The 72,089-nt window shown below is 33.8% G+C and overlaps 3 protein-coding genes across 4 annotated transcripts; 1 reads left to right on the forward strand and 2 right to left on the reverse strand.

Moving 5' to 3' along the window:
• The first annotated feature begins 12,254 nt into the window (after positions 1 to 12,254).
• LOC120254065 lies at positions 12,255 to 20,098 on the forward strand. Its single transcript, XM_039262213.1, has 13 exons — positions 12,255 to 12,787; positions 12,885 to 13,048; positions 14,197 to 14,274; positions 15,620 to 15,699; positions 16,285 to 16,369; positions 17,500 to 17,894; positions 18,400 to 18,535; positions 18,657 to 18,724; positions 18,819 to 18,906; positions 19,000 to 19,071; positions 19,148 to 19,201; positions 19,280 to 19,414; positions 19,549 to 20,098. Exons 1-12 carry the CDS (start codon positions 12,358 to 12,360, stop codon positions 19,394 to 19,396), a joined length of 1,767 nt encoding a protein of 588 aa, XP_039118147.1. The 5' UTR covers positions 12,255 to 12,357; the 3' UTR covers positions 19,397 to 19,414; positions 19,549 to 20,098.
• A 1,706-nt stretch (positions 20,099 to 21,804) lies between these two features.
• LOC120254063 (subtilisin-like protease) lies at positions 21,805 to 24,141 on the reverse strand. The gene has a single exon (XM_039262210.1). The coding sequence runs from the start codon at positions 24,139 to 24,141 to the stop codon at positions 21,805 to 21,807; it is 2,337 nt and encodes a 778-aa protein (XP_039118144.1).
• Positions 24,142 to 40,693: 16,552 nt separating this feature from the next.
• On the reverse strand, positions 40,694 to 43,803 carry LOC120254064 (calcineurin B-like protein 7). 2 transcript variants are annotated; one of them, XM_039262211.1, is made up of 9 exons: positions 43,633 to 43,803; positions 43,146 to 43,265; positions 42,419 to 42,501; positions 42,267 to 42,326; positions 41,697 to 41,805; positions 41,553 to 41,605; positions 41,386 to 41,466; positions 41,152 to 41,264; positions 40,694 to 40,924 (listed from the first exon to the last, which is right to left on the reverse strand). In XM_039262211.1, exons 2-9 carry the CDS (start codon positions 43,225 to 43,227, stop codon positions 40,855 to 40,857), a joined length of 651 nt encoding a protein of 216 aa, XP_039118145.1. In that variant the 5' UTR covers positions 43,228 to 43,265; positions 43,633 to 43,803; the 3' UTR covers positions 40,694 to 40,854. The 2 variants fall into 2 exon arrangements, with proteins under 2 accessions (XP_039118145.1, XP_039118146.1); XM_039262212.1 differs by lacking the exon at positions 43,633 to 43,803 and adding an exon at positions 42,631 to 42,743 and having other exon boundaries at positions 43,146 to 43,220.
• Between the last annotated feature and the right edge of the window lie 28,286 nt (positions 43,804 to 72,089).

The raw sequence follows: 72,089 nt of genomic DNA on the forward strand, positions 1-72,089 counted from the left end.
GTAGGTTTTCTCAGTATCGATATCTTAGAAGCCTTTTTTCTCTAGTAGTTCTTCATTTAGGAATTTTGTGTATTTACCCATCCAGTCATTAGCATCATCAAAGTGGAAGGCGTTTGTGTGGCTATTGAAATAAGCATTTCATTTTTTTGGGGTATATTATATGACACAAGGGACCAGACACCCAAAAAGAATCGCCATTCATAATTAAGCAGAATGTTATTAAGAGCAAAAGATCCCTCGGGTGGGTCCTTACTAATTTCCTTGAGTTTAAGTTATAAGTTCTAAGCTTAGAAGAGGACAGTGAGCTTATGGTAGTGGTCTAGCATTATTTTTCATGTTGGGCCCAAATTACGTTTAGTTTTAATATAGGTTTATTAAAGGGTTTGTGAGGAACTTTATGCTTGGCTATGTTCAACTTGGGCCGAAATATTGGTGGCAACCCATCAGCTAAATGGATCCTTAATTCTATCTCGTCAAGAAAGGCCTCCTATGTGGCTTCCACCTTAGCTACATGTGTGTTTGTGTTTAGGTTTCAAGCATTGTAGTATTGAGTTTGGCATCAACAAATGGCACTTCAAATATGGTGACATCACATTGAGCAACAATAAGTGGCACCTCCGACAGATGGCATCCTCGGATGTGGAACTAGTGTACCACATAGCTTGGGGAATCAACGCCATCTAAGCCCACAATTGGATCAACAAGTAATATCCCACTTCGTGAAGTGCCATTCCTTGCTATGTCTTAGGGTGGCAACTCTACATGTGTCCCTACCATGTGTTCCCAGGTGAATAACATTAGGTAGTAGTGGAGGGATCCTGCATGTTTGTGATAGTAGGTTGCATGCATATTAAGGGTGCAGTTGCATCAGAGTTTGTTAATGATGATGGTCTAATGGTGTTTCTGGTAGCCTCATTCTTGCACCCATCTATTTCAATCAAATCCTTACTTGAGAGGGTTTTAATAGTCATTTGCTGCCTTAAGATGGAGAATGTTTGCGTAGTCATCTCTTTTCTTTTCTCCGAGCAAGGGATGGAGTGGGTGTAGCATGAAAATTCTTTTGCAAACTTGTGGGATGGGTAGACCTCAACCATGGCACTAAAAAAGAGTAGTGCTTGCTCCAGCAAATTACTAGAGAGGTAGTGCTAGATTATACTATTTGATGGTTTAGTTGAGGTTGAGGAAGAATATCCGATTGTGGAAGATGCATTAGAGAGGCGATGAGCTCCATTAAGACCTCTCCAGTATTTGGTAGGAGGCTAGCTCCCCAATTGGCCTCATCACCTCTTTAATGGTTATCTAACTCTAGCAATGCAGTGGTAAATTTAAGGTTATGAGCCCTCTGCAGGATCTAATGGCTATATCTATATAATCTATATTCAATGATCATGGTGCTAAGTTAATGATGCATGGTCCATGTTGGCTCTTTAAATCAAGAAGGCCTTTCTTCTTAGTGGAATGCAATTCTATATTGGAGAAGAAAATGATCACATATTGTCCATCATAGAATAATAAAACCTTGTCACCAATGAGGCGTAGGGCTTTTAGGTTGCACCAAAAAATTTGGGATGACGTATGTTGCCTTTGAAGTCCAATACCTTAATTGAAGTTGTTTCTGATGAGTTTTTAGATGGCCGTAGGTCATAAGCTTAGTGTGGTGTATTGCTGCATGTAAGGATATGCCAGAATTCTAATGCTTGGTGGTCCAACTAGTGGTAGTGTGCACAAGGTGGTCAGTTTCTTAGTGATTGTGGTATTTTGAGTCTTGAGTTAGAGGTTGAAGTGATTAGCATTGAAATTGCAACCTTGCTAGAGTTCTACTAGTTGAAGATGAGGGTTGTTTCTAGTTGTGGATTGTTCTTCACCTTTAGTGCTCAAATGCTATTGACGTTGGTGGGCTAATTGTATGTGTAGGTCGTTCTCAGATGAACTCTTCTGCATCAGGGTTGTGAATGATTAGTGTCTAATTCTTTAGTCATTGTTTCAACGCCAGCTTTACCACAGATGCCACCAAAGAAAAACCTTGACATCTTCCCCAACAAAAATGGTGTTTGCATTAAAGAAAATAAAAAAAAACACTATTTTTACATAAATGCATAAAAGAATAAGTAATTTTTTCAAGATATATAGGAGAAAAAGAGTAATGCTATATTCATCGAAGAGGTTACACGAATTGACTGCACAAACGACGTGGATGCCACGTGTTCGTGCAGTCAATTCCTAGTCAGTTTCATTTTAATAAAATAAAATAAATAAATAAACAATAAACAAAACCCTAAAGCTAAGGCTCGTCTCACATCTTCTCCCCTCCTATGCTCCTCTGTCATTGAGAACTTTGCCTCTCCTCCTATACTCCGTCGACATCGCTTGCAGCTGATCGTTATCGCATTCTCCCACCACCGACGTCAATTGAGCTAGGGCTTTTCTCCATTTGTGCGCTGTCTTAGCCCTAATTCTAGTCACCTCGTCTCCTACTCCCAATGTCTCCTTTGTCCCTTGTTTTCCCTCTTCGCGCATTGTCTCTTTTGCACTTCGTCTTTCCTCTTCAAAGGCCGCCTTTGCCCTAACTCTCCTCCTCTCCTCTTCTCCCTTTTCCTTCGGTGAATATAGCATTACTCTGTAATCTCTTTGGTTCATATAATGTTTCTCTTCTAATCTTCCCCTCTTCTTTGCTTCTCTTTTGTCTCTGCAGTGGTGGTGTAGTAGCTTGGATGACCTGCTTCTCAGTAGGCAGCCACCGTTCATATGCTGCTGCAGGGAATTGGTGTTGTGGGAGAGAAGGGTGTTAGTGGTGAGGGAGGGAGTAGTTGTGATGATGTGCAACCTAATATCGATTGGTGTGGCAACTACTGCTGCAACCATCGATTTAGTGTTTGTCCTTGATAGAGATTATGCAGATCTAAGCTATCAAACTTCTTGCATTCCTTTTTCTTCCTTGGCTTTGTATTTGAGGGGGTTCTTGTTATTGATCTTGTGTTATGCATTTTGTGGCTCGCTAGGTATCATTCTTGGTTATTTGTTTGGAATAAAAATTTAGAAAAACTAGCATTTTTCACATCTTAGTTGCATGCTTTTTTGTTATGACATTAGAACATAAAGTGTTCATTCCCTAATATTCAAGGAAAGGTGGGCTAAAGATGAACTCACGATGTTAGCGGGGTTTTGAAGGTTTTTAATATTCTATGAGCCCATCATGCAAAAATTCTCTCTAATCAATCGACTAATATATATCTATTAAACCCAAGCATATCCCAAACTCCAATGCCTTTAGTTGAATTTAAGAATTTTCATCAATATATGTCTCTGAATATATATATTCATGTATGTTTGAGATTTCATCTTGCATATAGCTTCCTCAGTTCTTGATTGCTAATGTTCATACACATGTTAAGATTTTTTCTTCATGAGTAATGGTGAGTTTGTCCAAATGCCTTGGATATCATCTTGTTTAATCTTCTTTTGGATCTAATCTCTTATTCTCATCTTTCAATGAATTTTTGTTGATTACAATATCACCTTTTTCCTTCCACCCATTTAAATTAGTTTATAGATATCTTTTTATTTTCTATATTTCCACCATGTTGAATTAAATTTTGTAAATTCAGTTTTTGATGGCATTCTTAATGTATATATCTATTTCCACCATGCCTATAACTTTTTTTGTTGTTGCGTCTTTGTTGGTAACTTGATTATGCTGAGAAACAAAAAAGGGAGTCTTTGCTACATGCTGCAGGAGTGTTGAGAAAGACCAAAGTTCTTATTGAATTTGTATTATTGGGTCTATAATATTTAATTGAATCTATATTATTGAATCTATAATTGGGTTATTGAGTCTATATTATTGAAATTGTACCGAAATATAGATTATATTTAAACTAATGAATCTGTATTTAAGCTGCACAATTCAAACTACACATTTTAAATCAGCAGCTACACACTTCAAAACATAAATAAGCACAATTCAAAACTATAGCTACACATTAAAACTAAGCCATGCAAAACCATACAACACAAAGATGTATCATAACATTAGCAACATACTTTAAGTTAACAAAACCACACAACACCCACATAAAAATCAGTCATTAAGCTTCACAAAACCTTACAACACCTACAAAAAACTCATCCATTAAGTTTGACAAAACCACACAACATCTACATAGAACTCATCCATTAAGGTTGACAAAACCATACAACACATTAAGTTGACAATTCACAACAATATTTGTTTCATAACACAAAGATGTTACACTAACACGGAACACATCCAATAATTTGTTTTTCTTTATTCTTTTTTGGCTCTCCACCTCATTCTTACACATTGTTGAGCTTTGGTCACCTTGGGTTTGTATTCCCCTGTTGATGAATTCATAAGAATTAGAAAATCAACATGATTAAGAAAAATTTATGTCATAGTTAAATAAATAAATAGAAATGAATAATTGGAATATCATAAAGAAGACATTGGATTCTTGTGTGAATGACTGAATGCCTGGATTTAGAGAAATGAAGCTATCAAAAGTTGAAAGAGAGTTTGAATTTACTTAACAGAAAAATTATACCCCAATATGTTTAAAAAAAAATATATAAAACGCAATACTAAATATAAATGTCAAATATCTAATCATTACCATGCTTTCTTGTGTGCAAATTTCAGCTTGTTTGTCATGTTGAGTTTGAGTGTTTTCCTTTGGCATCTATAATAAAATAAGGATAGTAATTATTATAAAACAACTAACATTAACCGCAACAGTCAGTGAATTTAAAAATAAATAACTAAAGAATAAATATCAACAACATATGAATTTACCACTTAACTGAGCATGTGAATGTAATGAACCCAATCATAAACAAATAATTAAATACATGATTTAGAAAAAGGATTATTCAGAAAATTAGCTACCAAAAATGGGAGGCGATATCAAAGTAGAAATCATAAATAGATGACCCACTCTTTTTTGTCATAAACATCAAGAAGAAATACATGCAACAACATAGAATCACTTACCAACATCATCTTTGACAACATTTAGCAAATGTTGTTTATCCACTTTTCTATAAAATGAATGAATAAATAAATGATTAAAAGGAAAATAATATTTGGGAAGAAAAGGACAACGAGGAGAAACATGCCAATTCTTAGAACCCTAACTTTTTGCAAATGAAAGAGAATACAAGAACCTTAAAACCAATCTCATTTATCAACAATTCTCTAAACTCATACATGATTTTTTATTGAGATGGTGCGAGGGCATGCTCAATACATGATTCATACAAGCCAGCTGACAACCAAATTGGAAAGAGTGAGGTAGATGAAAATAAAGGAGCTGTAGAAGATTTAAACAAAAGTAAGACAATTCAAAAGCAAATAATTACTCACCAAAAACATCATCCATATTGCAATCGGTTGTTGCATGGACTTGTGTAACCCAAAGAAGAACCCAGATTGTTGTACGATCACTGGGAGAAAAATAATAGATGATAATTTCTTTTGTGCAATACTATAACAAATATAAATATTGAATAACATAGCATTACCACACTTTCCTGTGTACAAGGTTCAACTTGGGAGTCGTTTTGAGTTTGTGCAATTCCCTTTGGTTGGGTTTTCTGCAAAAAATAACATTAGTTTTAGAACCAAAAATAATTGAGAAAGAATGATATAAATTGCAAGCACCTTTTTCTTATTTCTAATAATTATTTTCTCAACTTTTGACTTCTTCCTCTTTGATGGTGGTCGGCCCTTACTCCGCACCTTTAAAGGAGTCAGAAATCTTGTTATTAAAGTTGCTTTTTGGTGTTCTTCTTCCAATAGCATTGGTGGTAGAACTTCATTAGAATGATTCTTCTAATAATTTGCATCATCTGTTAGCTTCTCTATTGCCCCATCCACACATTTCATACAAAAATTATATTTCTCAATTGATTCTGCTCCAATGTCAGTGGCATTAGAAAAATGAGAACATAATTTGTTGTATTCTATTTTTGTCTCACTATTTTGTGCATCATCGTAATGATTTATCACATAACTATGGTCGCGTTTAATATCCTTCCTCCAACAAGGTAAAATATATCTAAATGGAATCTCTTTTACATTCTTTTCAATAAGAACCTTGCATGTATGTCTGCAAATAACTCCTCTAAACTCAAATAAACGTCATGTGCATTTAAAATCATATTCGGCTTCATTGTAAAATTCATTGAACACCACTTGCTTTCTAAAGATTTCCTTCTTTTTCCTCTAAGAATGTCTATCACCTAAAAATGCATACATTACCCCAATCTGAATTGATAAAATGTAAGATTGCAATAAAAGCATTCCCTTAACTCATCTTGAAACAACTTAAACAAGTCATTTGTGTAAACTTCTTGTAGTTGCTTTTCAAAATGACAATCAGTTATCATTAGAAAACTTGAGTTAAAAGAAGCAAAATCAGTTTTCTTTTCTTTTTCAATCTTGTTTTTAAATGCATTATCATATTGCTCAACAAATTGCTTCAATGATGTTGTTGGACCAACATAACCATCAAAGAAAGCATTTATACTTTCACTTTTTGTGTGGTAGACATTCGAGCCCAAAAAATTCCTTTGACATATATAAGAGCCCAGCGATGATGATTTTATATAAGGAATTCAACCATTCATTTTTTTTTTCAATATTATAGCTCTTTATCATCTTCAACCAAATGTCTTCAAATTCTTGAATATCAGCTGCTTCATAGATGATGTTTTTCAAAGTTTTTTTACTAATTTGTACTCAGTCAATCCTCCAAGCTTCTCAAGAACTTTTTTCATAATATGCCAAAGACAAAGACGGTGGTGACAATTTGGAAAGACTACTCTAATTGCAAATTGAATAGCCATGCATTGATTTGTAATGATTGCCTTTGGAGCCTTGCCTGACATGCATTCTAACCAAGTTTTAAACAACCATATGTAAGTTTCTTTATCTTCCTTTAACAATAAACCACATCCAACTAATACTGTTTGTCCATGATGGTTTACACCGACAAATGGAGTAAAAGGCATGTCTATGATATTACATCCCCAAAAGCTTCATAAGCCACTATTGACCTTGCATCTGCCCAAAATACATGTCTCAAACTGCATTCTTCATCCATACCAATCAAATAAAAACAATTTGAGTTTTCCCGTTGCATATGAGAGAAATAATTGCCAAGAGCCTCAACATCTCCAACTCCAAGTCTAAAATCCCTTGCTTTAGCAATATAATTCCGATAATATTTGTCAGTATATGTTAAATTTTCATAGCCGCCACTTTCAACAGCTAATGAATGGATTTTTTGCTTAAACTTATAGCCGCTTGATCATTTAGTTCAAGCCTTCTCTTAACATGTGCATCCATTTTTTTATTGCACTTTTGAAAAAGGGATTTGTGAGGACTAAGTGCATGATTATGCTTCAAATGAGCACTAGAAATAGTAAATCATCCATCATTGCCAACAATGACATTAATTTTGGCCTAACAATTTGTTTTACTGGATAGCCTTGGATTGAAAGAATTTTTTGCGGTAAATATTCTTTTGCCACTTCTTACACATGCAAGTGAGTAATATTTCAATTTTCCATCATCATCCAACCTTATACTCTTTTTGGTAATACTAAACCTTTCCCACTGAGCATACACAATATAGAAATTATAAATTTCTTCTTTAGAATTAAGCACCATACCTGGGCCTTTTAGGAAAACTTTTTTCGAGATAATAAATCCTCTAGTTGTATTGATTTATGATTTATCTTTTTCCTTATCCAGTATGTCTAAATTAGAATGTCACGCCCCGAACCTAGAGCATTGACAAACGGCCGCATACCTACAAGGTCGTGACCAAGTAGAGCACGCAAGGCCTCAAAACCTGTCTCACACTAGATAAAATAACCTTTTAACAAATACATTAACTTTCAAAAACAACATAGAGACACAATGCCCGATATATAATGGAAGCAAATAACAAGTGACTCACAAGGCATTAAACATAAGACATAAGTTCTAAATTCACAACAAAAAGAAAAAGTTTATTAACTTGAAATATAACTAGGCGACGACTTGCTCAACGACCCCACTAAACCGCTCCACCACCCAACCCTACTCCCGATCCGGGAAAGATAGAGAGAACAACTTAATGAGCTTGGGAGCCCAGTAAGCAACCACTAAAAATATTGGGATCACAAAAATGTTCAATAGTTTCTAAAAGTATATAAAATGTAACAAAGCGGAATAAATAACAAAGTGAAATTCAGAAATCAGAAATAAATCATAACATATTTACTTTACCAAAATAACAAGCATATATGTCCCCCAAATAACTAATGCCAAAACAAAATATCATAACTCATTTATTTAAACTCTCATGAACCCTGGTCGGATTTTCGAACTCATAGGGTTTACCCTCGATGACCCAAGCTAGAATATCGAAGTCGTTATTCTTCACCGACGGAGACAGTGCGCAAACTATAGTTTTCAATGTCGAGCATGCGTGTCGACACGTGGCGTCGTTTAACCCCAGGTGACGAGGTTATCGCACGCTTAATTGGGGATCTACGAGTTTCTATAACAAAATATGTTGAGTCGAAAATCAATCCACACAAAAAATCTGAAAATCGGTGATCCTGCTTTTTCTTACAAAAATTAAACCAATTATATCAACAATAACACACTTAACAAAACAACAAATAAATATCCAAAGTTAATATACATATTTATACACATATATACATACAAATAACTTGGAATTTAAAAGAAATAACCTACTGAAACATAATATATAGAAATTTACTCAATCATCGAATCATCAAACAATCCGTGAATTTTTCACCTTTTTAAACAAATTCCAAAAATAGAATAATAACGAGAATTAAACAAAAAAATAAGTCCTAAATCAATGTTAAAATAATAATTTACTAATAAGATAGCCAAGTGACCAAACAATAGAAGAAATAATTTAATAAAAAAACAATTTAACAAGTGATCACAAATACATCATATATTAATATTTATAGGTGGTTTACTTATCTGGAAAAATCCCCAAGCTATATAATCCACTTGAACACTAAAATCAGAATTCGAGAGAAGACCCTAAACATAAACATTACACTTTGGCTTAGATTCCAAAGTTAAATTAAAACAATAACCATTGACCAAACCAAGTTGGTCACTTAGATACTGAGTCAAACACACACCATGTACTTAGTCCTTAATCAGTCAAACATAAATAAACAAATTAATAACAACACAACAGAGTTATGGTCTTTAATTATAAGAGGAAAACAAACAATGATGCCTTGCCAAACTAAACCAAAATAAATTATGCACAATCAGTTACCCTATTTTCCAAGAGCACTTGCTAGCTTCAATCCATAACATTCCCATTAATTAATGCATACTCCTAGAATGTACAGAAATTGAATGAAACTATTTACCAGCATTACAACATAAGAGCAAAAATTTAGCAACCCATGATATCAACAAACTAACCTAAGCTTACAAGAAAACAAAATAACAACTATTACTGTTTCCTTATGAAGCTTCAGCAAATATTTAATTAATTATAATACTCATATATCTAAGTGGAATATAGAACCTGGGTTACATCCATCAAAATTGAGTAGCATCTGCAAATTCTAAATTACTAATAAACAAAAGCAAAGCTATGTTTTTCTTATAAAAAAAGCAATACAATTTATCAATATATTAAGAACCCCGACTTTGCATGAACACAATCATCCAATCCAATAAATTTAATATATATATATATATTAAATATGTGAGTGCTAAAAGTGACGCCAACACCACTTAATCCCATTTTAATTTTTATAATAATATATATTCAAATCAAGAATAATGTTTTTTAACACAAAGAACTTGACCATGAGCAAAAGGCAACAACAATTTTTGCAAATCTATATAGAAAATTTATTGTTCAATGGCCAATTTTATCATGGGAAAAAAATCAATCTACTAAGCACACAACATAACCCTAATCAAGATCAATTAAACAAAGCCACGACAAGATCTAGGAGATAAAAAAAAAAATTTACCATTTAACTCTAGATATAGGAAGAGAATGCTTACCTCCCAACGATAACAACACAACCCTTGACGAAAAGGCCTATCTCCGTCCTCGCCACCGGCACCACACACCAAAAAGAGAAGAGAAGAAGAAAGAGACAAGATCTCTCCATCTTTCTTGGTCCAAACAAAAATCTATATCGGGAGAAACAAAGAAGTGGCGGCTAGGGTTTGAAAACCTAATAAGATAAATAATAAAAAAAATAAAAAAAAAATAAAAAAAAGGAAGGTTTCTTTTCCTCTTCCGTAACAACCAAGCATGCAAAAATTCAATGAATTAAATTTAAAAAATGTGTGGGGCCACAACTCCTCCCTCCTAAAAAAAAAGTTTAGTCCTCTAAACTCTTACCTGATCAGATGAAAGATACGGGTATCTCTCTCTCATCTCTGACTCTAACTCCCATGTCGCTCACGCTCTGAATGATTGCTCCACCCGAACCTTTACATAAGGAATGATCCGTCTTCTTAAAGCTTGCTCTTTGAAGTCCACGATCTTCACAGGACGCTCCTCATATGTCTTATCATTGTTAAGTTCAAAGTCTGAAAACTGTATTACATGATCAGGATTTGCGATGAACTTTTTCAACGAGAAACGTGGAACACATTACGCATATGGGAAAGAGTCATGTAGTGCAAGCCGGTATGCCACTTCACCAATGCGCTCTAAAATTTCAAATGGGCAATAAATCGAGGACCGAGCTTCCCTCTAACGCCGAAACGACTACTCCTTTGGTTGGAGCAACCCTCAAGAATACATGATCTCCCACTTCAAATTCTAAACTTCTTCTCCCTCACTATCGCATAACTCTTCCGCTCTACTCGAGCCGCTCGCAAAAGCGATCTCCGATCAATCGGACTTTCTCCACCTGCCATTCGCACAATCTCGCCCCTAACAATCTTCTTTCTCCCACGTCATCCCAGAGCAAATAGGTGATCTGCGATCTCCCACGCCATATAGTGCCTCATAGGGAGCCATCCGATGCTTGCATCGATAGCTATTGTTATAAGCAAACTCAATCAAAAGGCAAGTGTCGATCCCACTGAACCCCCAAAATCCAAAGATACAAGCTCGAAGCATATCCTCCAAAAATCGAATCGTCCTCTCGAGCGCCCATCGGGCTTTATGGGTGAAATGCTCTGTCTCGAAGTCAACTTAGTTCCCAAAGCCTTGTGCAAACTTTTTCGGTGTGTCACGAACCCGGTGTCCCGATCTGACACGACTGACACGGGAACACCATGCAACCTCACAATTTGGTCAATGTACATCTCGCTAGCTTCTCCAAAGACATGCCATCTCATGACCAAGAAATGTGCGGACTTGGTTAATCATCAACCACTACCCACACACTATCAAGCACTCTTGTGGGTTCTAGGAAAACCGCAGTACACAAAATCCATCGCAATATTCTCCCACTTTCACTCTGGGATCGGAAGTGGTTGAAGAAGTCCCGCTGGTCTCTGATGCTCCACCTTAACCTGCTGACAGGTTAAACATTGTGCCACAAATTGGGCAATCTCCCATTTCATGTTATTCCACCATTGTATATATGTATGATCTAGAAACATTTGTATATATGTGCCACAAACTGTGCCACACCTTTCCTCTAAAACCTAACATTGTATATATGTATGATCTAGAAACATTTGTATAACAAGACACTTTTACAAGCAGGTATATTTTTATCTTTTGAACTTCTCCTCGGTTTCAATAATCAAAGCTTCAACAACCAAGCTTGTGTAGAAAACATTGATTCTAACTAATTAATATGGTATTAATTGCCATTATTACTATTGTGCTAATAATAATAATAATCAGTTACTAATAACTAATAGCTTGTTGATTAGTAAAAAAAATTAGTTAAAATGTCATCTTTTAACTAAAATATCATCACACACACAAGACTGATAAGGCTGATAGCTTGTTGATTAGTAAAAAAATTAGTTAAAATGTCATCTTTAACTAAAATATCACCACACACGCAAGACTGATAAGACTGATTGCTTGTTGATTAATAACAAAATTCGTTAAAATATCATCTACTCGGTAAGCTTTCTTAAGCCTTGAGTCTTCAAAAGTAATTTCGAGATTTTCAAGGGGTTAACATGAAAATTTCCAAAGTTTAAACACCCCGCAAACGATTAGATTTTCATGCAAAAATGCCTCAAGGTCGCTCTCGTTAGCGCTTCATTTGCAGCCTCTCATTTCTCATCCTTGCAAGCTTGCCCTCAATATGCTCGATCAAATGCCTCACAGAAACAGAGCATGAGAAATGGCTCTCGGCTTGCCCTTTCCTTGCCTCTCTCGTCTGCTCTATCAACCACCTCTCATCTTCAGACCAATCTCTACTTGCTCTAATCCCATCTCCTCCCTATCCTCGAAGAATCTCAGTTTCTTCCACTGTTCCAGCTGTTCCAGCACTAATAGCTTCCAAACATCAAGAGCTACATCCAGTGGGGGAGAAGGCTTGATGACAGATGATTCGGGGTCCAGCTTGTTGAATGAGGAGCTGTTGAGGAGGGTGTCAAGTGCAAAGGATGCTGACCAAGTGCTGGACATTGTTGCAGAGGCAAACAGCAATGTTAGATCGGGAGTTATTAGTGCTTCTGATTGCTTTTCAATCATAGCAGCCGCTCTTGAGCGAAAAAATGTAGAGCTTGCGCTATTGGTGTTCTCTGCTATGCGTTCTGTTTTTGCTGCTGGTTGACATTATCCTTGTGTTTCATGTTTCTGTTTAGAATTTTAGTTTGTTGCCTTTTTTCTAATTTGTAGTTATGTTTGTGGCTTGGTTTTGTTTAGGTATCAGAGAAGAGGATTCTGCTGTTGGACTGTGGACATGGGCTAGGCCGGATGTTCAGACTTATGCATTGCTAGTTCGAGGGCTAGCTGCTTGTTTGCGAGTACCGGATGCAATTAAGATAATTAAGTATGTTACTAATGTGGGAGTTCCTTCTGAGGAGGAGGTAGTTTTCTCCCTTCTATGTAGTTGCAACTCTACTTTTGTTCTATGATTCATAGTAACTTACCATTTTGCATATTGTAAGTATTGAGCAAATGAAACTTCTTTGGAGGAGTTATATTTGCATCTCATCTTATCCAATTTTCCTAAGAATTATATGTTTTACCAGCATAGTCCTCTCATTTGATCACTTTATTGTTGTTCTCATAGAGGAAAGAACACAGCACAGTAGCAGGTGCTCACTTCATGATTGATAGTGGTGGGGTTTTGTTTATCCAAAAAAATAACAAAAAAAAACTTTTTCATCTACAGATAATATTTATATTGCATGATAACTATTACTAATAATTACACAACAGTTATGATGCTTATATAGAAAAATCAAAATTTATTTAGAGCAACTGACTTGGTGGCTTAAAATATGAGATTGACGTTTAATGCAAGCATGTAGTGGAAAGAAGAGAAATAAATGATGCAAGAAAAGAAGGCAAGAATCAATTTGAGGATGAATTCTAATAAGAATTAGACGTAGAGTTTCCAAATATAACCTGTAATATAGTATATATACCCATTTCATTTTCTTTGATATCTGATTTTCTAGAATTCATTAATTTGGTGAGAGAAATGGGCAATGATGGGAGTTAGCTTTAATGTGGAGATCGACTTCCTTACTATTGAACGAATAGGGAGGAAGGAGGACTGAGACTGATCTGAGTTAAAGCAACGAACAAGGAGTTTTGTAAGATTAATTGGTTGTTGATGCAATTGCCTATTGTTTTCTTACAGAAAATTATTGGTAAAGAAGGAATTTATGAAGTGAACACCAGAACAGTGATAATGCTTGATGATTTCATCGATGTAGGACAATGTGCTTTCCATCTGTCACATGCTAGAAACATAAATTATCACACCATGAAAAATTCTTTCTGGTTTGTGGATTGAATCTGTGAAGTATGCAACATAACATATTATTCTAAAGGAAATGTAAGAGTTTATGTCTTTGCAAGAAATAATTCGATTCTTTAATTGTGATGCAAGTTAATTTATTTCACAATTACACTAATCATGTTATTCATCAATATTTCCTTAGGGTTTGAATTCATCAGACAGTGAAAGTGCTTGACTTGTTTGTCATCTTTGTCATACTTTTAGGTGCTGTTTGGGAAGATTGTGCGATGCCCAACTTGTATAGTAGCAATCGCCGTTGCACAACCTCAACATGGCATCCAAGTATGATATCATTCTATATTTATAAATAGCTTGTACTTTGAACTTCATGATCTTCATAGTGGCTAGAACATATGAAGACATTTGCAGTAGAAATAATTTCATGAAAACTTGAAATTTGAAATGATGTTTCTGATGGTGCTCTTACATTCATAAGAAATAATTCTATATATACATATATATATATATATATCCCTCATTATATGTCTGGACATAATGGGTTATCCACTGCTAAGTTACACACAAATTTTGATGTCTAAAAGCCTTTGTGCTCTTCCATGTTTCTCATTTGATATGCAGTGTTCTTGTTTCTTTTGTACTCCAGATTTTTGGTATGTAAACTGTTGGAGATATTCACCAATTCTCCATGTTTTCTCTTCTAGCAAACTACTTTCCTTTTTGAGATTTTTAAAATATATTGATGTTGCAGCATGAGAATGATGCTTGATCTTTTCATCCTCATAATATGAAAGAAAAATGCAATATGTAAAATCACCTGAAATATTGTTCACACCACCAAGATTCATCTCTTTATTTGTGCTACATGGGACAACCTTTTAACTTAGGCTATGCCCTATTTTTTTTAACAATTTTGTTCATTCGTAATAGGTAATTTGATTTGCACTGAGTGTAGGAGCTGCTAAGTGTGCATGACTGAACATGCATTGCAAATTTTTTTAGTGGAATCTAGAGATCATCTAACATTTAAACCAATGCGTGCTTACAACATGACACAAAAAACATCCGGACTTTTGCTTTGGATTTAAATTGAATACATAAATAACAGATATATGTAGCAAAGTTAAGAAAATAACCACATAGCACGTGAGAGTTGACATGTTTCATCTAGAATTATTATACATCATGAAGAGTATTTACACATTCTTCATGAACCAAAAGTTTTAGAATATTCTCTCATGTTTTCTTGGCTTTTCATTGAAAAGTATTTTAACAATTTCAACACACATCTTGCTTTGCAACTTCTCTACAGAATAATCACTCTGAAAGTTGATTGGTTTGTGTTTTTGCCTCTTTTTTCCTGTCACGTCATAAGTAGAGTTCAAACTTGGAACTGTTATATAGCTACTTAATCTTCCACCTGTGGTGGAAAATAGACTACTTATTTATTTATTTTTTATGAATTAAGAGAAGCAGCCCCTTGTAAGGATGATTTTCTGTCTACCTTTGTTCTTGGTTGTCTAACATTTGTGTTGTGTTGGCTGACAAATTTTCAAGATTCATGACTGTTTGGGTTGCGTTACTGGATTCCTTTCTTTACTTAGTAGGCTTCAATATTCTTTGGTTGATTTTACTGATTACCTATTATATATTTATGGATGTTCATCAGGTTGTATCTTGTTCTAAATGTCGCTATCAGTATGAGCTTGTGTCAGGAGATATTGTTAGCATTGTTTCAGAAGAAATCAGGTTAGTGTGGGCACTTCTCACATGTATGTATTTATGTTAGATACTTTAGTTGCCAGAAAATTTGCCTTGCGTTATTGCTCAACAAATTATATGCTCATTACTCTTGAAGTTTGACTTGACCTATACATACCTTCATCATTAATTTACCAAATTTACTATGCTAGAAAATACTCTCAAGAAGTGGTTAATTGCAAGAAAATTTGTTGGCATGAGTGATTCTTTTATTATGTATCACTGTGTTCATCATATTTCTAAACCCAATGACCACCACTTTCCTCTCCTCTTTTTTCTTCTGATTGTTTTTCATCACAGTTTAAACCAATTTCTGCACCCAGAAAGTGATTATCATTCTACTGTTTCAGTAAAAAATCGATCCATGTTTATAGTTACTTTGTCCTGTCGTTTCCTCTGCCTGAATATTGATTTTCTTCATATAAAACATGAAAATGCAACTTTTTTTTTTTGTGTTCGATGGGTATGACATGGACATGTGGGTGTAGTTTTGCATGCTGTAATATCTGATTATTATATGGTGTTGATGCTGCGTTATTTACTCTTCTAAGGATCTGCTCCTGCCGAACGCAGCACGGATTTTTCTGTATGGAGAAAAGCTTTGAGGTTCTTCCAAATAATTAAAGGGGATGCCCCGGCTGCTCTTCATTCAATTGTGGTACTCCTCCTCTTCAACCAATACATTCCAAATATTTACGAACATCTTACTTTCTTTTTTTCTATCTATGCTCATCACTTTCAATTCTGAAGAAAAGATTTTCCTTCTTTTCCTCAATATGAATGGTCTTAAATACTTAGCAACTTATAGCCTACGATGTCATAGATTTGCTAAGGAACTAAAATTCATCCAGAATTTCTTGGTTTCAGATGTAAATTGTCATGCATTAGAAATCTTATTGAGAATCTAATTGTCCTATAAAATCATACATTTTGAAGTACCCTTTAAATACATTTAGTAGTGTATTATCATGAGTATCAGATTTAATGAATTTCAGACACTGATTTGATGAAATTAACTTCTGTTAATTTTAATATCTTCATGCTCTTTAACAGATTTTAAGTGATAGACAAGCCTAGACGGCCAACTTTGTCTAGCTTAGATGAAGAATATGATACCCAACTTTGATTTGAAAATGAGATCCATTCTCAAACCTTCTTTTGCTAAGCTTTCATGTATTGATTTTCCTGACCATGTGAAGCAGTGTTATGCTAGAACTTTAGTCAATATGATGTCATAGTCAATATATGGAATAATGTATTCTATACTTTTGCCTTTATTGTAGTATTCAGATCGTTTGTTTCAGTGGCGACAAATTGCAATGGAAATGCTTCTGTTTCCTGTGATAGGAACTTATTCAAGTCTCTGCTTCATATTCCCTTGCCTAAACTTTCTTATGCTTTACATTAAAATGTATGGTCAACTAGGGAAACTGACATATTTACATTCATATGGATCCAAATTCCATTCTTGAATTGCTAAACGCTAAACAAGTTCAAGACAGAAAAATATTTATATATGTACAACTTATATTGTCTGCAAATTATTTCATGCATTTGCCACAAGAGTGTATAATAAAATAGGCTCTAGTTTATTAGACTGCTTATTCTGAGTTTTGATTTATAAAGAGTACGAAAAGGAAAATGAAAGGCAAGATGGAAAATTAAGAAAAGAGAAACTTAAATATTTTTGAGAACTGAACTGAAACTCAACTTTTGCCATAAATGGGACATTGTCTGGACTGCATATCATCTATCCAAGACTTTATGCAAAGAGTTGCTACAATGCAGGTTCGTACTCCTTCTGGAATAGCTCGAACACACAAATTTGCCACCAAAACTGTGGAGCTTCCTGCCCAAGAAGGGGAAAGAGTGACCATTTCATCAGCAGCTCCATCGTATGTTTATCAGGAGATTGGGCCACTCAGAGTGAGTGCAAAAGCTCCTGGTTTCAGCCCAGGGGAGCCTATGTGTCTAACAAACCATACAACAGGGCAGGTTTCACCATTGCTAAGAGCCCCTGACAAAGATGGAAATTCCTTTTTACTCAATCCCAGTCAATTCTTTTCCCTACTCTTGCTTTTGCTGGCTACTGGAGACGCTGCATCTGGAATCATTGACCCCAGCCTCCCGCGACTTATATCAATCGCTGCTGTTGCATCAGTTGCTGTAGGAACTACAATAGACCGTGTGGTTATTCACGCAGTTGAGTAAGGTATCACATAATATATAGCTTTGAACAATGAACAATGCTAATGCCATCTCTTGATAGGAAATGTAGAATGAAAATGTTAAATTTCTAATGAGAGTAATGTTCATTTCTAGTTTATGAAGAGCACTTGTGCTTTATTTGGGAATAGTATGTCAGCCTCTGGAAAGGTCATTTATGAACATGATAGGTGATTGCTTGCTAGAGAACAGTTAGGTGATTGAAGAGTGGTTGATTTGATTCTTACTGTAGAATGATTTATAGAAAAACCTATACCACTTAACGCTATTAATTTCAATTATTTCATTTTTTCTATGTTATACAAAATATTTAGTAAAGCAAATTCCTGCATGATCAAATCTCTAATTAAAAGAAATGATAAATGCATTGGAAATATTGTGCATCATACCTGCAAGATGTCAGACTACGAAATTTCATTGTTTTTGTCAAGAAGTTTACACAAGTTCCTGTTGATGACCTTGTAATTATTTACTTATTAATTTGGTTCAGCTACCCCAGAGATCAGTGGAGGTTGTTGCTCTTAAGCAACAGCTTTTATCTCAATATGATTCACTGCAGTCACGGATTAAGGACCTCCAAGAAGCTGCTGAAAAGGAGGTATGTATCAACACTAATTCCTAAATAAGAAAGCAAGTTTTATTTCAATGTAACCAGTGAATTCCAACTTGTTTGATGTGGGACAAAATGAACTAAAGTATTGAGATTTTTACTTTGTAAGGTATGGATGTTGGCTCGCATGTGCCAGCTAGAGAACAAAATCTTAGCTGTTGGGGAGGTGTCCTACAGGTAAAAATTTCATAAACATCCAATTCATTCTTATCTTATTATTATGTTTATTTTGAAGTACTTGGTGTTAAAAACGAATACTTAATTTTTGTAGTGCTCGAAGAGCAAGGGTCAAAAGGGTACGTGAAAGTTTAGAGAACTCCCTTTTGTCGAGGATTGAGTTGATTGAAAGTTATGCAAAAGTAAGCTTTCTGAGAACCGATGAACCAGAATGGTTGAAAAGGATTTTATCTCTATAAATATGCAAAATGGGTTGTGACTGAATTTTATCACAGATATCTTCGATGATTGAAATTGAATTGGAAATGGACTCTGATGTTCCTGTGGCCGAAGCAGTGAGAAATGCAGTAAGCCATTTGATCAGAGACTGATGTAAACTTACTCATTTTAAGCAACTAATTGACTTTGTTCTTTAATTTGCAGAAAAGCATTGTAGAACAGATTGAGCAAATTACGGAAATAGAAAACCTTAAAGAGGCAAGTTCTGTAATTGTACTTGTTATGCTTAAGATTCACAAATGTTTAAATTACAATTACCGACATGTATCAATACAGGGATGGCGTATTCAAGCTGAAGCAAATGATGAAGTAGAAAGGCTTCTCAGTTCTCAACCAGGGATGACTGAACAAGAGGAAACACATGGCCATGCCAGTGTGAGCAAGCACCTTTGACCGTAATCAATGCTCATCGTAAGCTCCGGTTCTATAAACAATCTGAATTCAAGTGAACATATAGTTTCTCTTCTGTTTGTTTGTTTGTACTGAATAGCATGCTTTCTATGCCAATTGTTTCCCCCCCTAATATATGATTTTATTTGTTTCAGAATAAATTGTACATTCTAACTATGAAGCATTTCGGATTTCTGCTAGAAACTGATGATCCAGTAACTTTGAACTTAAAAACAAACTAGTAATCAGAAATTTGTGAGTGCATACTTTATGTTCATTGTCTATATGCATGTTAAGAATCATTGGTCAGTGGAATTAACATTTCTATCTTGTCAGCAATCTAATTTTATTAATGCAGGACTGTGCCAAAATGTAAAAATAAGAACTAGACTTGAAAAGTCTCAGGATACCAGATTTTACATTGTTGAGGGATCTCATAAATGCAAGCAACAATGAGAAAGTTTAGTTCTATTGATTTGTTATACTGTAATCCAAGTTTATTGTAATAATGACTTGAAAAGTCTCAAGATACCTGATTTTACATTGTTGAGGGATCTCATAAATGCAAGCAACAATGAGAAAGTTTAGTTCTATTGATTTGTTATACTGTAATCCAAGTTTATTGTAATAATGACGGTGCCGACATCAAATTGGACATCAAATTGTAAGAAGCTCAGATATATGATGCCAATTTTTTTTGTTTAATTTGTGCACGACTGTTGAGATGTATGAACTATAATTGATCCTGGGGTGACTTCACTTTCAATGTCATCTTGAAAATCTATCTTCTTTTCTTTTCCAACCTTATGTATTTGTTTTCTGCTTCTCTCCATTGCTAGTGGATGTCATTGTCTGCCCTGTTGAACTTTGCTTGCTATGTTCTCTTTACCATTTTAATTAATTTGTGGTTTATTAAGAAAAAATGTAATTAACTGATACACAAATTAAACAATGATTTTTGATGTTTGCCTCTTCACTTTCTGATTTTTTTTTTCTACAAGGAGAGGAATATGACAATGTAATTTGATACTTGATTGTGTGGTACTCTAAATGATTGTAAATTTAACTTTTTGACAAGAATATAGAAGGATTTTTGAATAATAGACGCAAGTCGTCGCTTTTTATATGAATATAAAGCAAGATCTTAAGACGATCTTGGACCCGGATGTCTGATGATATGTACGAGTATGAAAATATTTATTTCTCAAGAAGAGTTTTACTAATTAAAAAATAAAAAATAAAAATCATATTCTTGTATGTCTCTTAATACCTATTAATTCATTAAAATACCATTTCCAAGTTATGTACCAAAGAAAAAACTAAGATACTAGTCAGATTATAAAAATAAATAAATTAGTGAAAAAAAGACAAGAAAATTTGAAAATAAAAATTAATTATTAAATATATCCTAAATATATACATTTAAACTATTGAAATCATAAGTTTTATTTAAATTTCTTCGCACTTTAAAAGTATTACGTTAATAATTTTATGTGACTCTAAACCATACAAGGAGAATCTGAACTTACGGAAAATGCTTACAAGAAAACTATTTATATATATATATATAGATAATTAAAAAAAAATTCAAGAGCATGGAGAATAAACACCTAAAGTCAACGACCTAGTTTATTGGTATGAGATTTCTTGAGTAGGGTGTTTGTTTATGAAGGAAGATCTTAGATCAAACCCCAAAACCTATCCAAGGTGAAAGTACAGATATATTGAGATATTAGCTTTTTACGTTTATACACGTATTTAATTTCTCTAAAATTAGGGGTACTTGTTGCCTATTTGTCAAAAAAAAAAATGCAATAATTTTACCATAAATTTTGCAAAATATACAATTTTCCACTGTAATTAATCTCATGAGAAAGCATTTGCATAACAAGAGCAGCATCAAATCTTCTTAAGACTAGGTTTTCAAGATGATAATGAAAGGGTTGTAATCATAGAGTAACATACCTACACGGTACCTTATTGTTTACAAGTCTTAACCAGCCGGTTCGGGAGTATTTAAGCTCAGTTCATTTATTTTACAAATTCAAGTTAGGCTTGAGAAACACTCGTTTTGCTTAATAAGTTAATTGACCTGAACTTCCAAGCTTTTAACAAAAGGCATTGGTTTATTAATTTGCAATCCTAGATAATGACAAAATAATGAAATAAAGGTTTTTAGCACTTATTGTTGTTGTTGATGATCCATATAGTACAATAATGAAAGAAAGGGATTCTTTAGCACTTTCATTGAGTGGACAAATTCAACTTAACACATGACTAATTAATTCAAAGAGGAACAACACATTTATTTTGCATGTCATATATATATATATATATATCAGAGAGACTACTGTTACATACTCTCCATTTGGAGTACATAAAATACATACAAATATATGATTAGAATCTGTTCAAAATTGGACAGATATGGGACTCCTCACAGCATACTCCTTAAGGCCAGTTGATTTCCACACTAATTGCCCTTCTGAATACTCTCCCTTAAATGGATGAGGAATCTTGGCATTGAAACTCACAATGAAGCTTTTCTCTTCATACATCTGTGAGAAAGTAAGGCTCTCAGGATCAACCTTCAAACTCACTCCTTCTGGGTCATCAACCTCCACTTTGTACACTGAGTTTGATTCCCCAACATTTATCACAGTCCTTGTTATCTTCTTCAGTAATGCATTATTCATGGATACTGAGATGGAGGGATAGTTCAGTTGCTCAGGCTCTATTTTCACATAGTCAGCACAGTGGAAATTTCGCCGTCGAATAATTATGCCGATAGAAAATTCGGATAGTTGCTTCAACGAACAAAGATAGCCAATGTAATCTTCTGGTGTAGTATTGTAAACAAGGCCTGGATCATTAGCTCTTGTCGGGTCGACATGCCCTGCTCCCATAGCGAAAAAGCTTGCTTTGTCATATGTGTTTGATTTCTCATCGGCGATGGGCTGCCCGGTGCGGTCTGTCGTATGAGCTGTTGTCATGATTGCTGACTTGATCATAGCCGGAGACCAGTCAGGATGAGTACTTTTGAGCAGTGCTATGATTCCGGCCAGCATTGGTGTCGCCATTGAACATCCATGAGCAAAGTTGAAAGCAGAATCATCAGAACCAGATGGATCAGGGCCGACTTGTTTGTTCCAAGCTGCGAGGATGTCTACACCAGGGCCAATGATATCTGGCTTTAATATGCCACCGTTTCGCAAACTCGGTCCTCTAGAAGAGAAGGAACCAACTGCAGGCGAGCGACGCACACCTTCTTTTGTGCCACCGAATATAATAGTTGCTGTTGGATTAGCTTCAGTTCGAAAATAGCTGACAACCTTCAAAGAATCGACATGGTTGAGATGTGCTGTGGGAATCACATGAGCTTCCGAGAATGTAGTGAATCCGTCCCATGATTGACTCAGAAGAATCATGGCCGCACCACCGTACTTCTTGACAGCTTCACTTTTAGCAACATCATTAGTTACCCAAGTTTCACACACAACTATCTTTCCTTTCAAATCGAAAAAATTTAGTGCTGCTGATTTGCATGCCTTATTAAAATCATTCTTAATGATCTCTCCTGGGTAAATCAACTCCAACATTGTTGAAGATGAAAAAGAGCTCGGTTGGTATGCCGATTGGCCCTCAAGTTCCATCCCATTACCAAGCTTCACGGTCGCCTTGACAACTCTATCCATGGAACTAGCACCTACAGTTAAAATCCACGGCACGTCATTAGCTAGCCTAGATGGAAACATCCCGCCATTTCCGGCACAAGCACTAGCTAGTATTCCTTTCTCAACCCCTGCAAATGTGCTTTTGACGACAGTATCTTGGATATAATCTTTCGGTGTGTCTATTGACAACGATAGCACATCAACTCCATCAGTGATTGCTTGGTCTATACCACCCAGTATGTCCCTATCTGTGCACTCATCTTCATGGTTTTTGTTGGCTGTACATATCCTGTACATTGCCAAGTGAGCTCTCGGTGCGATACCTACTGCTACGCCTTTCGCTTGTCCGAGCACACCGGCGTTGTATACACGGCTCCCTCCCGCTGTACTAGCCACATGTGTACCATGTCCAGTTTCATCATCAGGTGATCCAATTGAACCCATTGCTCTTGCTCCGATGAGCTTGTTGTTACATTTGGAAGGAGACCAAGGGTCACAATTAGGCGTCACATATTGACAACAACCCCGCCATTTCAACGGCGGGTCTGGCATTGTGCCATCATCTTTGAAAGACACATGAGTATGGCGAATACCACTATCAGCAATACCAATAATAACACCTTCACCTTCATTTGAACTCTGCCAAAGACTGTTCCATTGATTTAAGCCAAGAAAGTCAGGCGCATGAGTGGTGCCAAGAGTATTCTTTTTATCTTCAAGAGCTAGTAGAAACCCGGGCATTCTTTCCATCTCATGTAATTCTGCCAAAGTCAGTTTTGCTGCAAAGCCGCTAATAACGTGGCGGTACAAATAAAGGAGCCTTGGCTCACCGGAGTCGAGAGTAGTGTTCGGCAAAAATGACTCATACCACTTTTGTTGCTCCTCTTCACCAAGAAGCTCCACATTGTCATTCGGCGGATCAACATGAATAATGTAGATTTGGAAAAAAGTTCGATTGTCAGCTATTGAAAGGAGGAGGTCATCATGATCATGAATGACACAATTAATAATGGAAGAGGAAGAGAAGAAGAAGATGATGATGAATAATAGCAATACATGGAAAGGAGGAGACATGTTCAGTAGTGTTGGATAAGGTGTGAGGAAATGAATTGATATTTATGCTAAATTTTCTTGACTTTGGATGCTTCATTCCTGAAATGGACTTGTGACGAAAGTAATAAAGTAACATGGATATGGATGCAATATAATTGCAGTTTGTTTAATGACCACGTTCGTGCACATGATCGATATTGTTTCCATGTTGGAATCCAAGAGTTTAATTCATTGATGCTTTTGTTGTGTGTGTGTGTGTGTCTTAATTTGTTTGGATATATATAAAGGGGTGGGGGAGTCGAGAATTATTTATTTGCTTTCTCAAGAAATATACAAGTTTATTCAAGGACTTTCTAAAATTGAGATATAGAAAAAAAAATATATTAGTATGGGCTAGTTCATGTAATCATCTAAAAAAGAATTCTTTATCCCTTCTTTTTTTAACTTATACGACTTAGTTCGTTTTGGCACATTTATATATATACATATATATTTGTATTATTGTATACATTGTATATATACTCCAGTAAATTAATATTTGAATATATACATGTGCAAACTGTTATGTTTGGAATAAATTTGAAAGAAGGGATGAAAGTATATTTATGAAGATAATTATAGATTTTTTTTTAAGGAAATCTTTTTAATTTCTCACTTTCCTTCCCAAAATAGCAATTTAGAACCCATTTGAAGTATGAAAAGAGAATCATATATTTCTACGAAATAGATGAGAAGTGAGAGCTTTTCTATTTTTCTAATTTTTTTTCTTTTAGTTCAATGTAAGTTCCTATAAAGTTGTATTTGGACTTGTAGGTCTTTTTGACATTTACTGTCTCTACTATTTTTGGACATGTCATGCTGCTTCTTTGGCTTTTAGTAATATTTACAATTTCATTATTATCTTTTTTAATAGCAAATATTCCAACAAATTGGGAAGGAAATATACTTATTAATTTCATTCTCTTCTTCTTAACTTTGTTGTTCAGTATCTTGTAAATTTCTCAAAGGCACCAACTATTTTTCTTTTTTCCTTTTTTCATTCTGATAGGAATGGACTACTTTTTCAATGTTTTTTTGAAAAGGTGGATAAACCACTGCAATTAATTAAAAAGAGAGTAGGGAAACAAACTGAGCGCAAGCGCCAACAAAAACAAAAACAAAACACCACGAGGAGTGGCAGAACAAACAACGTCGAATGAGAATCAACAAGGTATTCTCAGCCCAACAACATAATACAGAAACAGACTAGCCCGAGAAATGAACATGATCAACCCCGGAGAGTGGATCACCACCAGACTCCACTCCACTGGTCCCTAGGGCCTCCGTACTCTGTCGTAGCATGGCAATAGGATCCTCCATCGTCTCTCGCGAACCTTCGACAACTGAAGAGAGCCAAGATATCAACATACGGTCAATCTTCAAAACAAGAGCATGTGTAGACAAGCAATTGGCATTAAAAATACAATCATTTCTAACAAGCCAAATATTCCACACAATAGCCTTAGCAACTAAGACCCCAATCTCCCTAAAGTTAGCCCGAATGGAAGTTCTCCAACCCCGCCAGATCTCCTGCATAGACTCGAGAGGATCTGGAAGATGCAGTAAATGCACGAAATACCCCCACGCCTTTCTAGCGACCAAACAATGTAAGAAGAGATGGTCAGCCGACTCTATGGCCGAATTACACAGGACGCAGGTCGTCGTAGGGAGGCAATTGCAGCTCCTTCTCGCAAGAACATCCAAGGTGAGAACCTTATTCTTCTCAGCTAACCAATTAAACAGACTAACTTTCTTCGGACATGGCTTCCTCCAGAAGAACCTAGCAATAGAGCAACGCACGCCACCATCAATGAGGAAATAGTAGAAAGATTTCACCGTGAAGATGCCATTGTCGTTCAACCTCCAACTCTTTCTATCTCCTACTACTTTTTTAATGTCATTGGGAAGTAAAAAAATAAAAAATAAATAAATAAATAAAAAATCCATACTTTTATTATTATTATTTTTTTTTTTTGGGAAGTAAAAAAAATTCATGTGGTGAATTTCACCATACTTCTATTAAAAATTTTTTTTTTTGTTTTGCCATACTTAAATTCATGATAATCCATTCTAAAGAGCATTTACAATAAATTGTGCCTACAAGAGACCTTTATTCGAGTGAAGTATATCATCCCTAGCGAGCAAAAATGAATTTAATGGCTTGATAATGATGGAAATTTTGAGATGATGTGCAATGCAAAATCTATTACTTGTTTAAGAATTATGTGGTAGACGTGAAGATGGAGGCCAAATCCATCAACAAGAAAGCCTCCATCTTCATCATAGGTACAGTACACTCATACCTTGTGTGATTAGCTTGTTGCGAGATTTCAATAAATTTTGTAATTGTTTGTTGTACATACCCAATACATTAGAGTTTTCGCAAATGTTTACTAACAGGTACTCTATTTCTTTTATTTTTAATTTTTTTTTTATAGTCCTTGATCAGTTGGTTTTTGGCAGATGTAAGTATTACAACTTCAAACCATTTATTCAATGAGCTTAAACCTTTATTACTTGAACCAACCCTCGTTGATGGGCACCTTGTTTTCTCAATTCATATAATTTTGCCAAATTGAAATGTTAATATGAAGCATGACATGTAACAAAATTGATTATGCTATTTTGATTGAGTGTGTAGTTTTCTCCATAAGCAACTAGGGTTTTCTTGACTCTTGGTTAGAATGTAACACGTGATATTTAAATTTTTGTGACACTTGTTTAGATCCATCAACATGTGATGAATAGTGTTCCACTTGAAGTGTTTATTAATTTTTGGTATAATTACCAAAATAGTCCTTGTACTTTTTGGTCCTCTACTCAAAAATGTTCCCGACTAGTTTTTTTACTTTTGAAAATGTACTCACTTAGTTAGAAGTGCTCCAAACTAGTCCTTCCACTTTTAAAAATGGCCAAACTAAACTCCACTTTTAAAAATGCGCCCACTTAGTCTCTTTAGTTGGGTCATTTTTAAAAGTAGAGGGACTAGTTAGAAGCATTTCTAACTAAATGGGCACATTTTCAAAAATAGATGAACTAGCCGGGAGCATTTCTGAGTAGAGAGATCAAAAAGAAAGAGAGAGAGAAAAATAGAAAGATCAATTAGGATATTATACCTTAATTTTTTGTTGAGATCTCCGAATCTGCATCCTAGTGCTTAGGACCACATAGTGTTTATGACATCTAGCCATTTGTTTGAAACTTCATAGTGGCCTTAATTTTAGCATAAAGATTACTTTAGATATTGTGAGCAGCTGCTTTTAGTTGAGAGAAGCCAATGTTTAGTTTGATAAAGCTAGTTGGTGGTTCCTACCGATCGAGGCTCTTATTTGCTTTTACTTTGTGTTTAGATGCACTCGTGACTAAACATATGTTTAGTTTTTGTAAGTACTTTCTTAGATTTTTTTTTTGTTTTACTCAGATATATAGTGACTTATATCATGATTTTTACATTTTCACCTCTTATTCTTTAGTTTATGTACCTTTTTTTTAATATATTTTTATTGCAACTATTTTAATCTATACATAATATTAAATTAACTGTATAATATAATTCAAAAACTTTAAAATGAAATTGTAAAATAATTTAAAAAAATATATTTTTTTATTGAATTTAAATGTTCATTTACATTAAATGTGACTTATAGTTTGGTAAGGAGGAGTTATTTTATTTGCCATTCAATGTGGTATGCCAATAGTTTGCATTGTAATAATTTATTTAATAATAAACAATAGAATTTTTTGAACATAAAAAGAGTTTGTGGATCACATACTTAAATTGATGATACCTTTCATTACCTTGGGTTTTATGGAAGTAAAGAGGTTATAAATGGAAAAATTCATATCTCTCATTGGGTCACTTCGATTAAACAAAACGAGAAAACCAGATTTTTTTTTTCTTTCTTCTCTTACATTCCTACAAGGCTATATATATATATTTTGAAGAGATCCAGAATTTGGAATATCTGGATTGAAAGAAACACTCGTATTTTCCAATTTAATGCTTTGCCATACTTTAATATTATTTTTAAAGCTGCTAATATGCTTCTCTCCTGGTTTTCAAAAGCTGCTGATAGGCATCAACATTCACTCAATGAAGCTTCGCAGAAAATTAAGCACTCTCTCAATTTTCTTAGCGCCAGAGAATCTGATCCTACTGCCGACCCTGCTTATGATTTAGCTCAGGAGTAATTGCTCCTCCCCTCGTTTAGTCAGGCCTGAGATGCATGTTGGTGTTTTCCGCCTTTCTAGACCTTCTTTCATTTCTAGCCTTTTCTTGTATTTTCCTTTTATGTATGTTGTTCCCCTCACTTCTGGTGAGAGGATTTTACCTTTGTACTGTTGCTCTTTTTCTTTTCAATAAATATGTGGTTTATCCACATTTACTTCAATCCAGAATGAGTTTCTAAAAAAATTACTGGTAAAATCCTAATGTAGGTGGTTTTTGCTTTTTAATTCTTTCATTAAGTTGTAGAAAAGATTGTGAAAGCTATTATTGTTTAATTCTTTTTAATAAGCTGTAGAAAAGATTGTGAAAGCTATTATTGTATTATTATTATTATTATTATTATTATTATTATTATTATTTTGTTCTTTTGTTTCTCTTCTATTTTTTTTTTTTGCTTTTATTGAATTTTCTAGTATTGTTTTATTTACATTTGCTTTGTTTATTTTTCGTAAGTAATCTATACATGATATTGCATTTCCATTAATGAAAATATTTTATTTGTATTTTAAATTATATGTCTATATGCAATATTGCCTAAAAATTACCAAAATTATAAAAAGGCCAAGAATAATTATATATCTAAAACTTGTTACTATTAACAAATTTTTATTGAGGATGAACAACATAATTTAGAGCTAGTTTGTTATTTGTGAGATTTAATGTGCAGAATACCATAAGCACTAGTTTTAATTTTTTCAATGAGTTGTTGATTAGGTTATAAAATCTATTATTATATAATTAAATTTAATTTCTAAATACTTTTTTTTTGCTATTTGAGTTATTCATCTATTAAATATTATTTTATTTGCAGTTGTTTTACTTATTTCACATAAGCATTCTATGTATGGTGCTACAATTTGGATGATTAAACTATTTTATTTTTTGAATTATTTATTTATGTGCAAAATTATCTTAAAATCACCAAAATTATAAAAAATCCAGTTGAAAGCATGGAAATTTAATTAGTATCAAGTAATTATATAGTTGTTGAACTCATCAGCACTTTCAATCATAACTGATTTAAATTCGAAAACCACACTCTCATTGCATTGTTACGCGTACCCTCTTATTAATGTGCAATTTTAGATGCTTAGTATAAGTCATAATTGATTATTTTTTAAAGTGCAATTGTTTCACTCTCTCTGGTTAAAAAAAATTAATTAATAAACATCTTAACATGAATTCTAAAATTTTGTATAATTTAAAAAATGGGCATCTAAAGGTTGCCTATAATTATGATAGGATCCACAGGTCTAACCCAAAGATACGAAGGATGTCTTAGAGAGGGGCACGGACCGGTTAACCAGGCCCAATCCACCAGGTCCGGTTCATCCAAAGCCAGACACGAAAGATGTCTTAGAGGGGGGCACGGACCGGTTAATCGGACCTAACCCACCGGGTCCGGTTCATCCAAAGCCAGACACGAAGGACCTGTCCATGCCACAGTAAAGAACCGAAAATTAAAATATTCTTTTAAACGTTTGTGTTATTGATGGGATTAGAACCTAGGCATTTTGCAAAAAAAACCATCACATTTACCAATTGGCCTGCAATATTTTTTGGTGACAATATAAAACGTAAATAAATAAAAATAAATCATAAATGATTTTTAATTTTATTCCAAAAAACAAAAAATTTAAAATAATTTATAAAAGAATTTAGGACAAGTCAAAATAAATAAAAAAATTGTATTTTAATTTGTTTAATTATTGAATTAAGTTCTCAACATATCTTTTTTGAGTATGAGAAAAATTAAATATCAACTAGCCAGTCTAGCCCTCTTATTTTGAATCAAAATTATCATCCATTTATTTTTTTATTACAATTAGGGATAGTTCTTTGTTTTGACTTTGGTCTCAAACTCTAGCAATTATTATTATCATGCTCATCATATTATCATTGAAAACAAAGTCACTAATTTCAAAGCTTCCTATATTTTTATAACTAATCAAAAGAATATAGTACCAACCATTATTCAAATATATTCAAATTTATATTTATATTTAGAAAAGAGCAGGTTGACCACTTGACCCCATCTTTTTATTTTTTTTAAAATATTTTTTTTTTACAATTGATACATATAATTTATGTATACATTTTAAATTGTTATTATTTTTTTTTACAAATTGATACAAATAATCATAAACACAAACACACACACACACACACACATATATATATATATATATATATATATATATATATATATATATATATATCACAAATAAGAGTGTTCCTTATTTAAGGGAATTTAGGGGCGTACATGCATAGAGGCATGGTGCTAATGGGCCAAAAAACATTGAAAAAAAATTATTCTTAAAAAAATATATATTTGTGAAACTTTATTATTGGGTACTTTGATATTTTACAAATTGATTTGTATAGTTTTTTAAAAAATTTATAATTTATTCTCTTCAATTTATATATATATATATATATATAAAATAATTTTAAATAAATATTTGTGAAAGTATTATTGTCTTAGTTTTAATTCAATAAATTTTTTTGATCCCCATCTTACAACTATCTATATATATAGTTTTTTCCAACAATAGGTTCAAAATAAATTGTAGTTCAAGTGGTAAGTTGTTTCTCTCCTCGTCGGATTGACTAACTCGGTTGACCCGGCGGGTCAACCCACCGGGTCACAGGTTTGAATACTCATGACTCGTAACCGGGTCCTCTACAGTGCGGGCCAGTTACGGGTTACCGGTTCGCCTGGTCAGTTGACCCGGAGGGTTTTCCCAGGCCAGGCCCGGCCAAAACTCGGCCCGTGCCCCCCTCTAGTCTTGACGCTCAATTGTCTTTCTTTCTCTCTCTGTTTTTTTTAGTTCCGCTGGTGTGGTTTGTGGTTCAAAGAACACTCAAACACTCATAGAAAACTCACACAAACCAAACAAAAAAGAGACACATGAAATTGATAACCCAGTTAAGTGTCCACTCGCCTACGTTTGGGGGTCAAGCCCGGAGATAAACAATCCACTAAAAAAGGTGAAAATACATGAGTTCAAACATTTTGTCACTCATACTCACAATTAAAGATCACTACTCTTTCTAGATTGTCTTATGCCCACACAATCTCTTCCTCGCGTGTTCACACCAATTTCAGAGCAAGGTAGCTTATATAGACGCCTCAACGTCTCAAAAATAGCCCATATCTCTTTTAGATTCTCTGTGGCTGCTAACTTTAGAACCTTCCAAAATTAGTTATTGCAACTCCTGTTGTAACCCAACTTGAAACATGACCCTGATTGCTGACTTGAATAAGTTCTGGTTCCGTTGCAAAGTGACCTCAAGACCCATCAATCTCTCGTCCATGCTTAGTCCGAGTCAATGCAGCCAGTTCTCTCTATCCCGACTACCGGTAACTAACCTATCTCATCAGTTCCTCACCACGCAGTCCCCTCGCAAGGGGCACATGATTTTATGTGTCTTCACAAAACTATCCAAACTTGATCTTCAATTCACCCAAGTTTGGTCTTCAAATCTTCCCAAAATAGGTCTTCAATCAATCATGCCAATCATACCAACAATAGACATGTCTTCAATCATACTTATTAAGGTTTTTCAAATCATACCTTCAATAGCCTTCGATCATACCATTAATAGGTATTTCTTCAATTAAACTCCATCCATATTTAGTCTCCAATCAAATCTCTCTAAATATGGTCTTGATATGATCTTGCCTTCAAGTTGTAACACATACTAAAAATAACTCCATAAAAATCTCCCAACATATTTGCCTACAATCTAAGACTCCTTGCCACGTTACCATGCTTCCCATGTCATCATCTATGCCACGTCACAATGGTTTCCATGTCATCTTGACTTGGTGTCAAATCATGCCAATTAAAGTGTTTTTGCACTAACATTTTTAATTAATAACTCCCCTGTTTTGTATATATATATTGATAGAATTGTTCCATTTTTTTCTAATAAATTTATAATTTTAATATTTTTGTAAGTTAAATTTAAAAAAAGGGGTGGGGGACATGAAATTGTTTTATTTGTATATCCCTAAAAATCATTGTTTGTCTATACACACACAATAATCTATATTTAAAGCAACCTTTAACATATACTTTTTTATCATTATTATACTCTAACCATGTATTGGGAGGGAATCGAATCCTCAATCGCCCACATAAGAGTCAAGTGTGTTAACCGCTCAATTATTACCGTAGTCACGTTTAAAAGCAAACTCATACTTCAAATTAAACAACATTATTGTCAATCTTCTATCTCTTTTCATTTCTACAACTTGTAGTCTCTCTCATTTTTCTTAATTAAAAAGAAGTTCTATATCATTCTCCCTTTGAGAATGTCTAGAAGACTTCTCTCTCTTATCTTTGTGAGCTCTTATCTTTGTGAGCATAAAAAATATTTTAAAATAAAACAAAATAAAGAATACAAGAGAAAATAAAATAATGATTATATGGATTAATAGAGGAATAATTAGTATTTTATTTTTCTTCCCCCTAGAGATCAAAAGTTTAATATGTGGTTTATTGATATATCTTTTGTTTGGGAAAAAAAAAAAAGACAAAGTAGTGAGAGAGATTATAAAAAAGAAGGGCGAAATAGGAGTTGAATGTGGAGATGAAGGAAAAAAGTGATGCTAAAGATGAAGACATGTAATTGACTTATTTTGAAAAGAATAAAATATCGCATTGACTTTTATATAGAGATACTAACACATTATCAGAAAAATTTATACATATAAGTAGCCTCATTTTTAAAAGTTTGGTTTAAGGGTTTAATTTAATATTTTATCATAGTAATGATATTCTGATAACAATGAGGTGGAATGTTATATATATAGAAATGTTCCACTAATTTATAATTGTCACATTTAATTGAGAACTCATATCATTGGTAGTACTCTGTTATGGTGTTTGGGTTGCATAATAATTAATTTGGTAAAGTAACAAAATTTCTAAAATACCATGAATATAAAATTCTTAGCAAACATATAATAGGAATGGAACAAAATTTTAAGGTAAAATATTATTAAAAAAATACAAATTAAAATTAATATATACAACTGTTGCATAGTCTATACATATAATTATTGAAATATGAATGTAAGTAACAAAATGTAAAATGATAATTAAAAATGAAAGGTATGTAATTGAGAATGATTGTTAAGTCTAAGCATTTAAAATTAAGGGTGATCTTGTTTTTTAAAAAGTTACAGTATAATGGCAAAGTTGTCCAAAACATGTAGGCCAATTAGCAAAACTTATTGATCTAAGATAGACATATATTTTGGAGGTGATGTGATCATAAAGTTTCTTGGTAATATTTTATTGTTGAATTTTCAAATTACCATCAACAATATTGATGCTACAGCTCCAAATGAAATAATATTTTTAGATTACCATGAATCAAAATGTCCCTAAATTATTGTATAACTGCAAATTATATATACATTCATATATATATATATATATATACAAAAAATATGGACATAACTTGTCAAACATTAGATCTTTGCCTAAGATATTTTTTTTATATTGCTTAAAATTATTCATATTTTTAAATAATGAAAAATAACAATATTAGCTATGCAAAACCTCAAAACCTACCTTAGATAAAGAAATACTAAAAAAAATAATCTAACAAAAATCACAAAAATTTAGACACTAAATGGGTTATAAGTACATCAAGTTTCTGCCTATATTTGCTAATCTCAACTAAGCTAGCCGCCAAACTAAATTCTACTAATACAAAAAAATTATAAGCTTGACAGTCTAGTAAATAAATCACTAACATCATTTGGGATTATGCAAAATTTTACAATTTGAATTTAAGTATAAAAAAATTTCCAAAAACACATACATGGATGCATCTGTATGTCGTCATCTCTTAACGTGCTAGTATTACTTGTGCTCTAGCCACATTGCTGTGGACTATTTGCTTCCTACCAATATTTCATAACCATTTATTTTTTATTGGAAGAGCTTTTAGGTAGGAACTCGACTTATAAGGTAGTGCACATGAAACAATGGTTAGTAGACACTTAAGAAAACATAATGAGTTTAATAGGTCTCATGCACCACCATAACCACAACCTCTCATTAAATATAATAGAAGATATAATCAAATTAAAGGAGGAACTTCAAAGCTCCCATTTATCACTGTGCTCTCAAGCATACATCTATTAAAGCCTTAGAGGCATAGCTCCCCTTTATCACTATGATCTCAAGCAAACATCTATTAAAGCCTTAGAGACATAGCTTCTCAACATTTACATCAATTAATGGCAACAAGATAACTTCATTCAGAGATAGGAAGTTTAGCATTTCCTTTTCTTCCAATAAAGCAGCTCTCTCAACAAAAAAGAAAGGCCGATTCAGACACAAGGGCAAATACTACCATATCTAATAGACCTTATGCTATAGTCACCAGAGATTGGATTGTTAGGCATGTCCATTGATATTTATTAGTGGATCATCATCACTAATATACCCCTCACTTCTGGAACTTGGAAAAACTAGTTAAGATGGTTAGGCCAATGGGAGAGTTAGTATCACTACAAATTGATGGTGAGTTCTCTTAAGTTCATTTCTACGTTGTAATGACTCTAGCTATAAGTCACTCTCCCAATCAAAATCAACCTGAGTATTGACATGAGGAGATTTATAATTTGGTTGGTTGATCTCAGGCCATTGCACTAGCACCGTCAAGTTATGTTGTGCGTAGCTGTAATGCTCTGGCATTAGCCTCCCACGAGTAGCCTGGGCCCATTGAGGAATCCCTGTCTACTCTCCTATCCTCTCTCTTGATTGTGTAACCTTTTCGTATCTCACTTAACAAAAGGAAAAGAGATGGTGGTTGAGCAAAGCTTCCCCTCACAAGCCATACACCTCTATTTCAGCAACTTAAAATGAATGCACCACCCTGGTAGAAATGCATGCTATCAAGAAGATTGTTAATTGATACATGATTAATTGAATATTGACTATGCTAATTTTTAGGATCTAAATTGCTTGATAGAAGCAATCATATTTTTATTTTTTTGGCTTGCTAATTTCTAGGATCTTAATTAACCCATAGGATCAATTTCATATCATTTCTTCTATGTACATATTTCAAGACTATATAATGGCTTTGAATTATTTCAAATATTTACAAGAACAAATAATTTCTTTCTTCCAATTTCTCTCCACCTTCCATTCAACATGGTATCAGCCTAATCGATTTTGGTGCAATCCCTTTTACTAATTCTCACAATGTCCACTCCATCCAGTACTCCTCCCAACACACCCACCATTGATGTTAATTCCATTTATTATTTTCATATATTTGATCAACCAAGTCAAGTTCTTGTCTCCCCGCTTCTTGATGGTGACAACTACCTAACATAGAGTCGTGGTATCCAACTTGCATTGGGGGCAAAAATAAACTCAGATTTATTGATGGTACTCTAAAACAACCAGATCCAACTTCTCTAATGTTTTCTCATTTGTCTCGCTGCAATCGGATGGTGCAATCCTGGCTACTTAGTTCTATAGGTTCTTTGCTCAAGTCTTGCATTCTTTGGGTCGATAGTGCCTATGCTGTATGGCATGATCTCAAAGTTCAATTCTCACAAAAGAATATTTCTCATATATTTGAATTGCATCGAGAGATCTTTCAACATAAACAAGGCAATAACTTTATTTTTTATCATTATACTTCATTAAAAGCATTATGGGATAAGCTTTCCTTATACACAACTCACCCTAATTGTACATGTGGTGCTCTTAATGATCTTTATATGAATTATACTACTAACCGTTTAATAGAATTTTTTAATGGCTTGGATGAATCATTTGCCCAATTTCGAAGTTAGATTCTCTTGACATACCCTCTTCCCACAGTTGAGCATGCCCATTCTATGTTATTGAGAGAAGAATGGCAACGTCGAGTGACCTCGCACTCCCTTACTCCTAATTACTTTGCATTGATAGCCCAACCATGTCCTAATGGTGGTGTCTCACAACGCCGTCAATGACCCCATTATTATTGAGAGAAGATAGATTTTTTTTTTATGGCTTAATAAAGAAAATCTCTGTTTATTATGCTTTTGAAAGATCCAAGAGACTTCTTTCATTTATTGCAAGCTTAAAAAGGATTCTAAATTAAAGCAAAATAAGAACGGAAAGAAGAGTCATAAGTGAGAAAAATTGTAGAAAATAAATTACCTCCTTAATAAAAAAAAATAATAGTTTATTTTCTCTGTAGAGGAAATTAGAGGAGCCATTTTTGCTTTGGGTGCCGATAAAGCTCCGGGACTGAAGGGCTTCCTAGTCCATTTCTTTCAATGTTTTTAGGGTGCGGTCCAAACAGAGTTAGTTATTCTCTGTGAGGACTTCTATTTTGGAAGAACCAATCTCGAATGTATCAACTGGGCTTGCATTACTCTCATTCCTAAGGTTGAGACCTCGAAGTCTCCCTCTGACTATAGACCTTTCAGTTTGATCAACTCAAACTTGAAGACCATTTCTAAAATTTTGGCTACAAGATTGAGCAAGGTCATATGATCTCTTGCAGATAACTAGCAGTCGGCATTTATTAAAGGAAGATGCATTATTGATAATATTGCCACGGCTGAAAAGTTGATTTTTAGCATACACAAGCGCAGGTTGCCAAGCCATATTCTCAAGGTTGATTTTTCCAAGGCTTTCAATTTAGTAGACTTGGATTTCTTGTTCGACTTGCTTGAAGCTAGGGCCTTTTGCAGTCGTTGGGTGGGATGGATGCGGTCCTTACTTTTCTCCACTAAGGCTTCCATCATTGTTAATGGCACTCCAAGTGGTTATGTGCGGTATTTTGGAGGTTTGAGACAGGGGGATCCCCTCTCTCTGTTACTTTTTGTCCTCTTAACGGATATGCTCGGGACGATGTTTACACATGCGTTAAATTCTAGAGTGCTGGTCGGGGTCCGGTTGGGTGACTAGGGACGGATGTGTAACTTGTACTATGCTGATAACTTGCTTATTTTGACTACTTGTGGCTTGGAGGACCTGTCACTTACTTGGGTATCCCTATCTTGGGAAAAAGGCCAAGGAAGCTTGACTGGAAAATTCTTATTGCTAAGGTCCGTGGATGTCTGACCTCCTAGAAAGCTCTCCAACTGTTATTGGGCAGCAGGTTAACCATGAGGAACTCAGTTTTATCTGCTATTCCAACTTATTGGATATCTATTTTTTGACTTTCGAGCTGGGTTGTAAAAGAGATTGACAAAATTAGAAGGGAATTTCTGTGGTCTGGGCCGGATATTGACAATCCCAAATGTCAGTTGGTTGGTTGGAAGAATATTTGTCAACCATGAGAGTTAGGTGGGTAGGGTATCCTAATTTGAGTGTCTTTAATATTGCCCTCCTCGACAAGTGGTGGTGGAAGTTGATAACTGATGCGAACTGGTGTGGTTGGCTGATTGTGCATTACAACTATGATGTGTTTTAGATTGGAACTTGCACATCCGACGCTAAAGGTGGGTCTCCTTTTTCTGAAAAGGCATTTTTAGCTGTCTGCTGACTCTAAGGGGGTGTACTGAGCAAACTATCTGGGATGGTTCTAGATCATTATTTTGGCAAAACAAATGGTTAAATGGACGTGCTCCTATGAACATTTGACAATAAATTTTTCTTGAGACGTTCAACCCTAACAGCACTGTTAGGGAGTTGATCCACTAGTTAGAGCTTGCATCGCTTAGGGAGGATCTGAAGGTGGAGCGCTTTTTTTAGGCTTTTAATCTACGTGCTGGCCATCAGGAGGAAGATATGAAATTGTAGAATCTAAATCCCAATGGGCTTTTTATTGTCAAATCCTTCTATACTTTCCTGATTGATGGTGGGATTAGATGCCAGGTTTCTAGGGCAATTTGGAACTCTTTGTGCCCTCAGAAGGTTAACATTTTCAATTTGCTTGTTTGGAGGGATAAGATCCTTACTCTGGAAAATTTAGCCTTCCGAAGATATAACAAACTCCCTGCCACCACATGTGTTCTGTGCCATGCGGACTGTGAATATGTGGATCATTGTTTCCGTCATTGCTAGTTTATGCAACCTATTTGGAGCTTTTTCTTGCCCCTTTTTGGATTACCGAAGCCCCATTCTCAATGGAGGATGTGTGGTGCTTATGGTGGTTCAAACTTAGACCTTGTCAATGTGTTCTAGGAGGCGTCATTGTTAAAACTGTTGTGTCGCATGTTTGGCTTGCTATGAATGATTGCTTGTTTAATGCTATTTCTTTGTCTCCACATTCTGTTATCTCGAAGGTTGCACATGTATTGATTTCGTGGTTTTCTGCAGCCCCTACTTCCTAGCAGGTGAGGTTTTATGAGTATGCTTCAATAATCTGTCACAGCTTGGCATTCTCGGAGCAGCGTGATGATCCCACCGATGGAGCTGCTCCCGGTGATGGGGCTTCTGTTCAGGGCATGGGCTAGTTTTTTTTGTGCTCGAGTGTCCTGGCCAGCTGTTTCGGCTTTTTGGGTGTGGGTTTTTTTGTGCCCACGTCTAGTGGATTTGTTTTGTCTGTTGCTAGTTTTGACCACTAGTTCTGGTGAGTGTTGTATCTCTCTTTCTTTCTCTATTAATGCATGTAATTTATCCACCTTTTAAAAAAATGTGTGTTAGACTTTTTTTTCCAATATGAATGAGGATTCGTGGTTTATAAAAAAAAATTGTAGAAAAGGAAGGAACAAACATCTCAAAACTTTAGTTTTGATAATTTTATATGCAAATATTATATACACTGTTTAAGTTTGGTTTTATGAAGTAATTCATAAAATGATGATTTGAGAAAGCATAAAATAATAATATTAATTTTTTTTTGGAAAAAATGAGATGCCAAACATTTTCACAATAAACACCTCCAAACTTTTATTATAATTATCAGAGACTTCAACTAATATTCTATTGGAGATTATTCACCATGGATGATATAAGTATTCATGTTTAGGAAGTCGAGCTGCTAAAAAGGGGCACAGAAACAAAATTGGCTATTGATTTTTTTTTTTTTCTCTAAAATTAGAAATCATAAAAAGAATTTATATTTCCATTAAGGTAATGTTTGGTTGAATTTAATTCTAAATACAGTGGATTTTTAGTTACAATGTAACTAAAAATATTTAGTTTTCAAAATACAATGCAGTCAAATCTTGTGTTTGGTTGAATATAACTGGAATTATTGTATTATAAGATTTTATATTTGTTTGAAAGGATTTGTATATATATGGATACCTCATACCTATATATGTGTATTTGTATATGTAAACATACTATATATAGGTATATCTAGAGAGTGTATATATATAAAAATACCTATGTATGTTTATATAAGTATATATATATATATATATGCATATGTATGTGTGTATATATGCATGTGTATGTGTATATGTATATATTTCTATATATATGTATGTATGTATATGTATATATATTGGTTTTGAACTCCCGAGATTTGATTTTACGGTCATTTTAACTGTAAAACAAAATCCCTTAAATGATGGGATTTCAAAAACATATGAAAAATAAAATACCTCAAAATAAAAACTTGAGCTTAAAAAAATAAGAGATTTAAAAAAAATAAAAAATTTAGAGTTACATGTGAAATCAAATCCCTTGAAACAAACACCAAATACATTTCTACATACAAACACACAAAAATAGCCCCTGAAAATTATATATTATTCATGTCTGTCAATCATGTGAGCAGCGTTCAAATCAGAAACCCATATATATATATATATATGTATATAACCTGTAAATATATACACACCATCAACCTCAATTTAAAAACAGTTAAAAACACTATATAAATATATGTAGACTACCAACCTCCAACTGCCGAAGAGGGGACCATCACTTCTTTTATTAGTTTATTTTTGGATGCATATTAAATATAAAATTATTTTAATGAAGGAATCATAAATTTTCCTTTAAAGAATTAACGGATATATAATGTTTTGATGAACAAACTATAATTTTGTTTTTAAAAAAATAAATTTTTTTTTCGCAAAAGGAACAAATCTCTCTGTTAGTCCAGAGTCATGTTTGGAGTAAATGCCTTGCGCACCCTCACCTTAAGTTATTGAGATCCGTATGAAAGTCTGCAGTTTGCATAATTAATTCTTCTACAGAAGATTCGAATTCTTCCTTTGTTTTTCCTCCTTCAAAAGACCCGGGATTAATACCAATAGCCATCCAAAATTGTTGACTTTGGCAACAAAATTATTTTTATGTACTTAACTATGTTAAAATCTCATGTAAAATAAAATCAGAGGGGGTGACATGACAAAAAAACCAGTTCGTTAAAAATTTAAAATAGGTAGATGAGTTCTAACTTTGTATAAGCACTAACAGAGAGCATAACGGATGGACTAATTACAAGCTCAAAAAGGTGAGATTTACATGATAACTCTGAATAACATCATCAACATTCATCCTCAGTTTAAATGTTTAGTTTCAGCATCAGAAAGTTAAATCTGAATCATCGACTTCGGAGTTCACAACAAAACTCGGAAAGGCCATTGTTATGTCCCTGAGAAATCAGCATTGCATGAGTTAATTAAAAACCTATCAAGATATCAATGCGAAAAAATGAATGCATGAAAAATATAACTTTGAATAATGTCCAATGTTTTTAGTGATTAAATTTCATCGAGAGTTATGTTTTCTTTGCTCTTAATTAATGTATCAAAACTGCAAATGAAGGACAAGATTAAGTTTTAAAGAGTAATTTGTGCACTCTTTAAATCGAACACTTACTTCAGATATGGAAGAGTCATGTTCTTCAACAAAGATGGATTTTTCTTTGCGAATTCCTCCCATTCGTCAGGGTTTATCTTTCCGTCGCCTTTCAAATCGGCTTGTGTAAATGTCTGCATACAGAAATAAAGAGAAGATGAAATAAGAAGTCCGAATAGAACTACAATAAATGATCTTCTCAGACAAGTGGATGTCAAATGACTAGAGAACAGAATTTTTTTTTTTTTTAAATACCTTATCAACTATTATTTCAACGAACTCATTTGACAAAAAGAGATCTGATTCATTCAAAATGGCCAAAACCATCTCTTTCAACTGTGACTCAAAAGATGAAGAAGATTTTCAGTACATTGTACAGCTTCGACAGAAATTAATGAATAAAAGAAGTTGGCAAAATTCACCTCTTCACGTTCAATGTAGCCAGTGTGCCTTAGATCGTACAATTTAAATGCAACTGCCAAGAATTGACAAAAATTGAAGTTATGAGCTATAATAAGATGAATTTTTTCAATCAAGAAGCGAGTACAAAATTGACAGGTGCATACACGCAATCTTATCTGCCTCTGGTGTATTTGGGTGAAAGATACTTAGAGATCGAACAAACTCTCCAAATTCGATCACTCCGTTGCGCTTCAGATCGAACAAGTCAAATATCTGCAAGGGAATTCCAAAATAGTGCACAACATTTCTGAGTAATCCTTGATATATTAAACATCAAATAAATTACTAGCATTGACAGGTGAATGTGAATGTTATCATGCACATTAAAAATGAGCAAATGCTTAAAACGTTTGAGGAATCAAAGAATGCGTCAAAATCCATTGAATGATGAATAGCATCATTGATAAAACATATCATTAACCAGATATATTATACCGCAACTACCTCAAGTTATCATATCAACTTCAACTCATGAAATAGGCAAAGGACATAAAACAATCATCAAAAGGTAATTATGTCATGCATTGCTTTTGCCAAAACAATTATTATAAACAGTGCAATGAGAAAGTTCCTTCTCACCTTTCAGAAACACAAAAATGAAATAATTGTGATGAACTATTAGTAGTCAATCTGAAATTTATCCAAGATATGACAAGCACAGAGGTGAAACTCACCCTATCTGCGAAGAGATTCCGCTTGTTTCTGTTCCTAAAGAGTGCTAGTTGGAATTCTTCCTGCTCAAAGTTTTATATGCAATAAAATATAAAATAAACACCATTTCTTAAAATCAATACATGTACAAATCTGTGGGAAAAAAATAAAATACCTTGTGTATGAGCCCATCTTTAATTATTGAGCTACTTAACTTTTTAAACAACTCATATAATGCCTCAACTTCACTCACAGTAACTGCAGAAAAATGTGAATAAATAAACAGTTAATGACTACCAAATATCAGGATAAAAGAAAATACAAATTGTCCTCTGATATTATGATAATTGAAAATTTATCTCCAGTGGGATGCATCAAGACTTTCACTGAAAGTATTATGGTTTGCTTCAATGATGTTTAGTGGCCCGGAAATTCTGCTTCGCTCTACATTCCAAATGCATAACATATTATATCATTATTTGTGATTTCCTCAATTATGCCTGATGAATGAAAAGGTCAATACTATTAAATCATCAGCTGCTATATTTGAATACTCAGAAACAAATACAAAATTCCAAAGATCCCAATTAGAGCCATTGCTGATAAATATTGTAGTAGAGTTAAAACACAGAATAAACTAAGTATTAATTGAAATCATGACCAATACTGATGGAGATTGAACACATGCAACTTGCTGTAGAATTAATGAAGAAAAGAAAACAAACAAAAGGTCAACATTTGATTAGCAAATACAATGGAAACATGCATCCATCAGGAAACAGTCACTGTCACAAGTTGGCACTTGGCTTGATAAGCAAAAATTAATTAAACCAATTGACCAAACAAACAATGCTTAAAGTCTAAAAACCATATAATAAAATGAAAAATTGAAGATTACTTACAAGAAGTTTCAGAAGCAAGAACTGTTGGTTCTTCATATCCAGGTGTGTGCTTGATGACATGTTTAGAAGTAAAGCAACCCATCAAAACAGCAAGAAAGAATTACAAATTTGCAATTATACCTGCCAGAAACAATACAACTTCAAATTCATCATGTTTCATGAAACAAATTAATCCTCATTCACAGCTCATAAAATCAAGATTCTTCATCAAATCACAAATTCGCCATCCACAAATCATAAAGAAAGTTCAGGTTTTTCCCCATGAAAACAAGAGTTTTCCACAATCATAGCTAATAAATTTCAGACTTCCCATCAAAAACTCATCAAGCTCAGAGATTTCCATCAAAACAATATATTTTCCATTCAGCATTGATCAATACCACCAAAATCATATCAAAACAAAACAGCTCAATCAGAAGAAAGAAATTTAAATGATAACAAGAAGATAAAAATGAAAATAACAACAGATTGAAGAGAAAATACTCACAGTGTGAGACATGAAAATATGAGAACCAGAAAAAAAGAAGAAGAGAAGATTGAAATCTAAGGAGGTGAAAGTTTCTAATCTCTTGCAACTCTTACAAGCTCTCTGATTCCTAATTCTCTCCATCTCCTGCCTTTGAATTTATAGAAAATTTTCTTAATCTCTTGTCTAGTTGTCAGCATGGCATCTTTCCTTCTTATTTTATTTTAAATTAATTATTTATTTACCTTTTTATTATTATTATTATTTTTGGGTTAAAAAGTCTACTCAGTTACACTATATTATATTATAGTTTTTAAGTTTAGGATTAAATACAAGTAAATAATTAGTTCAAATTAATGTTATAGGACCTGGGATTCACGTCCTTGTCTTTGTAGTGGGCTTGGGGGACCGTAGACTAATTTTAACATAAAAGGTATATTTTTTTCCACATATAACCCTGGAAAATCAGGAAATTTGCATGCATGTATCTTTGACAAAGTGTGTAACTGTGTTCATAATTTAGTGGTAAAAATTAACTGATTCTTTTTTTAAAATTATCATTTGTTTCTTAATCTAATTTCAATGTCAAAAAATAAGATTAATAAAATTAAAAAAAAATATTTTTAAATATACATTTTTAAAAATACATATATATATATTGCTCAATTTTTCTGACTTGCTCCACGGATATATATATATATATATATGTATGTATGTCAAATAATAGAAAAAGTCAATCATTGGGAGGCGTGCGAGATGATATATATTTATGTTTTTATATATATAAATAATATATTTGTGATAGAGATTGACGAAAGACATGGGGGCTAGAACAAGATTTGAAAGATTGATTGCTTAGGATTAAAATTTATTTTAATTAAAATTTATTTTTTTTATAAACAAAATGGATATATGGCATATAAAATTGTGCACCCACGAATCATGTATTCTCAATTCGTGTAAACTTAAGTTGAAAAATGTTTCCTTAATAAAAATAAACATCCTAATAATTTGTGGTTACTAAAAAATATTTCATTAAGTTGAAAAAAATAAATTTTTAAATGCTTTTATACTTTATTTTTCAAAAACCAATATAAATGCATCAAAATTTCTCCATGAGTAAAGTGATTTTTAAATTAAAAAAATCCAAATTACACTTAAGATTAAAATTTTAGACTATTCTAATTAATACCAAGTTTTTATTTATATGCTACAGTTACAATTTTATATTCCATAAATTCTATATCATTCTGTTGACAACTACGGCATTATTTAATTTTTCATTATATATAAATTATGTATGATTTGTTAAATTAATTTTAACTGTACTAAAGTTAATTTTGTCTAAGTTTCAAGTTTCAATAAAGATGGCTAAATTATTTTCCTCTAATATTAGTTCAAAATATAATATTTATATTTAATTTTACAAAGTATATGATAGTTGAAGGATATTATTGTGGGGCACTACTTGCCATCAATATATAATAAATAATTGTTAATGGAAAATCACAAGAGTTATGCATGTTAAAAAGTTCCCTTGCATTAAATTAGATGTTATTATTATTAGGCTTTTTTTTTTCTTGTACACATCTATCAATTCATTTAATTATATGGATATTTTTTTTTAGTAAATCTATGTTCATTTTATCTATTATTTTCTATCATCAACAAAGTATTTATTATTATTTTTAATTACTTTTTAATTACGTATTTTGTAAAGAACGTAAGTCTGATTTGAGAAAAGCTCGAGTTTTACTATGAATTTTGAGCTTTCAAAGACTAGTTAATTAGTATGATTGAGCTTGGTTCAATAGCTTGAATATATATATATATATATTATTATTATAATAATATTATGTATATGTATATATTTTTATATTGATAATAAATACAAATATAAAGATGCAATGATGATTAGGGACACGTGCCAATTTTTAATAGACTGGAATCAGGATATTCCTTGATTTTCAATGTTGTCAGACCCGGACCGGTCCAGTCGGTTTGACCGGAAAAACCGAGAACCGGCCATGAGGCCGGTCTGGTTATACCCTTTAACCCAGCTTTAAAAAAACCCGGCCAAAATAAGGTGATCCGGCCCGTTTGCCCAAGAACCGGGTGACTCGGCCGGATTTAACAGGTTAGAAAAACAAGATTTTCAAACAACATGAGAGGAGAGGAGAGGAGGTGAAGGGAGAAATGTTGCAGTGAGAAGTGGGCGGCTAGAAGAAGTGAGGAAGAAGAAAAAAAAGAGAAAGTGAGAAAGAGAGAAAAAGAGAAAGTATATGTGCTTTTTGGTGAGTCCCGAGGAGAGCATTGGCCAAGGAAACATGATTATCTTTTTCTTTTTTATATATATTTGCATTTATAAAAAAATCAATGACAGTAAAAATTAAAAATTAAATATAATTATATTCCAGATATTTTAAAAATTATGAAAATATATATAAAATTAAAATGTTAAATATGTTAAGAATATATATGTTATAAATGTAAAGATAGTAATAAGAATAGAGAGCCATAGTATTTACCAAAAACCCAAAAACCCTGAAGAATTAAATTCTTCTTCTTCTTTCTTCTTTTATTTCTCTCTTTTCTTTCTCTTCTCTATATCTTACAAAGTATACAAAATGAGGGGGTATTTATAGGGTTACAAGAGTTGAATGAACGACCATGATCGATTCGATCCGACGGTCCAAAATACCCTGGTTGGTGGAATAGTAACAGTACCGGCGGCTGCTACAGTACCACATGGGGGCGGCTACTACAGTGGTGCGGCTGCTACAGTGAAATTTCTACAGTAGGCATCCATTAAAAATATTTGTTTATAAGAAAATATTATATTTTAAGTTTTTAAACTATTAAAATAAAGGTTATATTATTTATTAGTATTAATTATTATAATAGATTTTTTAATATTTTATTATTGACCTCTGTTCAACTCCGGTTTGATCCGGTTGAACCCATCGACTCTTGATCTCTAGGTTTGCCCGGGTTAATGTTCGGACCGGGTCTGACTACCTTACTGATTTCAGAACCAGAGGAGATAAATTCAGATGCAATGGTTCAAACTCAACAATCCAACCTAAATATCTAAATCCTTAATTATCAGTCTCTTTGTCCCAATCGCGGCCAAGGGTTCTCCATCACTTTGCCACTAGTCCGTCATTGGTGACTAAAAAGTCCCACCACTTATTTGGCCACTAGATGCTAAGAAGTCCTTTAGATCCTTAATTATCAATCTTTTTCAATCCCAAATAAGTGGGTCATATTTAAAAGTTTATAATAATGAAAATTTTCACCACCCATAAATATTGCTCTTTCAAAGCCATGATTAAAACTTAAAGAGAGGGAAAAAAAAAAAGAAAAAAAAAGAGGGAAAACAAAAAGAAAAAAAAACAAAGGGGCTGAGTCAGGGATTGTAAAGAAACAAAATTAGGTATTTGTGAAGTAGGTTCTTGGGCCATTAAAAGTGCCAAACCCTCGAATCTACTGTTTTTGTTTCTTTAGGAAGGGCAATACGGCCGGATATTCATTGCAGCAAGTGATGGCCTTTTGTGATACGTTGCACCGTCTCTGGGACCATTTGGCCCTTTTCTGCTTTTCATGGAAAAATTTCATAGAAATAAAGTTAATAGTTTCTTTACAAAAGCAATTCTAAATAACACCACACTGTTCACGTTCCCCATATAAAAATTTAATATTTTTTTTTTTATGTTATTCATCTCAATTATTATGAAAGAAATTTCATCCTTGTACCTTCCACTCAACAGTGAATGAAATTAACATTCTCTTATTATAAAAATTACGAAATTTATTAATTTTTTTTAATTTATCTTAAAGAGGATTAAATTATTAAATATAACATAATTTTTCCATTCTTAAATATAAGCGAGAAAAAAAAATCAAAAATAATTGTTGTATTACAATAGCAAGTCAATATTTATTGATTTTTAAATTTTAAATTTTTTAATTTTTTTTAGATTTTATAAATAAAAAGTCATATTCATTATTCCAAAAAAATTTATGATTATAAGAAAGTGACAGTTTAGTTATTTGATTTATTTTTATTTTAACTTTAAAAAATTTTATATTATTTTTAATTTTTGTGTAATAAAAAAATCATCTCTGGAAATATTGTAAAAGATTTACCAATTGTTTTAAAACTACTTGTAAATTCCTATGTATCATGCAGCGAAATAAAAATAACATTATGTACATGAAAGTTGACTAAGTGAGGAATTTTTGTTTATACAAAAATTCAAATTTGCAATAGTGCTGATGTGAATTAACTATTAACCATTATAATATAATATTTTGAATATACTATTTCGTAAATTTAAAATAATTGTTTTGGACTCTACTATTATTAATAAAGATATTATCAAATTGAGACTTGATATTTTGTTTCACCACTCGCATCTCAAATAAAAGAAAATAAAAACAAAAACTATGATGTTGCATAATGACCAGTCACATGTTAAAAAAATATATAACCAAATTAAAATTTAGTTGAGTAACAAAGCATAAAGATCTCATAGCGTTAATATTTATTTATGTTATAAAAATGTGTAAAAGTAGAAGTACCAAAATAGAGTAATACTATATAAGATGAACCAGTCACACGAACCAGCTACACGACTGACATGGATGGTGATGTGGCTCGTTCTCTCTCCATACTTCATTTTTAATTTTTTTTTTAAATTAAATGTCACCAAACTCTCTCTCTCTCTCTATCACGTTGCTGGTTGTACGTCGCTCCCCCCTCCTCTCTCTATCACTCTCTCTCCCTCTCATGTCTCTCTCTCGGTTCCCACTCCACCACCTGACCTCCCTCCCGCTGCTCACCCCTCCTCTCTCTCCTGCACCACCGATCCCGACACCGCTTCTTCTCTCTTGCGGCACGAGTGATCGGCAGCCGCTCCACGAAAGCCGTTTCTTTTCTCTCGTCTCTCTCTTTCTCGTGTCTGGTCTCCCCTCTCTCGGTTCCTGGCTCCAGTCTGCCACTCCCCATCTCCTCTTTTCTACACTAGTGATCCTAATCGTCATTTCTTCTCTGTTGTGCTCACGTGCCCGGTAGCTCCTCCCCTCTCGGTTCGCAGCTCTGGTCTGCTGCTCCCCTCTTCCAGCTCGGTTTGGCTCCAGTCTGCCACTTCCCCTCTCCTCTCTCCTGCACCAGTTTCCTCTCTGTTGTGCCCACACGCCTGGCAGCCACTCCCCTCTCGATTCCCAGCTCTGGTCCGCTGCTCCCCTCTCCCAGCTCGGTTCCCAGTTCTGATCCCCAACGATCCTGGCCACCGGTTCCCTCTCTCGATCTGGTGGTATTAAGGTACATAATATTTAACAACCATGAATTTTAAAGGGTCATAATTTTCACAAATCCCATTTTAAGGTTCATAATTTTCAGTAAAAAAAATACGAGTCAATAAATATTATGTGAAATCTTAGGGTTTTACAAAACCCATTTTATGATTTTTTTTAAAATTTTTGGTATAATGTTGTCTGATCTTTTAATGCATTTTTAATCTCTTTTTTTTCTGTGGTAGTTGTTATTTAATTTTGTAACCTGTGGCATCACCTAATTAATATAATACAGCCAAGATTATGAATTAGTCATTTCTTTCAATTAGGTGTGCTCGATATCAATTAGTCAATTCTTTCACAGTCTCTTTTCATCCAAGAATGAGTGAAATTTATTTTAAAATAAATTTTGAAATCAGTAAATAAAATCAAATTATTTATAAATTTATTGTTTGTCTAATTTGTGTTTAGACATATACCTAAAGCAAGAAAATGGAAGAAGTGGTGCTTGGGTATTCAGAGCAAGCAAAAGATAATGTTGAAGTTGGATGTTCAATTCATGAAATACATGCCACAGAAAAACCGGTAGATTTGGATTTAATTAAGAATATTGTGCCAGAGGCCGGTATGATGCTTGATTCTGAAGAAGAAGTTTATAAATTGTATGTCCAGTATGCTCGGCATGAAGGGTTTGGTATCAACAAAAAAAGCACGAGATTAAGTGATGATGGAAAATTGAAATATTACACACTAGCATGTGCAAGAAACGACAAACGAATATCTACTTCAAAAAATTCCTTCAACCCAAGGCTATCCACCAAAGTAAATTGTCCGGCAAAGATTAATGTCATTGTTGGCAATGATGCGCGATTTACCATTTCTAGTGTTAATTTGGAGCATAATCATGCACTTAGTCCACAAAAAACTCATTTTCAAAAGTGCAATAAAAAAATTGATGCATATGTGAAAAGAAGGCTTGAATTAAACGGCCAAGCAGGGATAAGTCTAAGCAAAAATTTCCATTCCCTAGCGGTTGAAAGTGGGGGTTATGAAAATTTAACATACACTGAGAAAGATTGTAGAAATTATATTGCAAAAGCAAGACAGTTAAGGCTTGGGGTTGGAGATGCCACGACACTTGGAAAATATTTCTTTCGCATGCAACAAAGAAACACAAAGTTTTTCCATTTGATTGACATGGATGAGGAAGGTCATTTGAGAAATGTCTTTTGGGCGGATGCGAGGTCTATAGCTGCTTATGAAGCTTTTGGTGATGTAATTTCCTTTGACACAACGTACTTGACGAATAAGTATGACATGCCATTTGCTCCGTTTGTCGGTGTAAATCATCATGGGCGACATGTGCATCGTTTAGAGTGCGGTTTATTGTCAAAGGAAGATACAGAAATATATGTTTGGCTCTTTAAAACTTGGCTGGAGTGTATGTCAGGAAAGGCTCCTAAAGCAATTATTACAGACAAGTTTATGGCTATTCAAGGTGCAGTTGAATTGGTTTTTCCAAATTCCCATCACCCCCTTTGCCTTTGGCATATCATGAAGAAGGTTCCTGAGAAGCGTGGAGGTTTAAATGACTACAAAGCAATCAAGAAGATTTTGAAATGCATCACGTATGAAGCATTGGATATTCATGAGTTTGAAGACACATATTTGAAGATGATGGTGGACTATAACATTGAGAAAAATGAATGGTTGAATTCTCTATTCAAAATTCGTGATCGTTGGGCTCCTATATATGTTAAAGGCATATTTTGGGCTGGAATGTCTGCCACTCAAAGAAGTAAAAGTGTAAATGCATTTTTTGATGGTTATGTTGGTCCAACGACTTCACTTAAGCAGTTTGTTGAGCAATATGATAATGCCTTGAAAAGCAAGATTGAGAAGGAGAACAAAGCTAAGCAAGATTGAGAAGGAGAACAAAGCTGATTTTGCTTCATTTAACTCATGCTTTCCATTGATCACTGACTGCTATTTTGAGAAGCAACTACAAGAAGCATACACAAATGAAAATTTTAAATTGTTTCAAGATGAGTTGCGAGGAATGATATATAGCAATCTAACTTTCAATGGTTCACATGGGGCAGTCTGCTCAATTCAGGTGTCTGACATTGTCAAAGGGAAAGAAGGCGCATTTAGAAAGCAAGTGGTATACAATGTTTACTATAACGAAGAAGAGTATGACATTAAATGCTCTTGTCAGTTGTTCGAGTTCAAGGGGATTATATGTAGGCACATTTGCAAGGTGCTTCTTGAGAAGAATGTGAAAGACATTCCTTGCAGGTATATTTTACTATGATGGAGGAAGGACATCAAACGAATGCACACATATGTACTAATTGTTATGATGACCCACAAACAAGTGAGGAGAAACAACAGTATAATAAATTGTGCTCGCATTTTACTAAAGCCACAGAACTTGGAGCAGAGTCAAATGACAAATACAATTTCTTGATGAAATATGTGGATGGGGCAATTGAGAAGTTGATGGGCAACACAACTTGCACGGAAAAGTTTACACCCATGTCGTTGGAGGTGACTGATGTGCCATACCAAAAATTTTTGAATCCTTTGATGGTGAGGAGTAAGGGTCGTCCACCATTAAAAAGGAAGAAATAAAAAGTTGAAGAAATAATAATCAGAAACAAGAAGAAGGTATTTTTATGTAGTAATCAAAAGTTGAAGGGATTATATGCATTTTTTTCTTTTTGTGTATAACATCCATGTTATTATTGGCAGAAGGCACAAACAAAGGGAGATTTTGCACAAGATGATCATTGCACAGAAGAGAGCGTGGTAATTCCCTTGTAATTGTGATTAATGCCCAAATTACGTATTTCAATCATTTAAATTTTTTAATGATTTGTTGGACTATAATATCTCTCTTAGGTGAATTCAAATTCTATATCGATTAATCTGGATATGCATCATAGTTCTTCTCTAGGTTTTACAAGCCAATGCAATGATCCCTGATTGAGGTGAGTTGTAAGACGTATGTATTTATTTTTGTACAATTCTTTGTGATTATGATTGTTGTTGATAAGAAAAAACTGAGATTTTGTGTTCATGTTTGTGTTCACAGGGTTTTGGGATTGACAATGTGGAAGGAGAAACTCATTACAAGAGCAAATTGATCACAAGGTTTTGGGATGAAAAAATTTGAAGATGATTGTTGTACTTTTGTTATATCTGTTGAATTCTTCTTAATATTAATGATTAGAGTTATTTTGTTGTGGTTTTGAATTTGTGTTAATTTTGTTGGGTGCAATGAGATAGTTGGTGTGCTTTTGTTGGCAATGAAGGTCTTTTAGTTGGTTCTCATGTTCTATATTGCCTTTGAAAACACTTTTATGCTTGAAGGATGATGAGTGGTACAGGTAATGGATATGATGAGTGGTTTTGAATTTGTGTTAATTTTGTTGGGTGCAATGAGATATTTCATTTTCTTCTTAATTTTGTTAGGTGCAATAACATATTTCGTATTCTTCTTAATGTCAATGGATATTGAATTTGTGTTAATTTTGTTGGGTGCAATAAGATATTTCGTATTCTTCTTAATTTTGTTGGGTGCAATGAGATATTTCGTATTCTTCTTAATGTCAATGGATATTGAATTTGTGTTAATTTTGTTGGGTGCAATGAGATGCCAGCAGATTTTGTATCAATCTAATGGCAGTTTATGTATTTCAAGGATGTTCTATATTGCAGTCTGTGTATTTTAGTTTGCTATAATCTAATGAGCAGATTTGTATCATCAGTTGTCACAATATTTTGTCTGTGCATTTTGAAAATATTTATGAAGAGTAGTAAGACTTGGATAACACCTTCACCTTCACATATATTGATACAATAGAACTTAATGATCGCATAACATTCCTAACATATATTTATCAAGGATTATTTTCTTCAGAACCAGCATCAAGAATACCATAAGCACCCATCTTGCTCATTGTATCTTCATGTTTATCAAGGATTATTATCTCTAACTGTCACCTATATTCCAAAACAGAAGATAGCCAAAATAAGTACACAATTTCATTATTGAAAAGAAAAAGGATGACAGGAACTGGAATTTTGAAACCAAACACTGGAATATGAAGGAAGAGCTAGCTAATGTACATACCCAGAATCTCTTGGCAACTCAGTCGTTCATTTGGCTATTTTGCACATGGTTACCAAATCACTTCCAATCGAATTGATCGGAAATTAAAATTGAAAATGAACTTTCTGCTGTGTTATGTTTTGGCAAAGGGCAATTGCTATGAATAAAAATAAATAGGAACATCGATAACACATGGCAACACACAAACATGATGGTCATACATTGACTTCAAGGAAAAGAAATAACTCGTCATGTACTGTGACTTGGATATCTAGGAATCAAATCAAATACCCAACAAATAGACAAGATTAACAGGTAATGCCTCACTAAATTGTAGCATGCATTTTGTTAAGCCCCACAAAATATATCATTTACTTTGAACAATCTATCTTTTCATTTGAGTGAAAATGGATTCACATGGTGGAAACAAGAATGCATATACTGAAATAAAAGCAAAGAATTTATGTTGTTTGATTTCGACAAACACATCTGTGTTCTAATTAAATTATGAAAAGAGAACTCCAACTCTTAATTGATCAATAACATCCAAGATGCATGTTTTCACACAATTACTTAGATAGGACTCAGGTAAGCAAACATTTAACATTTATGTTTAAAAAAAAAAACAGCTTCAGTCCTAGGATCAAAGCAACTTAAGAACCTTAGCGTAAATCCATCAATGTAATTTTCACGATCTAATTGGTTCTAATTCCAAGATGAGGAGTTTAACAATAATACCAAGCGGTTCAATAGATTCACATGAGAAAAAAAAAAGACAAAAAATCACAGCCTTTATTATCAAAATTACTTTCAGAACAAGATCAAAACACCATAATCCACATCATAGAACTATTTTCGCAGAAAGACATGCACTGTAAAATCCTCACGAAAACCAACAAAAAGAAAAATGAAAAGCTTAGTGAAAAATAGCATCAAATGGATCGAAATAGCAAAGGGGAAACACATCAGATGAATCAGACAAAGAATTAATAATCAAAATTCAAAAGGTTGACTCCTTCCGAAATATCCTTTATACTCCAAAAAATACAAAATCCTCTAAGCTTTCATCAAAGTTGACCAGAACTCAAGTTTAACACAAAGTTCAAAAATTTCTACACAATCCAAACATAATGAGAAGAATTAAAAATCAATAAACATAAGAAACTTCAAGAAAAGATAACTTACCTGCTCAGGTTCAGGGTACATCACATCATAAACCCAAGGGCTAGAACTGCAGTCCGGCGTACATCATCACTAACATTCGACACAGCAAAAATTCAGACAATGAACATCATAGGCTCAGATCTTGCCCTCTATTCATTCACATTGATAAATCAAGGGCTACAATTGAAGTTGCCACGCCACCCAATCTCCATACTCTTTTATAAGGCAAATCATCATGGCCACAAGAACATCTAAAAGAGTAATGCTATATAGAGTGAACCAAATACACAAACTAGCCACATCGAAAGGATTCATGCGAATGAAAAAAGAGGCTCAGATTGGAAATTTTCTTCCACCCTTCCTTCTCCCTCTACAACAATAGGAGTAGCGGTTGCCTAGTAGGCCATCCAAGCTACTACGCCATCGTTATAGAGAGATGAGGACATGAGAGGTTTTTTTTAAGGCATCATCATTGCCTCTGTACCTGATTTCAAGGCGAGCCGAGCCTCTCGGACAAGGGCATCAAGAGGGGATCAGCGGACCAGAGCTGGGAACCGAGAGGGGAGCGGTTGCCGGGCGCGTGGGCACAATAGAGAGGAAACGTCAACTAGGATCACTGGTGTAGGAGAGAGGAGAGGAGGAGTGGCAGACTGGAGCCAGGAATCAAGAGAGGGGAGACCAGACACGAGAAAGAGAGAGACGGGAGAGAGGAAATGGCTTTCGTGGAGCGACTTCCGTGGACTCATGCCGCAAGAGAGAAATAGCGGCGCCGGGATTGGTGGTGCAGGAAAGAGAGGAGGGGTGAGCGGCGGGAAGGAGCTCCGGGCTTTGCTCGCCTTGAAATCTGGTATAGAGGGAGCGACGGCGACGGGAGCTGGAAGATGAGAGAACTAGGGTACATAAGAAAGATAAAAGATTTCATTTTGTCTTTCTTTTAATTTTTTTTTAAATGATAAAATTAGACACGTGATAGAGAGAGAACATTATCTTTTAATTTAAAAAAATTAAAAAATGAACTTTGGAGAGAGAACCAGCCACGTCACCAGCCACGTCAGTCGTGTGGCTGATTTGTGTGACTGGTTCGCTCCATATAGCATTACTCTATTAGAAGCTCTTCATTGAAAATTTTCCCTAAACAAATTACTCCCTGATTTTTATATAGTTATTATGGATAACTCTGTAAAATCTCAATTGTCACTATAAATAGCTTCATTTTTTAATTAAAGGATGAAGTGTAAAAAATAAAGAACATTTGTATTAAAAGCTTATTAAAATTTCAAATGTTAATGAACATATTCAAATAATTATATAAATATATTTTTTTTTTAACTCCGAATCATGTACATTATTTGTTGAATTGGTTTATGGGCTAATGTAATGTAAAGATAATTATGGTGCATTTGATATGTAAAAAAATGAGGGACAGCGCAACACAACTTTTTTTATACTTTGTTTGATTTGCAAATAGGGTAGGATTACAACACAAGTAATTGAAAATTTTGTCCCACTAAAATTTTAGTACAAAATTTTAAGTAAGGGACAACACAACTTAAAGACAACTTCCCCCTAATTTAAATAAAAAAATTACAACAATGCCTAGCTCTAATCCAACTACAGCCATAACTCTTGCATCTTCTTCTCACTCCCAGACCATAGCCGTGCACCTCCTTTGCATTCTCCTCACGCCCCACCACAGTCACACCTCCTTCTCTTTCTCCTACATCATGTGCCCCTTTGCTTCAAATCCCTCTCCTCATCCTCTCATCCCTTTTTTTTTTCTTCCCTTCTCAACTTTCTAAGATTTCAAGATTTCTAGGGTTTCTTGGCTTTCTTCGAGATTGATACTGTGATGCTAAGGACCTTCCGTTCGGTGTTGTTTTGTATTTTGTGTTGGGTGTGTGTAGTAGTGTAGTCTAAGTAGTGTGTCTTCATTGTAGAATAGTTATTTATGCATTTTATGCAAAATACAAAACAAAAAATACCCATGAGCAAGTGCATGGCCTCCCGTCGGAAGCATTCTTGGATATTTGGGAGGCACACTGGTACTCACACGGCTGTGTGTGAGGAAGTGTACCATTCCCAGGAGCCACACGAGTATTCACAGGCCTATGTGGATGCCCTTGTGTCTTTCTTGTGTTTGCAGTACTGTAGCAAAAGTAATGTAGCTAGAAGGTCACACGAGGTGACACACAACCGTGTGAAACTGGCACATGCCTGTGTGGATGTGATTCACGTCCATGTGTGCCCTTGTGTCTTCTGGGAGTTGGCAGTATTGTAGAAAAGGTATCGTAACAATCGACAGAAAGGCACAAGGCAGTGTGGAAATGACACATGCTCGTGTAAGGCTTTCCAGGATGTGGAGGAGAGGGTATTTTCATCATTTTTGCACCCCAAATCCTTTTATTCTCCCCTTCCTTGCTTCCTTCTCATTCATTTGCTTCCTTCCTTGAATGAGAGATTCCTTTGGAGTCCTTCCATCCTCCTCTTAGAATTGGTAGATCTTCCATCCCCCTCTTATCCATTTGAAACCAAGAAGGTATGGTGTTTCCCTTTTTTTCGATTCTTTCCTTGTTTTACTCCATGTTCAACGTCTTTGGTAGAATGAAACTAGAGCTTTGATTGATGAGCATGAGGAGCTTGATTGTTGCTCTATTCTTGTTTGTGAGAGGCTAAGATTATTGATACAAGCTAGATCCTTCCATTTCCTCCCTCTATTTGTATTTCATTTCTTGAATGCTAGATCTATTGTAATTGTTGAAATCGATGAGCTTTGTAATTGCCCATTCTTGTTTGTTGGATGATAAGAGCTTGAGTGGAGAGTGTGTATTTCTTTTGCTTCAATCTTGATAGGTTCATGGACATCTATTGTGTTTGAAATTGGTAACTGAAGCATTACTGTAGCACTGATGAACTTACCTTGTTTCTCTTATTTCCTTACTTTAGAATGGATTTGATCTCCATAGAAATTCCTTGGAATCCATTGAACTCAATTTTGAGTCAACCGGAGCCTCTATTAGAGTTACATTGCATATAGGTTTAGGGTTTTATGCATCCCTTCTTCTTGTTTTCCTTGTTGCTCATTCTTCTTGTTGGTTGGGTTTTGTTATGTATGTGTGTTTTGGTTAGGTGGTGAAAGATCGGCTTGAGGAAAGGAGCCGACGGAGGAGTAGTGTCATTTGGAGAAAACTAGTCACTTAAGTTTGTGAGTGGGTAAAGTTAAATGCAAAATTCTATTAGGATTTTCTAATACTTTCAATTATTTGATGAAACTGTTTCATGACCTTATTATATATTAATCCGATGTTTTGGTTAATTGGAAATTATTTACTTTGCTATTGACTTATATATGAAATTCTAGACATTAGACTGAAACATTTATATATGATTCTACTTGCATTCATGGACGGAATTGGTTTGTGAAACCTCTTTGTTCACAAAATTGTGCTTTTGGCATTTATGGATATGAAAATGATTTTTATTTATGGAATGCAAATGTTTTTCCTAAATGTGGATATTGTGTTATGTTTGAACTTGAATGTATTATTTGGACACCCCCAGGTCTTGAACATATACACGAAAGTGTTGGACTATGGTCGTGATGTTCTGACGGATTTTGGTTGTGATGGTGATGAGGTTCTTTTACCCACTACTGTAGTAGCTGATCCTTACGGTCTAGCCTTGAGAGGCGGTATGATGAACCCTGTTCATATTTGGTACCCTGTTCGGGTGCCATGTAGAAGTCCCAAAGGGGCAATACACCAAGAATCCGGGGTCACCACACTGGGTCTCAGTGGGCCAATGTCAAGAGTATGAAAACTTTGATGGCTCTCAACTTAGTGGCAACGACGGCTAATGTCAAAGAAGTTTTCAGACTATAGTTTTGAGAACGACTTTACATTTCAATTCTTGCAAAACCATGATTTTTTGAATTTGATCTTTAAATTGTGAACTTTTGATATGTCTTTAAATACCCCTTTTTGAAAGATGGTTTTATTGATGACTTTTGAGGTTGATTTGGATATAATTTCATTTGTATCACCGTACTATGTCAAAAGTTTCCTTGTGAACCTTGAAGTTTTTATGAATTTCTGCAATGCCAGAATATATATTATTAATGATTTTATGACAAGGTTCATCATGACCTCTTTTTAAGTTTTTTTTTAAGCCAAAATTGTTGTTGATAAATATTGGAAGTTTTATTTGATCAAATTGATTCTTATGCTTGTTATGGAGCCTATATATATATGTATATGTTGATATGTTTATATATGCTGAAATGTTTTGAAGTTATATGTATACTTGTAAAAGCTTATTTATTTGGATTTAAATGTTATGGTTTTATATCCTTTTAGAATTATCCTAATCCACTCACTGAGTGACTTTAGTTACTCACCTCTTAATAAGTGCTCATTTACACATGTTTTCATTTACTATTTTGGAGCACTTAACTTGTTCTCGAGATGTTATTTTATCATTTTGATGTTTATTTTGTTTCTTCTTGTTTGTAGGTTATGTTTGATCATCATGGCCAAAAAGGTGTGAAACCATTGTGAGATAATCCTAAAAGCACCCAGATTGTAAATCAACAATGTTCATGTAGAAAATGAAGAAATCTCTCAAGAAAGGGCACAAAAATTTGGCACAGCTTGTGCGGATTAACATAGGCTATGTGGATTTCAGTTTTTGTATTGATTTTGGGTTGGTGACGGTACAACCTATGCTGAAACCCAATTTTGATTATTATATAAGCCCTAAACTCGATTGTAGAAAAAGTTTTGGAGGGTTTCGGCCACCACCTTTACCATTGGAGTTGAGAAGACAAATCTTTCGAAGGTTTTGGTGGATTTTGGTGAGGAGAAGCTTATAGATCTTGGTGGAGTCATTGGAGAAGCGATTCAAGGCGACAAATCTTGGTTTCTCAATCAAGCTTAGAGGGTTCTACATTTCATTATGGAGTTTGAGGGAGTGTTTGGAATGATGTATTTCTTTGTTTTAGCCATCTTTATTTGTTGTTTGTTTATGCTTAATATGAGTGGCTAAGCTTCCCTTGGGTTTCCAGATTGAGGAACCCTAGGATGAACCTTGTTTGTAAACTTTGATATTTCGGTTCTAATAGAGGTTTGATTATTGTGTTTTGTCTATGTATGTTTAATGCTTGGATTCTAATAGCGAAAGCTTGAATTCATGATTTGATTTTCATGCTTGTGATTGAGAAATCCATGTGATTAGATACTCGTAGACAAAAGGGGATTGAAGGTGTATCAAGAGATTGAGCATTTTCCTCCTCATATCATAGGGTTAATCATTGGTTAGAAGCTGGGTGCTCACCCTTGGTGAGAAATTCCTTGATCTTAATGCTTTCATGTTAGATTAGGGTTAGAGAGAGATCTCACCCAGAATCTTCTTGATTTAGACACTAATAGCTTCGAGAGAAGTATTGGTGTGCTATAGAATTTCCACTGCTTAATTTAACCTCGATTTAGATCCAAAGTTAAGGTTTGCATCTTGAGAATTCTTGGGGGGAATCAATTCCGAGACCCTCTTCGTCTATTGAGTACCTCCAACCCTCACCATTCTAGTTCATTGGTTTTATTTTCTGAATTTGTTATTTTAGAATCTTAATCCAAAACCCTTTTCACTCATAGACTAGATTATAGGAAATTAGTTGGTTCTAGTATTCGCATTCCTCATGGGATTGGCATCTTTCATTTTACACACATTTTTATTACTTGTATGGCTTGTGCATTACAGTAGACAACTGTCACATGTATCGAGCAAAGTGTGTCACCTCTCTCCCCTCTTTCTAGGCTATAGTGTTTAGAGGAGTCATGGCGAGGCAAAGTACTTGGCAACTGCTAATTTTGTCCTCCTTCTTTTTAAATGTGTTGTATGTCTCTTTTTTTTTTTCCTATTAGCATGGTTGCATTACATAAGGAACAAGGATCCACTAGTGTCCTTGAATCTACAAACTTGTATTCCTTGCATATTTACCTTTTTTGAAACTTGAGTTGTATTTTATGATTTGTATGCCTTTTTGAAACTCCATTGACAAGTTGTATGAAAATCTTGCTTTCTTGTGCTATTATTGAATTCCATACTTGTATACTTCTTTACGTGTGATTCGTGTTCAGTTTTGTATATGTACAGGAATTTGTAAGCCTCGCAGTGATTTCGAGGGTTGGATGGTGTCTATCCTTCATCAGGATTGTCTCGACGGTTGTCGCATTTCTGTCCTGTGGGACGGGGCATGACAAATACCAGTTGAGGGGTCGTGCACGTGGAGTTAGTTATCTATAGAGATTAACATGAATATTACTGATGCTATTGTTTATATAAAAATTTTGCATATACTAATTCAAATCAAATTAAAATTAAAATTTAAAAAAAAAAAAAAAACACATGTGACCCAATCATAATCAAATTAGGACAACATGTGGATAAAATAAATAAATTTCATAATATTTGAATATATTCAAGATCACCAAAGAATACATATCTTGAGGTGATCTAAATATTACAAATTCCAAGATCAGCCAAGAGCACCGATCTCGAGGCGATCCAAAATACTCAAATATCAAGATTAGCCAAGAGCACCGATCTCGAGGCGATCTAAATATTCAAATATCAAAATATATCAAGAATAAGCCAAGAGCGCCGATCTCGAGGCGATCCAAAATACTCAAATATCAAGATCTCCCGAGAGCATAGATCTCGAGACGATCTAAAAATATTCAAATCTCCGGATCAGCTAGAGCACCGATCTCGAACCAATCCAAAATATACAAAATATCCAAATATTAAGATTAGCTGAGAGCACAGATCTCAAAGCAATCTAAAATAGTCAAAATCCCAAGATCAGTCGAGAGCACAGATCTCGGGAGCGATCTAAATATATTCAAATATCCGGATCGACCCAAGAACACCGATCTCGAGGCGATCCAAAAATATGCAAATATCAAGATCTGCCCGAGAGCACCGATCTCGAGGGACGATCTAAATATTCAAATCTCCGGATAAGCTAAGAGCACCCGATCTCGAGGCGATCCAAAATATGCAAAGATCAAGATCGCCGAGGAGCACCCGATCTCGAGGCGATCTAAATATTTAAATCTCCGGATAAGCCAAGAGCACCGATCTCGAGGGCGATCCAAAAATACTCAAATATCAAGATCTCCCGAGCACGGATCTCGGGGCGATCTAAATATTCAAATCTTTAGATAAACCGAGAGCACTCGATCTCGAGGCGATCTAAATCTCAAAATACAAATCACGAGACAAACATATATATATATATATAATAAATATAATAAATTAAAATAAGAAAAAAATAAATTAAATTAAATTAAATATATATATATATATATATTATATATATAATTATTAATAATATATATATAAATAAAATTATTTTATTTTTAAAATGGCGAGATAAAAAGATAAAAACAAAACAAATCAAATAAATCAAATATATATAATAAAAATAAACCAAATTAGATAAATATATATATATATATATATATATATATATATATATATATATATATATATATAAAATCTGATAGTATATATATATATATATATATATAAATCGGATAAAACAATAAAATAATAATAATTGTAAAATAATAAAATACAATGAAACAATAAAATCGGATATATATATGTATATATATAATAAAAAAAAATCAAATCAGATAAATAATGATGATAATAATAAAAATAGTAACGATAATAATATCAATCAAATCTAATAATAATAATAATAATATCAAACAAAAAAAATATATGAATATAAAAATTAAAAAAAAATGAAAATAATAATAAATATAACAATAAAAATAAAAATAAATAATAATACACATATACATACATATATATATATATATATATATATATATATATATATATATATATATATATAATAAAATTTCGAAATCAAATATATATATTTATATATCTGCTTTGGTCGTGACGTGGTCATGGGACTGAGAAAGATCGCCGTCACCAATCGTGATAATCGCTTCCCACGGTCGTCCACGACGAGGGCCACGATCAAAGAAAAAGCGCCTCACGACCTTCACAACCGACACGGACTGGTCTTTATAAAAGGACGGAGAGAAAGACCAAGAAAGGGAGGAGGATTTTGGTCTCCTCTCGGTGAAGCATATACCTATATAAAAAAGAAAAGAAGACTGGAGGGAAAAATTTTGAAAGGACCGGGGGCTTTCTCGATAGAAGAAGAAGAAGAAAGGAAAAGAAAGGAGAGGAGGACGAGCGGTTCAAGACACCAGGGAGAAACTAAAAAAAGCAAAAGGAGACGGAGGAGAAGAAAAGTGAAACCAAAAAGCAAAGATAAACAGAGGAAACGACAAAAGAAAGAAGATAAAAAGAAGAGGACGTCGACCGAACTCTAGAAAGAAGAGGATTCGGGGGTTCTCTCGTCCCAAACATATACTCAAGGAGAAGAGAGAACAAGACCCAGCAAAAGAAGAAGAAAAAGACCCGAGAAGACAAGGCCCGCCACGTCACGCTTCCGGAGCTCGTCGTCATGGATCCCTCCAAGTTCATCGATGGCGACACCACCCTCTTCCTCCCCGACACCGCTTTGTTGTCATCAAGCGAAAGTCCGGACCACACGCATACGATCTCCCATCGGAGGAATGATTGGAACAACGCTACAAAAGGAAATGCGATCGGACGGGCCGTAGACGGAGGAGAAAAAGAACGGACAAAGGAGGACCCGAGTGAGGGAAGAAGATGAAGAAAAAGAAGAAAGTTCTCATCCTTTCCCTATCTCTCTCCCTACCAAACTTATATAGATATATATAAAGAAAGAAAGATTGTTGCCCGCTATCGCCGTTGTCCATTATCATTGTTGCTCGATGTCGCGTCACCCAATCACCGTAAATGGACGAATTAAGAAGCGAGGTTAAGCCCTCCACGATTGATCGTTGGTAGTGACGAGCCAAAGATTAGAGCAAGGAGGATGAAAGTGCTTCACCGGAAGGCCATCATGTTGCTGGGTCGTTGATAAGCGACTCGATCATTATCGCGAGTCACGCCCGACTCCCAAAACCGGGCTCATGACGGATCGGGTCGCATCCAACGGGCCGGGCCCCACTGGTGCAAGGCCTCAGATTTGCCTTGGTCAAAGTCAACCCTAACAAGCAGAACAGGAAACAATAAAAAAATGGTGCGAAATACAACACGAGACTCGGGATACGAGAATCCAAGGTATAAATACGTGTTAAAAATTTACAAGAAAATGACAACCCTAATGGATCCATCCTAGCTCTGGCTGATCAACAAGGTCTTAAGCACAACCTAAAAAGTCGAGTACACGAAAAGATAGAAGAAGAGAGTCGAGTAACTCGGTTTACATTTCGATGAGTGGAAAGCAAAAACACGAGAAAACTCAAAATACCCAGTAGAATCACGGAAATTGGTTAACGAAACATTCCCAAACATAATACTTTCCATACAGAATGGCAAAATAGCAGAATAAAAGCGGAACGGAAATACAGAGAATGCTCAGAAATGCCGAAAATACGCAAAACAGACATGTACATGTCACGACTAATAACGAAATCAACGACGAGATGTGGATCTTGATCTGTGAAGTCGGAGCAGAGCGAAACAGAATATCAACAGTAGTAGCGGATCTTCGACCGCGATCGGGGTAGCGCTACTCTGAAAAACATGTGCACATGGCTGGGACTTACTCCTCCCTAGCTGGGCGAGCCAGAAATGGAGATGTACTAAAACCGCAGAGATACAGAATACAGACAGAGGAAATACCGAATAATTAATGCAAGAACAAAATAAACAAATAAATAATCATATACCAAAACGCAGAGTATTCATGAATTTCCCAGATACTCACACGAACAGAAATACAGAACTTCAGAATCCCACATTAGAGAAAATAACTGAAGAAACAGAAATTATGCACAAAATTTACCAAATGAATAAATCATCAAATAAGAACCAAACACCCTGGGAATTACACCCTTAAGGTCTCGGCATAATATCACTTCTAACCTGTTCCACTTCACAACACATAACTCCAAGATCATACTAACAATTGCAAAGATATTTTGCCGAATGAAACTCGGGACCATACTGAACATTTTCCTTGTTAAATGCTTCCCAAAGTTTTGTCCCCAGAAGTGAGAAAAATCAAGCTAAACCTTAAGATTCCCTGTAGTACATCATATTGCACAAGTCTTTAATAAATCAAAACTTCTAATCTATAAATCCAATCCACACCCTTAGTATTCCCCATCATTTCGATTTTATCAATAATGTATCTTATCATAATTGCTCATCTAAAACAAGTTATCATTTCAAAGGCATGAACCTAGTTTTCCCTTCCAATATTAAAACAACCCTTGAACATCAACCAACATAAGCTATATAAAGCAATTACCCCAATTTTGAATTAACATTAGGTCAAGGTCACCTCTAATATCCAAGATACAATAACACCCAAGCAACTCACCAACTTTTCAATTTTTTACCGGCCATAATTGTCATGTCATCTCACCCTAAAATGTCTTCAATCCTAGCTTCGTACCACCCCATTCCTCTAGATTCAAAAGCAACTCACATTATTTTTTTCATTCTTGAACATTCATGCTTTAGTTCTCATCACATAAGTTTTTATCAAAATCTTACATTCTATTATGAGCATACATCTCTCCCCTTTCTCTAACTCCTTCAGTATCATCCCGACATATCATCAAAGCATTTCCAATCTCTTCCCAAACCCATGCAAAAAGAATTACATAAACATAACTCCCCTCACATAAACAAATTTCCCTTGCCAACATTACATATACTTATAATCTATAATGTAAAATGTCCATCTTCTCATAATTCTTTCATTCTAGTATTTTAACACAAACCATGATATGTATAAAAACACATTCCTTATTTCTTGATTCCTAACCAAATTCCACAAGATATACATATTATCACCCACACATGAGATCAATCAAATGCATTTAAGAATTTCAACTCATCTTTAGTAACAAACAAGGGATCCACATTTATTATTCCTAAGGAGTGCTCATACAAACTAACAACTAAGTTCATCAATACCATTGAAGCCATTACTAAAATTAAATCACACAATTCTCACAATTATGTCCCCAAATATTTTGTATTCAACACTAGGAGGCAATTAGTCAAACACCTTATGTGCATCACCTAAAATTCCATTCCATGGACTCTAGCATAACTCAAAAATATGATTTCTTTTATACACCAATCTACACTTGCATAATTCACCATAAATATAACTCCCAAGGCCTTACATTGTCATGGACCCAATTAACAACAAGTATGATATTTTTAGCAAAACCATGCCAAGTTCCAATCAACATCATGCCAAAAACAACACCCAAACATGCAAATAATTTACAAGAACTAAAAATAAATCAAGAATGATTCGGTTAAGTCCCCACTCACTTACCATCTTCTCTTCTCATCCTCTCTACTCCTATTAATCTAAGGGAACAAGAAAGGAAACAAGAAGGACACAAATTCTAAGTTTAATCTAAGGTTATGAACAAGAATACAAAATGAAAATTAAAAGAAACAAATTAATTACTTACCTACCTTTAACCATCAAAAGTAAGAAGAGGAGAAGCAAATGGTTAGGGTTTCCAACAAGAATGAATGGAAAATGGAAGAGAGAGGCTGAAACTTTTAGAAGGGAAGAAAAGTATTTTTCGACTGCTACAGTACCCGTGCTACAGTGTTGGGCTTTATAAATGTTGCTACAGTAACGGCTGGGTTATAACAGTACGTCCGGAGGAGGCATGCCGATTCTGATGGTACAACCAGCTCTCGCCAGACGTGGAACGCCGGTCGTTCACCGCGATGAGGATATCATCATCGTCCGTGCTCATGTATGATTCGGCAGTAGATAGACAACGATCGAGCAGCTGCTCTCTGGTCGAACCAACAACGTAATTAAGAATCAATAGAACTCTATACTAAAGTGGATCTTATCCAATTCTGCGGTCACCCACGCTAATTCTAACATGGATTAACGTTTGCTGTTCTATTTACGAATGCGAATAGGCTTATCTTATGCTTTGCATCTGATGAATATATTATTGTTAAGATTATAGATGAATGTGTGAAGATGGATCAAACTTTCGTTTCAAAGATCGTGAGAAGAAACCTGGTGTTTGTGATGGCGGATGAACAAGCAGAGGCAAGAGTTAAAATACTGTACAAACCTGTTAGACTATGAATGAAGAGATCTTAGCGCTTAGATTTGCGACCAAGAAAGAAAGTAATGAAGCAGCACCAAAAGCTGAGCATATTCAAGAAGGTGATTCTGAGATTAGATCTCTCAAGACAACTGCTAATATATATATATATATATATATGAAATCATAGAAGAGGTGATTTTCAAGAATATTTGCATGCTAATGATGTACCTGGGGAATGAACAGGTCGGCATCAAGATGACGACGTTCAAGAAGCGACATTCAAAGACTGACAATGGGGAGAGGAACCAGTTGGTAATATATATATATATATATATATATATATATATATTCTCATGCATGAGTCCTATATTATAAAAGAATACATATATATATATATATATATATATATATAATCACATGCAAGCTAGTTTTTCCAACATAAATTCATGCGTCTTTGACCTGAGACGCAAAATGCATAAATGATAAGGAGACATGTCATGATATGTATTCATGTGATTCATTTCCTGAGCTATATATTCATGATGGCCCACTTGTATTATCCCATGTGCAAAACAATCAATGCCCTTTATTTTTGTCATATCCTGGTGTATGTATGCATCTCACTATCTATGTAACTGATAACCTTGCATATATATGTGCGCTGGATAATAATGTTTGAGGGTACAACATTATGGATGTTACTAGATACTAGTAAAAGAATTATGGGGCTGAGATGTTGATATTAATATATATATATATATATATATATACCCTAACAAGCTGGTGGAATCAAATATGCAAGAATCAAAGCATTTACAAAAATACCTGCTTCTCCATATTTTATATAAATCATTGCTTAAGTCAATATCCGATTAATGGTTAAAGAAATGCATGGCAAATTCGAAGAGTGATTAGCAATGACAATTGCTTTTATTTTAGAAATTCGTTGAGTATTTCTTCCAAAAAATTTATGGAGATATTTGATGCGGAGGATAAGATTGAAATATTTAAAATAAAAAAAAATTAAAAAAAAAATAAATAATAATAAATAAGTGGGTCCCACCATGAGAGAAATATGCATAGAAATGAATCATGTATACATGCATACTTACGTGCATGTTATATAAATAAAATAAATAAATAAAATAAAATAAAATAAATGAGCCCACCTAACTGACACATGGGATTATATGTATAAACATTCCAAGAGCAACATACTATATTAAAGGAGAATGGATGCACATAGTATGCTGCTACCAATGATGATGATGATGCTATCAATGATGATACTGATGCTAAACATGATGATGATGATGTTAGTGATGATGCTGATGATGATGCTACCAATGATGACCTTGGAGATAATGATAATGATGGTGATTATGCATGGAGTTTAAATAAAAATGGGAAGTGTGCATGGTGACCTGTGAATAGAGTTTGTTTCAAAATAAAATTTATGAAAGGCCCATCGAATGATCATGCAAGCTATATTAAAATAATGTTCTCCTAACTATATATGTTGATATACCAGTATTAATCTAAAAGTGACAAAGTTGAAGGGTAATCAAGCAAATTTAGGCATTTTATTACAACAAATTGCCTTCATTGCCTAGCTGCCTCGAACTTAAACTAGGTTGCTTGATGATGAAATCTGGACCCTGATCAAACCTTTAAATGATATTTCATTCATTCACTCTGCCTCGAACTAAAACCATGTTTGCTTGATGATGAAAATATGGACCCTTGATCAAACTTTTTAGATGATATCTCACTCATTGCCTAGTTGCCCTCGAACTTAAACTATATTGCTTGATGATTAAATCTGGACTCTTGATCAAATCTTTTAAATGATATCCCATTCATTGCTCTAATTGCTTCGAACTTAAGACAATGTTTCTTGATGATGAAATCTCAGCCCTCCGATCAAATTTGAATCGTTTATCATGCCTTGTGAACTTAAAACAATGTTTCTTGATGATGAAATCTCAGCCCTCCGATCAAATTTGAATCGTTTATCATGCCTCGAACTTACGACATGTTGTTTGATGATGAAATCTCACCCTTTTAATCCTATCCCTTGATCCAAACTATTCATCATATTACCCTCAAATCTAAATAAATTATATGCTCCTCATATTTATCTGTCCAATCCCTTTGGATAAATAAACCACACTGAAAATATTCAATAATGAGATATATATATTTCAATAAGGCAACAAGGCATGTAATGTGGTGATGAGATACACGCAATGGTTATGCTCATATATAACATATATATGGATATACATCAAATCTCAAGACATCCAAGCCATGACTCCAAAGAGTTTTATAGCCAAGACTCAAGAAAAGCTTCACACAAGATAATAGCCAAAAGTTTTTGCTAAATACAAAAATCGCTCACTGATTCACAACATCAGTTAATCTGTAACGTTAAATATAAATCAAATTCAAAAATAAAAATAAAAAAATAAAAATGTGTAAAATGTTCGAGACACAAGTTCGATCATAGATGCATAAGTCAAGATGATTCCAAATTCCTTGTATTTCAATGAAAATCCGTGAATTCATATTTATTGAAATAAATGAAATTGATTATCACAACTCGCTTTCCCTTTTTCACACTTATTTCTTAATCGGAGGTTCCTCGCGATTATATCCAGGTGAATTAACATTGACGGCTCGCCTCCCTAACGGAAGTCATGAACCCATAATCTCTCGAAGTCATAAAAATTAAATTTGATTTGTGATCCATTTATTTTAACCGATCTAACCCTAATCAAAGGCCGGGTGAGAAAAAAGGAGTCCACAGCTATTACTTACACTTTTTCTTTATAAAAATTTACTAATCAGCCAAAAAAACATTTCTAACCCCATAAGCTGGGTTTAACCCCTCTAACTGGGTTTAATCCATAAAGTTTATTGTAAGTTTTTGTTACTATACATTCCTAATTATTATTATAAATTATTACATATTATTTTACATTACCGCTAATTATGCATTGTTTCCATTAAGTATAATCTATTCCTCTTTAGAATTATTACTCCTTCTTCCTCCTCATTTGCCTTTTCTAATCAACCAAAAAAATATTATAATAATCAATTAACATGTATTATAGTTTATTTACCCTTATAATAATCAATTGCCACTAAGTATTTTACGCTATCGCTTAGTCCTTCATGTTTTAGTTTATTATTTGACTTTCTCATTTACAATGCTACATCTTATTATTATAGGTCCATATTTTATTTATTGTAAATTCCTACTTATTATTCTCAATTCATGCTTATTATTGTATGTTTATGGGTATTATTATAAGCTAGTACTTATTATTTGTGTGTGTATGGAAAATATTTTAAATGACACTAACAAAATTCTATTTCGTTTTAAGTCGGCATGTCAACGAAATTTATGATATATATATATTTTTTGGTAAATATTTAGTAATTAATATATTTTAATAATTAAAACATAATTATGATAGTCTAGGAGTGGTTCACTGAAAAAAGTTAAGAAAGCCATAAAGTACTAAAAATTTACATGTTGACTTACAAAAAGTCTAATCAACTTCAATTCATCAATTATTCAAATTTTACAAGCTACCAAGATGACAAAAAATCTACTGCTGGATTTGTGTTTATAATGGCGGGATTAGCTATTTCTTAGAAGAGTGCTAAAACGACTACACTATGGAAGTAAAGTATGTTGTTTATTATGGTACTACTTGTCACATTATATGATTAAAAAACTTAATTTTTACCTGTCATAACATTGGGAGGATTTTTAGGCCATTTGTGATATACTGCGATAATATTACTGCTATGCACTTCTCTCAAAACAACTGAAGTTTCACTTGAAGCATTTTAATATTACGTACCTATTTGTTCGAGAGAAAATTTAAGAATTTTATACTCATATTGATCATACTAGGGCAAAACACATGTTAGAGGGCCACTGACCAAAGATTTAATTGTTTGTGTATTTGGATTCTGAGATATATATTTGTTGGCATGTATATTACTATTATCGTTTCTCTTGTTGCATCATCGTGTGCTTAGATCCATTGTTATACATTGTATATCTTTCTTAATTTTATATGCAATTTAATATCCATTATTGTTATTTTATATAAAGTATTAGCTTATTAACTTGTATGATATTTTATCCCATCGGATATAATTTTTTTTTTAATTTATTGGTTTATATGTGTTTCGGTCATGATTAATATTCCAAATTATAATATTTTAATACTATTCCAACTAATGCATATATATTGAATCATGACATAAATAACTCATCATAAATTTGGTTATTTATAGAATGTCATTGCGAGGTCTCTCTTCTCTACTATTAATTGGCACATCTTCATTTCCCTGTATATGGCAGAGTTTTTTATTTTCTGGTGTTAAGAAAAAAATTATTTAACTTTTATAATCTTCTATGGTTGTTGATCATAGATTTCAACATCAATCCTTTATCAATCCTTCATTTGTGCCATGAATGCGAGTTTAAATAATTCCATGTGTTTTATTTAGGATCATGCTCAGTGTCTCTATCTATGATTTTTGAAGATATCTTTTTATCAATTTCCACTATTCTTATCTCAATAAATTATAGGATACTTGTTGCTTGAAACCAATAAAGAATGAATGGCATGTAACAATCTAAAGCGATACTTCTCCTTAATTTACAACCATCACTTTAAAGTACATCCTCTTGAACTTTTATGAGATATTATTGATTGCATCATTATCCGCGTGAAGTGACAAGATGGCATATTTTCAATGGCTAATGTACCCTAGATTTTGTTGTAGGGTAATATAATATACCAATATACAACTTAGAATTGGATCTCTAATTTTTTTTTTTTAAATCATATATGTATAATATATATCATGTAGAGCAAATGATAAGTCATAAGCACATGCATGAGGGCCAAGTGGGGCTTCAACTTTATCACTGATAGACTTTTTGAACAAAAAAACGACAAGCTACTTTATGTTCTTTAATGTGGAGGAAAAGAAAAATCCCTCGTTTCTTGAGTACAAAGAGAAAAAATGTATTAACTAATACATCCAAAAAATTATTATGTACGTATATTATGAAATATTTGAATTTAAATTTGAAACAAAAATTAAAAATTAAAATATGAAGTTATCTTATCCTTTCAATATTCATTTTAGATCTTTGTTTTTACTATAACCAAATGAATAGGTTTTGCTCTATTTAAATTGTACAATTATCCAAAAATATAGTTGAAGCAAATGAGGATATTTTATTTATGTCTAATTATATAGAATTTTTTTTTATAAATACAACAAGCACGGTGAAAGACATCCAATTTGTGTCTTCACAAGTTTACATTTATAATCGGATATTTGTTATTATTATTGTATATAATCGGACTTTGACTAATATTGCTGGCTATAAAACCTTTGGCGAGGAAATATTTTAAACATATATGTATATATATATATATATATATATATTTGGAAAAACAAAGATATTTATCCTCAAAAGCAACCTTCAACGAGCTGCCATGATTAATTAATTCATTAGATCAAATCAATGGCTGCTTCAAGTTTGAGGTGCTCAACTTCGTTGACCTTTCCAACAAATATTGTGGCAATTATTGGTGAGAGCATCATGTATTATTATTACTATTACTATTATT

The sequence above is a fragment of the Dioscorea cayenensis genome, unplaced genomic scaffold (assembly GCF_009730915.1).
Source record: "Dioscorea cayenensis subsp. rotundata cultivar TDr96_F1 unplaced genomic scaffold, TDr96_F1_v2_PseudoChromosome.rev07_lg8_w22 25.fasta BLBR01000329.1, whole genome shotgun sequence".
Classification (NCBI taxonomy): domain Eukaryota; kingdom Viridiplantae; phylum Streptophyta; class Magnoliopsida; order Dioscoreales; family Dioscoreaceae; genus Dioscorea; species Dioscorea cayenensis.

Excerpts from the sequence above, each read along its gene's own strand:
- LOC120254064 (XM_039262211.1), bottom strand. The coding sequence starts at position 43,227 with ATGGGTTGCTTTACTTCTAAACATGTCATCAAGCACACACCTGGATAT. Across the intron at positions 42,502-43,145 it reads TCTTGCTTCTGAAACTTCTT|TTACTGTGAGTGAAGTTGAG; the intron begins GTAAGTAATCTT and ends ATTTTTCTGCAG. Across the intron at positions 42,327-42,418 it reads AAGATGGGCTCATACACAAG|GAAGAATTCCAACTAGCACT; the intron begins GTATTTTATTTT and ends AACTTTGAGCAG.
- LOC120254063 (XM_039262210.1), bottom strand. The coding sequence starts at position 24,141 with ATGTCTCCTCCTTTCCATGTATTGCTATTATTCATCATCATCTTCTTC.
- LOC120254065 (XM_039262213.1), top strand. The coding sequence starts at position 12,358 with ATGGCTCTCGGCTTGCCCTTTCCTTGCCTCTCTCGTCTGCTCTATCAA. Across the intron at positions 15,700-16,284 it reads ATTGTTTCAGAAGAAATCAG|CACGGATTTTTCTGTATGGA; the intron begins GTTAGTGTGGGC and ends TGCCGAACGCAG. Across the intron at positions 17,895-18,399 it reads GCTGTAGGAACTACAATAGA|TAATTATTTACTTATTAATT; the intron begins CCGTGTGGTTAT and ends TTGATGACCTTG.